The 64,699-nt window shown below is 40.0% G+C and overlaps 2 protein-coding genes across 4 annotated transcripts in view; both read right to left on the bottom strand.

Moving 5' to 3' along the window:
* Nucleotides 1–4,730: 4,730 nt before the first annotated feature.
* adgb (androglobin) lies at nt 4,731–43,420 on the bottom strand. Its single transcript, XM_053515494.1, has 33 exons — nt 43,344–43,420; nt 42,795–42,948; nt 40,262–40,354; nt 39,640–39,711; nt 39,004–39,207; nt 37,810–37,949; nt 36,103–36,189; nt 31,608–31,762; nt 29,087–29,199; nt 27,611–27,788; nt 27,464–27,542; nt 26,831–26,984; nt 23,763–23,805; nt 20,765–20,861; nt 20,593–20,656; nt 20,398–20,494; nt 20,188–20,320; nt 18,958–19,072; nt 18,471–18,635; nt 18,290–18,389; nt 18,068–18,190; nt 14,234–14,327; nt 13,980–14,111; nt 13,726–13,876; nt 12,568–12,749; nt 12,320–12,486; nt 11,482–11,582; nt 11,188–11,296; nt 6,395–6,534; nt 5,805–5,960; nt 5,584–5,666; nt 5,246–5,429; nt 4,731–5,168 (listed from the first exon to the last, which is right to left on the bottom strand). Exons 1-33 carry the CDS (start codon nt 43,418–43,420, stop codon nt 5,058–5,060), a joined length of 4,053 nt encoding a protein of 1,350 aa, XP_053371469.1. The 3' UTR covers nt 4,731–5,057.
* Nucleotides 43,421–49,162: 5,742 nt separating this feature from the next.
* Nucleotides 49,163–64,699, bottom strand: part of rab32a (RAB32a, member RAS oncogene family) — a 26,313-nt gene continuing 10,776 nt past the window's right edge. For all 3 annotated transcript variants that reach the window (XM_053515476.1, XM_053515468.1, XM_053515485.1), the window contains exons 2-3: nt 54,604–54,881; nt 49,163–50,175 (exon numbers count right to left, since the gene is read on the bottom strand). In XM_053515476.1, the coding sequence (XP_053371451.1) occupies nt 50,023–50,175; nt 54,604–54,881 (431 nt within the window). In that variant the 3' untranslated portion in view covers nt 49,163–50,022. The remainder of the gene's footprint in view (nt 50,176–54,603; nt 54,882–64,699) is intronic.

Genomic DNA, 64,699 nt, shown 5'->3' on the forward strand with positions numbered 1-64,699 from the left:
TAGCAGCTCATGATGGATTTACCCATAATAAGATTTATGTGAACTGTAGCCTGGGAACTTCATGGCCTTCATGGAGTTGTAAGGGTATTCACATTGCTATGCCATGCTTGAGGGGTTCATCATGACCTCTAGCTTGATTTGGTCTTCTATTCTCCGTGGTAGAGCATTCAGCTGGACACGATTAGATGTGGAGATGAGCAGTAGGAATTTTCTCTGAGATAGGAATCCTCAGGTTGGGGTGGCAGATATAAAATAGGGAAGAGTAGAGACTCATGATTCTGCCTTCCAGCAGGGCAGTTGTTTTTGCCATTAAGCCAAAACACTTTGCTGGATCAATAGATATCTGACAAGATGGTTGAGGGATGAGAGGAAGCATCTTGGTCAACCCAGCTGATGAATTAGTACATTCAGGTGGGAAATCTGGTGCTCAGAATGGTTTTGGTTTAAATTGATGTTGTTTTGTTAAAAAAAAATATATGGTTCTTCTCCACCATGTGGCATGAGAGCTAGCTCACTTAGAAAGTATTAGACCACTTATCTACTTAACCCAACATATATGTCTTTCTCTGGAGCTCCAGCTTGCAGAATACATACATATACAGTATACTGTATATATATTTATATATACAGTATATGTACTGTATGTATTCTGTAAGCTGGAACTCCAGAGAAAGACATGTATGTTGGTATATATATATATATATATATATATATATATATATACAAATATATACATATATATATATATATATATATATAAATACAAATATATATATATATATATATATATATAAATACAAATATATATATATATATATATATATATATATATATATATATATACACACAGACACAAACACACACACACACACACTCGAGCTGAGGTTGCATTGTTGTCCAGGCAGGTGGCAGGTGTAGGCCCATTCTGCTTGCAACAGAGGCAAGCACATGTAAACAAACCAGGAAATTGATGAAAGGATGAATGAATGAAATGAATAACTCCCCAGGCATGATGCAGCCGCAATTAAATCTATTCACTCTCTCCCTCTCATATAGCACGTGTCCGTGACAACCGGTGACGCAATGTTGCCAACGATGACGTCCTCTCTACCGGAGACATGCTACATTATTAAACAAGGCGTGATGTGTTGAGAATCAGCGCCAGCGTTCCGACAGAAACGACATGGTAAGTTTGTGTGTGGCCTGACCTCAGCTTAGCCGATTAGATCTCTCATATGGTTGACAGACTGCATTGACACAAGCACACAGACACATACAGTACACATACACACACATGACCTTCTACCATTTCAGGAGATCTCTACTGAGCACACCTTTTCAAATGACTCAGTCCTCACTGTCATAGTTAAAACAAGTCCAACTCAAATGTCAGACAAGTGAATGTTCTCACTTCATGATGTAATGGGGAAAAAAAGCTTTGAATGTAAGAACCTTTCATTGCTTATACTGTAGGCAGCCCAGTAATCAGAGTCTTAAAGCTCTCCTTGATGACTCAAGTGTGGGATGCAAGTGCAATTTCTTGTGCATATTTCTTTCTCATGAAGCATCCAAATTGCACCTCTTTACAGTAAATAAAGAAGAGGACTTGGAGTGGAGTGTATTTACGGGCTGCCTGGTACATGGTGATTGCAGTGAGATGTAACACACACCCACAAGTGCAACGACAGCCATTTCGCTGCAGAGGACACAATCTGACATAGTCAAGCAACGTTCAAATCATTGTGTCTTAGTGTTTAGCGGTTTCATATTAGAAATCCAGGGTTTGGGGTTCATATCTTGCCCCTCTGGTCTGTCTGCATTGAGTTTGCATGTTCTCCCTATGCTTGGTGGGTTTCATCTGGATACTCTGGTTTTCTCCATAAGCAGCCCATAAGCTTTTCTTATATTATGCATTTGACCAGACAGTTAAGAAAGTGCCCAGTGGTCTGATTTAGATAAAATCAGATAAGTCTTAGAAGATTTTTTCCGACAATCAGATAAAAAAACCCATCAAATGCTTAAAGTGGTAACACCACTACTTAATTGGAAAATTGATTTGTAACCCCTGTCAACTTCCTGTTCAAATTAATGACAATGAATGCCGTTGGGTTTGTCAGGGCTAGACGGCTCCATCATTTCCAGTCATTCACGCCATCTTCAGCTTCATCCCATGCAATGTCCAGGATTGTTAGATCGTTGATGAAGGTGCGTCTCCATCTATGACAAGGGCGTCCCTGGCAATGTTTTCTTTCAATCTCATAGCCACTTGGGGATTTGATGGCCCTCTATCTAGAGGACATGACTGGTGAGGCATATAGTAGTCTCCTTTGGGCAACTGCGACATGGAGGATACACATGTCACTTCTCCAGGGCAATTCTAGATTGGGGTTTGGGCAAAATACCGGATCTTCAGCATAACAGTAACACATTAATCTTCTTGATAGTCATTTGCTGGGTTTCGCTAGCATACCGAAAAGGGCGGGGGGATTACAATGAAGATGAAGAGGTGCAGTTTGATCTTGAGGGTGCTTGTCAACAACGAGCAGATGTTTTGTATCTTTTGGAAAACAGCTGCTATTCCAATTCGACACTTAACGCTGATCTCTGCGTTTTTGCTTCGGCAAGCCTGGATGTAAAAGGTTGGGCGTTGCAACCCAGCGTTGCAACCCAGCCCCATAAAATCTAAATTGCTACAGAAACTATAAGAAAATCCTCAGCCATCTACGTGATATTAAAAAATGTGATTCATTAGAGCAAACCACCTCCTTTCATTGCTCCATGGTCCAGGTCTGATGTTTACATGCCCATAGTAGGAGCTTTCAGAGGTGGTCAGGGGGCAGCATGGCCACTCTGACCAGTCTACAGCTACGCAGCCCATTACACAGCAAGATGTCATGCATGCATGTATTCTGTCACCTTTCTGTCAGAGCCAGCATTGACTTCATCACCAGTTGTCCTTCCTTGGACCCCTTTTGGTACAGTAGGTACTAACAACTGTCATCAGGAATGACCTTACAAGAACTGCGATTTTGGTGCTGATTTTACCCAGTTGTCTAGACATACCAATTTGTCACTTGTCAAAGTTGCTCAGATGCTTAAGCTTGCCCATTTTTCCTGCTTCCATCACATTAACTGCAAGAACTGAGTGCCTAATAAATCCAACCCCATGGCAGGTGAAATGTGTATGTTCGTGTGTTACAACCTTTAGCCCAGTCACCAAAGCACTTACCATAATGCTGACAGGGAGGCAGATGTCAATATGGGATGATTAGTGCCCACCATAACCCTCCTAAACATAAAGATTGACGGTCTCTGGGTCTCCTTTAAGTTCTCTTAGCTACTGATTGATGTGCTTTAAGAAGTGATACGGCAGTGATTTGAACTAATGCCCCTAAATTCCTTGGTGCAGCAATTCTTCTTCCAAAGTTTCTTACAATCTAGACAAGCGATTAGGACATTTTAATACAGGGTAAACCATGGCAATGTGTTCCTTGATGAAATGTCACAAAGAACAGATTCTGATCATATTAAAATATTAATTTTATGATTTAAATTAAAATATTATCTGATAGAATATGATTGTACAGTATGTGTCTTCACTGTCCACATCTGGAGGTATGAATTAGACATACTGTACTACCATAAGGGTCATATCTGGTTACATTGTTGCTTTGAAACTACAAAAGTGTTATCTTATTCATTCATGTTTGAAAGTCATTTTTCTTACAAAGCCCCAAAGTTATGAAATAACCTTTTATTTAGTGTTCAGGACTCACACATAGTCTCAGTCTAGGCTGAAAACCTATTTATTTAGCCAAGCTTTTTGTGAATAGATTTGCCTTAGGTAAAGGTGCAGATCTGAGGGACTCATGGACGTAGACTATTATGGTGAACTGATATGTTTAGGTGCTGTCTTCCCCACTCTCGTTGATCACTCAGGCTTGTGGTTTAGAGCTAAAATTCCTACAAACAGTTTTGTATCTGAGCCTCCAATAACAAACTGGACATCAAGACCAACCTGCAATGGAAGCTATAGTGCAGCACCCACGTAACTACTCTAGCCCATCAGTACATAACACCCATCCGCACTACTATTTCTCCCTCCATCAGTCTACCAGACAGATATGTTCCTTGAGTCTTTTGTTATTTGCACTAGCCATAGAACCTCTCTCCATGACTTCATCTTGCTCAGGTAATGCAGAAATGGTCAAGAGCTAGCTGTTCTTGTGGATTTCTTCATTCTTAAAACTCTTAACCTTCCATAGTCTTTATGTCAGACTATTAATTAACATTTTAATAACTTTACCAAATTCTAGAATTCACCTTTAATAATTGAGGAAAAACAGGGACTATGCAAAAACCCACAAGATATTGGGTTAAATGGCTTTGTGAAGTTAGAATAAAGACCATATCATTTTAAGCTTAAACAATATTGGCGGTATTACAGTATGTGGGGAAAACATTTAAATCTCTTTAATTACACAAGTACACTGCTTGTACGGAAAGCCCCTGTTGCTTGATTAAATTTAAGCTAAAGCTTAACTTTTTCTTAAGTTTCTCTAGTTTCTAGATCACAATCATGCAGCCATACCTCCACCCACATGCACACACTACTACAGGCATGCACGATTGTCTTCAACACAACTAATGCAATGCACTAGTGCACTGCATGGACAGACATACACAACAATTTAAACACAAACTCGCAATTCATATGCACAGTAAAAGTAAAAAAAAAAAAAAAATCCCACTCTCAAGGTTTTTCTTTCTTTTTTTCCCCTGAATTTTAATAATAATCTCGGAAGCAGAGGGTGACTCATCGTCTCCAGACACTACAATCACATGGTCTGTTAAAAATAAAATCTTATATTAAATCCTATTCAAATGAACAACTTCCTCCCACTGAAGAAGATTATGGTCACGCTCCGTATGCATCTAAAGAAGTTAATTAATGTAATGGAAGTTCTCTAGGATGTGTTCTGACAGGTCTTGTGTTGTTCAGGATGTAGATGTATGGTGCTCTTATCAGTCTTTTGTATCTACTCTACAGGGTTCGATTATTCCTTCTGAGGCTCTTCTTCTCTCTTCTGAGACATTTCTCCCAGCTTCCAGACCTGAATCATCTCTCGAGTCTGATCAAACTTCCGGAGCAGCTCGGCTTTCTCCTCCTATGACAATCAGCGAGGTATTGAGTGTCAGAGCTTCATCTTACTACATGACCTCTTGTAACATGGCTATGTCTTACTTTTATTCTTTCAAACAGCTCTTGTTGTTCTCTTATAAGCTGCTTGGTCTGCTCTTGCTCTTGCCTCCGGCGATCCAGCACGGTCTCTCGGTACAGCCGAAAGCTCTGGATCTTCTCCAATCGCTCCCTCTGCTGTTCCTGCTCCAACACTGCACCCTTTAATTGCTCAGGCCTGCCAGTCCTTCTGCACAGAGAGAGAGAGAGAGAACCAACCAGTGAACTCATGGTTTCACTGATGGTCTTTTCACTGGATCAGAAGCTGTTCTTTTCATTGCTTTGAGCGTGCCAAAATAAAGTATTTCACAGGAAGTCCATGGAACCTCCTGTGAAATGTGTACCTGATAAAAGGTGTGAGGTCCAACTTGTAGTCTTCTTCAAGCATGCTCATTTTTCGCAGGTACTCCTGACGGGTGTGAAAAGCCTTCGCACCGACAACAACATACCACCAAAGAGGACACACAGTTCATTACCTCACACCAGTACACAAATGTACATACAATATATCTGCATGCATTAATTGTGTGTGTGTTTGTGTGTGTGTGTGTGTGTGTCCACAGACCTTAAGTGCTCTCCCAGGCTCTCCAGATTCCCAGGCCAGTTTCGTTGCCATAATTTGCTCCAGTCTCTCTGTGTCCTTTCTAACCTCGATCTGTTCCACCTCCGACTGATCACTGACCACACGCAGCGTCCAGTGGGGCTTACTCTCATCCAAACACTACACGAAAAAACACACAGACCACCCTTACAGATGTGTACAATCGACACCCCTTTCTACACACCCTCACAAAGTAAACGAGGGAAAATTATCATCCTCGACTCTTCTTGTTTTTTAAAAGCCCTGAATCATAATAATATCCGAAGCGCGGAGGGTGACTCACTGTCTGGAGACACTCTATAATCACACGGTCTGTTAAAAATAAAATCCATATATGAAACGAACGACTACTTCCCACTACAGGAGAACATCTTAGTGGTAGATCACACCTCTCCATGCAGCTCCATATGTACTATAGAAGCAAATGAACGTTCCAAAGTCATCCAAGATAGGTTTTACCTTTTGTATTTTGGTTTAAAACAAATAGGAAAGCAAAGATTTTGGGATCAAATCTAAAACACACACAGATACACATTGGGACTTGTTGAACCTGCCTGGGATGTGGGTTTGTCTTTATCTTTTTCCTTCTCCTTGGTCTTGGTCTCCTTGGTGGCTTTGGATGTCGATCGTTTCTGTGCCTCGATGTTGGATTGTTCTACACTAGCAGGCGATTCATCGGTCAGATGCTTGAACACTGGACACATTACATTGGAATATTTTAAGCAGTGTTATGTTAAATATTGGGAATACTGCAGCAATATGTATATTTCATATAAATACATACTTCAAGGTTGTGCGGTGTTTAATGATGGTTGTACGGTGTTTAACGATGTTTAAATACAGGGTTATTTGCATTTATAAGTGACATAATTTAATAATTTGTTTGTATATCACACATGCCATCTGTTATGATTTTGTTGTATCATCTGCTAATCGTTCTCTAAGCAGAATTTCATATGAATGGAGATCGAAGCGTATGCTAGATGGCAGTGTTGCTCCATCCAGGGCCTGTTCTTACCCACCCCATCCTAAACAAACTGTCTATGACACTTCTATCCCTTCAGTGTTCTTGGAAACCTAAAAGACAGTAGGTTCTGATCTAATTTGAAGTTTGAGCCTCCGTACATTCAGCAAAAATAAGCATCATCTGAGACTATACAGTATGTGGTTACCGCACTGTTTATAAATTTTAATTATTGGCCTGGTTAAAAAGAAATTACAATGTATTCACCACAAAAAATAAATAAATAACAAAAAATTCAGATATGTATGCTGGTCTTTGAAATGCCTTCACATAGTCAAATTATTAACACTGCCGTATTACACCTTTAAAATCCCATGAAAGTAAAAATTGGGGGGAAAAAAGCCTTTAAATATTTTATTCGAGTGGCACAGAAAGACTCCCCGCTCTTCTTAATAAGATTACAAGTAACTTTAATCATTATAACATTTAAAAAGTGTTGGAAGGTGTATGCAGGTGTAGCTACGAGTGCTGGGTCAAGTTTATCTAAAAAGGGTGGATCGGTTGTAGCTAAGAGTGGTGGATCAGATGTACAGTAGGTTAAAGTGCTTTGTCAAGTGTAGCTAAGAGTGGTGGATCGATTGTAGCTAAGAATGGTTGATCAGGTGTAGCTAAGAGTATTGAATCAGATGTATCTAGGAGTTGTCAGGTGTAGCTATGAGTGCTGGGTCAGGTGTAGTTAAGAGTTTTAAATCAGGTGTAGCTAAAAGTGGTGGATCAGGTGTACTGTAGTTATGAGTGGTGGACCAGATGTAGCTAAAAGTGCTGGGTCAAGTGTAGCTAAGAGTAGTGGATTCGGTGTAGCAAAGAGTGCTGGGTCAAGTGCAACTAAAAGTAGTGGATCAGTTGTAGCTCCAGTAAGAGTGATGGCTCAAGTGTAGCTATGAGTAGTGGATCAGGTGTAGGTAGGAGCACTGGGTCAGGTGTAGCTAAAAGTTGTGGGTCAGGCATTGCTAAAAGTGGTAGATTAGGTGTGGCTAAGAGTGGTGGGTCAGGTGTTTATTAGGTGTTTATAATATAAACATAATTAGGTGTTAAATCCAGTTCAAAACTGGTTTTCTCTGTACAGTAATTGCTACTATAATCATGTGCATTAACCATCATTTCGATTCCACATTTAACCATACTAAGATCTCCCTTTAGTTTGTTTAGCCCTAGTGACATACTGGACCGCCTCACTTATGGCAAATACGTTCCCATTCTTTTAAATTATATGCAAGAAAATGTATTTAGAACCTCTGATACTGCTTAGTGAGTTCCTAGCAGGCTTGACCACTTGCATAATGCTGGAGCTTCTCCCATTTTCATGTGAGAATCATCTCTGCTTAATCTCCAAGCTAAAACACTTAACACTTTTTTGTATCGAACCTCAAAACAGTGATTGATTCCAACTACAGTACTCTCTGCTTTTTTTTTTTTTGTGGTTGTTGAATTTGCACTTCTCCATTTTCTTCTCGCCTTCGCTTCCAACAAGTGGGTGAAAAAAGGTGTGAGAAGTTACATCACCCAGTGCTGTGCGTACGGTAAGTACACAGACAACGTAATAGAACTGAAGAAACTGAGAAAACGCAAAACATTAAACCACATAAAAGATGTTAACACCAAAAAAGCATACAAAAATAAGTTTACTTTAAACCATAACCCTAGAATTTAATTCTTCACATTGAAAAAACTGCTAAGTGCTTGAATTTTAAACATGTATATTCCAAGACGTTTTAAGCATCTATGGTGTAGACATGGTACAACAAACAAAACTGGACATTATATGATGCTGATTGCTTATTTATATGCAATCATCACTAATCGGGTTGTAATTACTGTTGACTGCATTTCATGAGCTTTGACCAATAGCAATAAGGGTGAATCTGATCCAAAACACTAATTAAATGTAAAGTTTTTACTAGTAAAAAGACTGATGTAAAGTAGCGTGAATGCAAAAGTGTTACAGTACTGTATGTAGCATTCCTTACACTTCGAGTCATTACATAAAGCAAGTCAAATGTAATAAGAAGAAAACAAGGGTAATTAATAAACAAGGGTTTATATGTGCGCATAGATGAGAAAGTTAAGCGAGGCTAGAGAAACCAAGCAGATTTGTCCTTAGGCCATAGATACACTGATTGGTGTGTGTTTTAAGTCTGTAGGGCTGTGTAACACCGTTCCTGCTTTGATGGGACACACTGAAAGTGGGTTAATTCAATTCTGTCTCCTCCTGAAATACCTCTCACTGCACTGGAGGCCATAAAATCAACTCCATTTGACTTCCCATTGACCCATTTCCACAGGCTTCCTGGAAACCAATTTGGAGACGTACACAGCAAGCCCTCCAATATGTACTGATCTAAACTCTTTCTCTCTCTCTCTCTCTCTCTCTCTCTATACCAGCATATCCTGATGTCTTTCATTCCTCTCATTTATGACATTTTCATTTAATTTCAAAAACGCTACGTTGTACTTTAATCAGATGATAGGCGTTCAAGTCAAACCAGGACTGTTGATTGTGCAGAATAACTAAGTTATCTTAGTATCTCATAGAAAGTTTTCTCAGTACGCCAGAGCCATGATCAAAGATGTCTTTATCTTGCCTCGCTGGCCTCCCAGGAAATTCTTCAATGGCCCAAACATAATGGCATGTGGCAATAACTCAGACTGCATCAAATGAATGCAGTGGGCTCTGAGCCACCTTCTTTAAAACGTTTGCACCATTTAAATGTCTTACTGCGGCTAAAAGTCTCATCACCGTACTGTGATTGAGGTCTTCTGTAAATGTCAGTCAGCTTTACACCCTCGTTCACCATGAATTTAATCACAACTCCAGGTTTGACTTGTACTTTGACATAAAACGTCCACAAAACTTTTTTCCCCTTACCATCCTTTTTTTACTTTCTCTAAAAATATACAAAACAATACCAAAAACCCCACAATTTGCATAGAAACTGAAACAGCATATTTGGAGGAGGAAGAGTGAAATAAAGGGATTTTGAGGAATAAAAAATTGCCTTATCTGAAGGATCTTTCAGCTGGGGCAATAACACGCTTTAGGGGAGAGCTGAGACTTATGTTAACATCTTAAAGAAATAGTTAAACATGGGACCTTGAAATACATGCTAAGTTTAATAACCATAGTTTTTTTATTTGTTTTAATTTACATAAAATCAACTTGGCATTAATGTACTCCTTTTTTTCTCTTGCAAGTACAGAATAAAGCAAAACACCACCAAACTCAAGCTGCTGTAATAGAAATGGAATCAACACCCGCCTAACCAGCGCTTTCATGATCTCTCATCATTGTTCTTGTATCAGGTGGGACAGCAGCAGCAGAACAATGAGGAGCACAAGCCCAGGAACAAATGCATTCTAATGAGCTTTGCCTGTGATGTTTGTACAGTTATGTAAATCTAAAACCTTTCATCCTTTTCACCTTGAACATCGACCTCGGGCCAAGAACACAATAATTCCTCCCACTTTGCTTATTTATTTATTTATTTATTTATTTATTTTTATTTTAATTAGCCTTTCCTATTTAGCACTTTAAATCAGAGTATGACTTTTGCAAAGCAGTGGGCCGATTATTCCTTATCTCACCTGCCATAGGTCACACTAACACCCAGAGATGAGTGTAATAACAAACATGAAAATAAACAGATTCCATGAAATCAAAAGAGGCCAGATGAGATCAGAGAATCCTACCCTATAACTTAGTTATTGTGCTTATGAGAACACGTTAATACAGTACATTTTTTTCAATTAAAAAAGGAATAAGAACGCACAAATCAGGGATACAACACTGCACTGTGTGTACATTTTTTGCTTCGTTTTTTTCACATTAATACACAGCACTTTGTTTATGTCTATTGCAATGACTTTTGGGATCAGCAAAATGACAGATTAAGCTAGAGCAACCACAGAATTCTTTATAACGTGTAAAACTACCTCATGGAACTTTTTTAATTTTTTGTATAAATATCAGATCTTAATATAAAGATGCGCTGTCAAAGGCTTCTGTGACACATTCCCATCAAAAAGCATGACATCAGTACAGAGATATTCCTCTTTTAAATGTATTCGTGTGAGGCTCGCCCTTTTACCCAATCAAGAAAGGCTAGGGTCAGCGGTGGGGCACAGAGACACATCAATCAGTACATAAATGTGGTTCTGTAGCTCTTCTTTCAACAGGCTTTGGATGTGTTCACGAGGCGCTTCCCAATACTTTCCTCAACCTTTGGAGCTGGCTCTAGCCCCGCCATCATCTTGTGATTGGTCCCTTCCCTTATTGTGTTAAACAAATGGATGATTGGCGGACATGTGATTGCTTGGCGTGCTCACCTCTCATCTCGTTGCTCTCCCTGTCTCTTAGAGTTTGGATGAAGTCTGACAAGGAGTCATCCAAAGGCCAGCTGTTGTGAAGCACCTCTGCTTGAAGAATGTATTTATGCTAAAACACACACAAAATTTGAGACAGCGATACAAAAATGCAACCATAGATGTACTGTCGCAGATAAACAAAAAGAGATAACATACTCATTCCATCTAAATTTAGAACTCCACACACACATACACATACATATGACACTCTATCAGCCACAGTGATGAACACGATTTGTCTACACTGATGGATACCGTTTGGGCAGGCTCACACTCAGAGGCTCCTCCATGACCCCCGCCAGGGCCGTCCTGAGACTGAGTCACCCCCGCCTTCTCCACAGCACTGCCGCAGGAACCTGATGCGCACACACATCCACGCGCGCACACACACATGGATGGATAAACACTCTATAAATACACAGGAACTGCCAGTGTCAGGCGGTCGCTAAGAAACTAAGAGAGTGGTTGTCAGTTTGGGTAAGATGTCAAGTGAGGAGACCGAAAGTTTGGAAAATACAAAATAAAACAGTGTATTAAGGAAGGGTACAAGTTGTCTTTAATTTATTAATTAATTCATTTCATGTGTCACTAAGATGAATAAATCGTGGTCAGGCTTGTAGTGGATCTTGAGCCTATTACCCTGAAACCAACGGGCAAAGAAGGAAGGAACACAGACACACATAGATATATTTTTGATGCCACCACTTTCTGAAGCTCTTCAAATGTGTGTTTATTCCGGTACAGAACTTATGATGTCACAATAGTGTTTAATAAAACATAGAATTCTGATATTTAACAAGTACAGTACCAAGCACCATGGTGTGAACTGAATCCCAGCTTTGTTATGACCTGAAATTGGAGCCTGCTCAACATTGTTCTTGTAGCTGAACAAAATCAACCCAAATCCCCACAGCCAAACTCCACAATCAAGTCAAGTCCTCCCAGAAGAGAAGAGGGTATACCAGCATTAAGGTTCCATATCGAGATGTTCAACCACGAGATGTGTGATAGTTAGGGTGCACATACTTTTGGCCATGTAGTTTATGTATGAAAGAAAAAGAACAACACAGTCTCCAATGTCTATTTAACCCACCATCACTGGCTGAAAAGCAGTACACGGGGATAACAACGTCCCCTTGGCCTGTCTTGCTGGTCACTTCTGTCTCATTGTCCAGGATGCTGAGTTTAACAAAGACATCCTCTTTTGAAGCCTGGAACTGCACCGTGGCTACGTGATCACAGGAGACTTTTACCTCGTACCTGAGAGACAGAAAGTGGATTAGCGTTAGTTTTCCCGCCTATGATCATCAGAAACAGAAGTATGTTGGAACATGCTCATACCTGCAGATAATGTTCTTCCTGTTGGGTAAGTAGTAATCTTTAAATTCCTTCTCTAAGAAGTTGCTAGCAGGTTCCTCTCTAGCCGGCTTGGCCGCTTGCTCTCGGGAGCTGATCAGACGCAGCCGCCACGTTCCTCCAACTACCAATGTTTTTTCTGTGTATGCTACAAACGTGTAGCCAGCCTAGAAACGATACACTACACATAACGCACAGACTACACACAAGCCATAGTCACATTTACTGGCTCTCTTTGTCTATGGGGTCACATATAGTATAAACAGCGATTTACTTCCATGCTCAGGTTTGATAGGACTTGCCCGAGACCACCTATTTAAGCATACTCGGGCATGGTTTCAGAGTCTGGAACGATTGTGTTCTCACTAATCAAAATAAACTCGCAACTCAAGGAACACTTGATATTGGTTTGGTCTGTCATCTGCCTACTTCAGATACATAAATAAGCCAAAACATTATAGCGATTCACAAATTAAGAAAATAGTATCTCATAACGTTAAGGTATGCGATATACTGTATTAGATGGTAGGCAAACAGTTGGTTCTCGTAGTCAAAGTGCTGAATGCAAAAGAAGTGGGTAAGCATAAAATCCTGAGGAACTTCTCAAAGGCCAGGATAACTGTGTGGAAGAATCTAGTCACAGACCAGTCAGAGTGCCCATGTAGACCCTGTCCACCATCAAAAGCTCCTACAATGGGCCCATAAGCATGGACCTAAACCTTGGCGCAGCAGAAAAAGGTTGCCTTGTCCAATAAGTCCCATTTTGCTCATACATCGACAGCCAGGTGGGCATATCTCTGGGGGAAGAGATGGCATTAGGATTCACTATGGGGAGAACGCAAGCCAAGGGAGGCAGTGTGATGCTCTGGGCAGTGGTCTGCTGGGAAACTTTGCCTTTCATGTGGACATCACTCAAGCTTGGCCACCTACCTCAACATCATTAAAGACATCATTGTACACCCCTTTATTGCAACAGTTTACCTTAATGACAGTGGCCTCTTTTAGGAGGATAATGCACCCAGCTAGACTGCAAATTGTTTAGGAATTGTTTTAGGGAACACAACAAAAAGTTTTATCTAATCGAGCATCTGTGATATGTGCTGGAAGTCTGACCTTCGTATATCTCATACTGTATATACCCACCCTATTTGGTGTATATGTAAATGGCAATACACTGTTGAAGAATTTAGGCACTTCCTCCCCAGTGTCATTGTTGATGACGTGAAGGTGACACTGCAATGGAGAGTAGATCTTAGGTGCAAGAAGAATGGCTTTCTGAACATAGAACACCTCCCTGTGCACACACAAAAGACCTTGTCATTATAGCTATTGTGGCTAATGCAATGCACTGATGTCACCTTTTCAGCTTTAAACAATGTTGTTGTTTTTTATTTTACCTAAAAAGAAGAACCCAGTTGCTAGTTGTCTCACGGACAGGAACAGAGTAATCGGTGAAGGTCATTTTCGTCCACTCGTCCCCACTGCATGGGTACAGCGTCATTAGCTGCTCGTTGCTCGTAAGCATGTACCTACCAAGGAAAAACACACAGCAACAATTATTTAAATTGAACTTGACCCCCCTTAAAGAAAAACAAGACCAAGCTAGATGTAGACAGATTTACACAAGCAGCTGGAGAAATGAGTACTTCACCTAAGTAAGGACACAGCATGCTTCTCTATGTCTTGTTCCACAAAAGCCCACATCTCCATCAGAGTCTTGCTGACTTTCTCATTCTCCTCAGTGCCTGAATAACACCCCGCACGCCACCCCAAAAAATATTCAGACTTAAGTTGATAAAAGACATACCTTGTATTTTTTGTATACAGTATGCTGTTAGATGTAAGACAGACGTAAAGAACACTTCATAAAGCTTTGCGTGAAGGTTCCCATCATATTCCCATGGCTTTCTTCTGGGTTGTCCAGTTTCAGATAAGTAGACACTGTTAATTGTGCATTAGCATGAATGTGTGGTTTCCAGGATACCAGGATAAAGGTAAAAATGTATAACCCAATTGAGAAGAGCTCTTTTTCTCTCGTTTTTAAGACTTAAAAGTGTTTTTCTTTTGAATTTATGGGATGCATCACTGTGTGGCTGGAATGACAAATTTTCTGTTCAGGGTGTAACCCCACTTTGTGCCCCGAGTCCCCTGGGATAGACTCCAGGACTCCCATGACCCAGTACAGGGTAAGTGATAAGAGAGAAACAGAGCACCCTATACTCACGCTAAGCAGGCTGTGAAGAGCGCTCTGCAAATTACGCAAGGCCCGACATTCTCATCTCAATGTGCATGTCAATGTTTATGATTTCAGTGAAACGTAGAATGACTTAGGAAAACGAAGACGCACACACAAAAACACACACACACACACACACACATACACACACACAATGATAATGAATTGCGGGAACATCAATTAGGTCAGATTTTGTTTTCGCCTCCACAAACTGAATGTTAGCAATAAAGGCAGGCTTTCTTTGACGCATTAGCTAATCTACATTCTTAAACCTGCCTGTTTTGCTAATCTAGCTAACCTGCATCGCGTGGCTTTCATGCAAGGCCCTTCGAGGACTGTATTCTATGACTTTGTACCTAACAAAAAAATTTAAACCAACTATTTATTATGTTTAAAATCAGCAAACAGGCAACTGTGTTTATATAGTACAGCTTGGAGCTCTTCTCATGTGCACACAAGTTCATATCAGCATGTCTGAAATAAAATTTGTGCTTTTCAGCGGTAAACTCTGTGGAGACCAGTCCAGGCAATATATGGATGTGACGGCACTCCTTATCAACACATTTAATATTAAAAACAAAACATTAATGATGTATTTCCCACTTGGAATAAATACAACTCTATCAATACAAGATGGAAAGCAATAAATTTGACCTTGGCTATTGATTAAATATTAAAATTAAAAATGTTGTTTAACAACACAGCAAAAATTACCAGGTTGAATTTACACCCAGTGTTTAACCCTGGAGCACCCCTGGGGTCATATTTGACCCAGACATTTACTTCACCGTTATATTCAACCCAATCACCAAAGTAACGATTTCTTTTTGCATTACAACCCAGTGTGCCCTATGTGAACCCATAACACTTACATCTAGTGGTAACTGACTGAACTAACCTGATTTTTTATCACATCAATCATGGCTGCTACTGTGGTAAACCTTTTTGCAGGTCTGTTCATTTTACATGTTTTTTGATAGGTTGGCATGTTTGATGCCAGTGTTTTTAGTTCCTGCCCTAGAGCAAAAATTGATGTGCATAGTGATTGATGAAAAGTTAAAATCAATAAATATATTTTGAAATGAGAAAATTTATGTCATGAGTGGACGTAACCAGTTGGTAAAACATACTGGACATCCCAAGGGGTCATATATGGACCATGTCATTACATGTAGTAGGAAAGGGTTAATTTAAAAAAAACAACTGTTTTAGGATTCACTGGGTCTGTATCATCATTTCAGCCAAAGGAGATAGATTTCCTATTAGGATAAGGTGGTCTGGGTTTTCCAGGGTTAATTAACACCACAAAGCCAGAGGTGGGTAGTAACGAGTTATATTTACTTAAGTAACTTTTTTTGGGGGAAAAAATACTTCTATGAGTAGTTTTACTGCACCATATGTTTTACTTTTACTTTTGTAGATTTGCGAAGAGAAAACATTTCTCTTACTCTGCCTCATTCGGCTACAGTCGACTCGTTACTTTTCTACCCATTTATTCTACACATTGTGTTCCACCAATCAGACGTACTGTAGCAACGATAATCACATGACTCCGTTGGACCAATCATCAGCAACAACATTACCCACATGTAGTCACATGACCACAAACTGTCTGCATAGCGGGAAAGAAATGTAAAATATATATATATATATATATATATATATATATATATATATATATATATATATTTTTTACATTTGTTCTACAGGACACAGTTTATTGGTAAAGTGAGACCTCTTGTACATGTTCTTTACTATCCGCTGAGCCATTTGGAGGGCAACCGAATATACAGTATATCTTATACTGGGAATAGTTTACACTGTTTCAAACGCTTTATGTTGTGAGTTTCTTGTTCTTTAATTTGCTATCTTGTAAGGATATTTAGTTTTATTCATCCTTTTTCTTTTATTTATTTCATCAATTTTATTATTTGGAAATGTCAAAATGTGTACATTATTTAATCATTTTGTCTGACTGCTTACATCATTTCTGAAGAAAAAAAACTAATCGGACATTACGATGAAACAGATACTTTTTTCACTCTTACTTGAGTAATATTTTGGATGACTACTTTTTACTTCTACTTGAGTGATATTATAATTAAAGTTCAGCTACACTTAATTAAAATCTTTGGATACTCTACCCACCTCTGCATACAGCATACAGTAAGTCCAGTTGGATTCACTCACTTTACTCACTCATTGTCTATTCCGCTTCATACTGTATACATATCCTAGGAAACTTACGGGACGAGGACAGGGTTACCAATCCATCGCAGGGCACACACACAGACACACTCACTCGCTCATTCACACGCTATGGGCAATTTGGGAATGCCAGTTAGCAGAAGGACAACGTGCAAATTTCATGCACATAGACCCCAAGGTGGATCCAATCCGGACCCTGGAGCTTCAAGACGACAGTGCTAACCACTAAGGGGGCCTTGTTGCCACCTGAAAGTTTTACATGTGTTAAATCAATTTTGAAAATTTTACAACATACAGTAGGAATGCAAGGCAGTATGGATTTATACCTCTCAGTAAATAATAGGCATTAAGTATTCAGTGCAGTAATTTACATTTACAACATACGAGAAAATAAGTTTAAGCTGATAAAAGGAATAATAGTATTGATATCTCTAATTCACGGGTAAATAGTACATTTACAAGTTAGTGGGAGCACACAAATAGGCTCATAGGGGCCTTCACCGGATTTTGCAGTCAGGACTGGCTTAGGGTAAGCGCTACATGAGAATGTGTGAGTGAGGGATTGTGAATTGTCTTATAAAGCCTGAATCTTGGTTTAAAAAAAAAAAAAAAGTTGTGGTCCTGCCTAGGTGCTGAAATCATCCATACAAGGTTATGCCTCTTTCACTTTCTTTCTCTGTTACTTTTCTTTAATACATTCCTATTTTTGTGTAGTTTCCTTATCTGTCCTGTGTATCTGTTTTGATGCTCTGTCTCTCTATACATCCATCAGCATGTCAGAGAGAGGAAGAAATAGATGCTTGAAGGGATAAATCCAGATGGATGAGGAGATGACGATGGAGTGTTGTTCTCCGGGTTGTCGTTCTTACTCAGAGTGATTGGCAGCTTAATTGATAAGTGTGAGCTGAAGGGCTTGAGTGCATGTCTGCCTATATGTGTACACACTCACACATACTCTGCAGTCTTTAATCAGATTATCCTTTAACCCTGATATAATAATAATAATAATAATAATAATGATGATAAGCAGGGGGATGTTACCTGGTGTTGCAGCATTGAGAATTTCACTCTCTAGGTTGCCCTTAAAGCCATCCTGCAAAACATTTGCTGCCTGTTTTTCCTCTTCTGTGAGCTGACTATCTCTCCAGCGCTCTGGATCACCAGCTGCTACAAAAAAAAAAAAAAAAAACATAATAGACAATATAGCACTACATACTGTTTACATTCCCAGTTCCTGGGTTGCGCTTTGTTAAATGCACACACTTGAGTCTTTAGTCAGGGTCTGGACTGCAAACAGTTCCTCAGATGTCAGCCTTCTTCCCAGGGCACAGCTAAACATGTGGTGTACTGCATGACTGAAGACCTGAAGCACAACAAACACTGACTTGAGTCAAGACTCTGCAAGTGGTAATGCACAGGTAATGCACACGTGTCACACACCCACCCTCCAGTGCACTCCAAATGTTGTTTTGCTAAGTGACGAAGAACAGAGAGCATCTTCCAGCGTCCTCGTGGCTGATGACAGTTCGTCTGGGTTCGAGAAGGATCTGAGCAGTCCACCTAGAGCGCCAAGAATCGTCTGTGCCTGCTCACAGAACCTCAGGCTCTCCTACAGTATGATAGTGAAAGAGCAGCATGCAGACTGTCCTCCAGGCATCACACATCATACATAATGTGGGTTTATATTTACTGTATCGCATGTCGCAGTGTACAAAATCATGCTTGTATAAAGACTAATTCAGGACGTGAACCAAAATTGACTACCTGACCTTAGCATTATAGGAATTTCACTTTTGTTTTATTTTAAGATGGGTTAGACTGTAACATGTGTTAGTGTGTGCCTCAAATGTAAAGCATTGCATTTTTCTTTTACCATAAAATATTAAAAAGTAAACAAAATCTAGGGCTGAAACAAGGCAGGAACTGAATACATTTTCCAGGTGTGGCATCACTGTGTCTTCGTCTCCGAATACGAAAGCTGTCTTGCTGTAGAGCTGCACATGGACACCGAAGTACGCCTGCGTGTGGATGCGGAGAATGTGACGCCTAGAAAAATCACAAAACACAAATCAACCATCTCAACCACACAAAGGCAGCTTTAAATATTCTCCATTTAATAAAGAATTTGAAAGCTAGAAAATGATGGAAAGTGAACAAAATGTCGCCTGGTGTACATGAGTCAAGCCTACCGATCAGATATAACAGTAAAACCTTTAAGACTAAAACCAACTAGGTTTTGGGTTCCTCATGTGCCATCAGGGTAGCTTTGGCCCCTCGGGCTGTGGCTCTGCCAAACATCTGAGTGTGTGCTGCGGTGTCTGGCACCAGGTAGTTTGAGGCACTCTTTTGGGTGGTCTGGGTTGTAAGGTGGGGCATCAGTGGCTCTGACTTTTTGTCTGATGCATCCCACGGATTGGGATTTAGGTAATCTGCCGACCGGGTCGGAGCCTCAGGAATCTTTGCCTGATAAGAAGCGGTCTGTGGTGCACTAGGTGTTCTGATGTCTTTCTGTCATTGGCCAGTATTGCCTATTTTTATTTTTTATTTTTCATTTTTTCTGTGGGATCGGACCGGATGGACCAGCTTTTGGTTCCCGGAAGGCATGGGTGAGCCTTGGGCGCCCATGATCCTGGGTATGGTTGATGATCATCGTTGTTCAGTTAACCTGCTGGTCACGTTGTTATGACTGATCAGTTATATTATTTCTCCAATCTTAATCGCCACAAATGCCTCATGAGAAGTTTATGAAGGTCAGATAATATACCAGTTAAAGAAGAGACCCCTGGATTATTTTATTTTTATGTAGAGGGCCAGTAAAGGACATACTGCTAGACAAGTATTTGACCTTTATTTATCTTGTTCTCGCTTTATACTGGCTGATAAATCCATGTTTTAGGTCACTATGGCACCAGAAATAGCAGACTCTCCTCTCTAGGGTTTCCTCTAAGATATCTTTCTCTATTTCCTCAAATGTCCTAAATTTTATGAATTCTTAAACAACTATACAAATTAACACATGTCTTAGAGCTCCCAGGTCTACTCCTAATACTAATGAGGAATTCTTAACATGGTCAGATTTGAAAACGATCATCATCAGCAAATGTGACTCATGCAATATAATGCTGACCAATAGTTGTGTTCATGGTTGTGATCTACATTACCCTGGTGGCAGGGAAAGAACAGATGCTTTACAAGATGAGGTGATGATGGTCAGCAGGGGATACTGAGCCTGGATGCTCTTCCAGCAAAACGGTTCAACAATGAGATGACCGGGCCTGGTTGTGCAATCCGTTTCTACAACACATAAAACATGCATTATGTAATTATCCCTAAATACACAGGAGTATAATGCATAGATGCAAAGATCTTACGCTCTCCCCAGCGAACCAGTGCTGAGAAACAGACGAGAATCTCTGTAGGCAGCAGACTATCTACAGTCAAGAACTGATGCCACTTATCATCTTGTGCCTTAGAGTAGTGGGAAAGAAATTCAGTCATGACTGTAAGACTAGTGTAAGTAATGTAAGCTAATCTAGGTAGCTTTGATTCAAGGATAAGTACTTTACCGTAAAGTGTGATTTCTGAAACTGGTATTGGTAGCTGCTTTCATTGTGAAAAACCACCAAGGTCCTTTAACCAGACACAGAAGAAATAAAAGCATCACATGTTCAGAAAAGAGACCATCTTTTTATTTAGCATGACTGAGGAATGAATGTTGATGTGGGTGAAGGCGTTTACTGGAAGCACTTGGTGAAGTCTTGCATGTGGATCCAAGTTTCCTGAAGCATCGTTCCCTGGATTGATGTGGGTTCCTTCTCAGGAGCCAAATTAGCATCTAATTAAAAAAAAAAAATGTGAGTTATTATTTTGTCTACGTGTTGTTCACATTAGTGATTTCCCATGTTCCAGCACTTTCAATTCTTAAATCGAATTATTCACACATACAATTCCCCTGTCATACGCCAACCCTGGAGTAATGAACGTGAAAAAACTGATCAGTTTGTTCCTGGGTGCTTAGAGTGGAATCAGGTGTGTGACAACATTAATGTGTGAATCATAAGGCTGAGATGTGGATCAACTTAGCAACCTGGAGTTACTTTTAACAGTGTTTTAGCGGATCTAACACTATTTGAAATTCGTTTTCCAGCTCACAAACTAGAACAACCTTTAAGTACTTGATGTTACCGCCAGGCGTTTTTAATCCACTTTTAAAATTTTCCCATCTGTTAGTGTGACTGACTGTACTTGGGATTAAGTTAGCAGTATTGTTTAACAAAAATGGACAGAATAATTCGCTACAATTTACCAAAAAGTTCATTTGAAGGAACAATAGTTTTTATAGAGCAAACACTGCCAAATTATTTTGTTAAGGTTTTTAGTACACAGAACTAATTGTTGAATTCTTGAACCTGATTGGTCAGAAGGCGTGCATTATTTTTGTATAAAAGTACAGCTTAAAGAGAAGTTGCAGATACCTGTATACAGTAACATGAGAGATAGATAAAGGATAATAATAATAATAATAATTATAACAGATTATATGCCTATTCTAATATACTGTATTATTGTTGCTATAGTTACGGCTCATTTGCACAGACTTGTATAGCAGTTGCTCTCTGTTGTTTACATTTGTAACTGCGTCAGCACTTTTGCATATTTGCATATAAAGTTGCTTCCCAATCTTTCCTTTCCCTGTGATTTCAGGGATATATCGTTTTATCTTATCACTTAGTATTCCTAAAAACATGAAATCCAGGACTACTTGAGAAAACTAACTGGAATTGCAGTTAATCGAGGAATAATAGGAGAAGGACATACAGTAGACAGTATACGCTCCAGCACTTCCAGGGTTTATAAGCTACACGTATAACACTCAATCACGCACTCACTCATTGTCTGTACCACTTCTTACTGTTAGGGTCGTGGGGACCTGGAGCCTATCCCAGGAGACTTAATCCACAAGGGGGGTTACACCCTGGACAGGGGGCCAATCCATCAAAGGGAACATACTGTTTACACACACTGCAGGCAATTTGAGAACGCCAATTAGCCTAATCTGCATGTTTTTGAACTGTGGAAGGAAACCAGATTACCAAGAGGAAACCCACTAAGCATGGGGAGAACATGCAAACTCCATGCACACAGAGGCAGGAATTGAACCTGCCGGGGAATCAAACCCAGACCCTGGAGGTCCAAACCACTATGCCACCTACAAGTAGAACAAAAAAGATTTAAGCAGTGTTAGTCAGAATCTAAATCATTAGGAGAGGAAATGTATATCACTGTTAGGCTTACATGGATTAAATTACTTTCAAAGTTTTTAATTATTGAGTTATAAAAAAATTATACACATATGTTTAATGAGCATGCATTTGGCTTATTTTTCTTGGTTAAGACTTGTGGCGACATACTTATATAACCTAACATAACTTAATGTACAGAAAATGTCCTGTAACTCCCGCCCAAAAGCCCCTGGCCAATAAAGAACACTCTAAATAAAGCAATAAAGTCCTAAACCAATAACATTCCCATACCAGCAACTGGCCAGTGATGAAGCAGCTCTGACACCTGCCCATGCTGCATGTTTGTCTCAGAAATACAAACAAAAGAACTGAGAAGTGAAACTAGAAAAATTATTTTCGTGCATTTAATGTTACAGGTTTTTTTTTTTTTTTATCACTTTCAGTTAATTTTTTTTTTCTTTCGACACAATTCCATTTAATTCTTTACTCGGATTTGTGCTGTGCCACATCACGCTGTCCTGATATTTATTTGAACAAGCTATGCTGTTATGCTGTATATTCCTGTCTTATTAAATTTTTACAACTTTATTTTGATTTTATCGACAAGACTTGTCTTACAACAAGCACTACACTAGTGTCAGTTTTTTTTTAACTGTTACATTCCTAGGGTAGAAGTAGTTAACTGGGCTGAGATATGGGGTAAAAAAATGGACATCCTCAGCAGCTTACATGATATGAGTACCTTAGTTCTTCCAGATGATGCACATTGCAAACTTAGTCTCAATTACAAAGTAATGCCAGGCCTGCTAAGACGAAGGAAGCGGCAGTAATTTAGATGTTCCGCTGCAGAGGCCGCTTCATTTAGCTCACTCCAGGTGTTACTAAGCAACACACTAGGCTCCCTAGGAAAGCATGTAATTGGCCTGTCGTGATGAGGGGCCAGTGCAGAGTCACGATCAGAGAGATGGAAACGATAATGTGTGTGTGTGTGTGTGGGTGGGTATCTGTCTGTTTGTGCAATGCTATTTAAAAGGAGAAAGCCTAGAAGTCCAGGCGAAAGGGAAAGACAGAGAGAGACAGTGGAAGAAGCGTAATGGTGATAGGAGAGCACTCAGCCAGCCATCATATCCCATTAAAGCGGCTATTAGCATCAGCACACTGACGGCTCGACAATGACTCGAGGGTGATAGAAAGCCTCGTGTTGAACGATCATACGTCTTCCTGCTCATTCACATCCGCTTCCTTTCCACATGTTACAAAGGAGCCCCAGACAAAGAGGCAGACTTTCAAAAAATGTGCACTGGGTTTATGAAAAGAACGACTGATGGTATTTCAGGCAGCATTTACCAGCTGCCTCTCAATTTCATTTTCATTCTAATTAGATCATCATGACTTAGCATGCCTCCATCGTTAAGGAGCTGGGATAAACCGCTGCTACAAAAAGTTGAAGCTTACATGGGTGAGCATGTAGCGTGAACGTGATGGTGCATTACCGTTAGCAACACTGCCTTCCTTCCTCCTGTCAGCTGCTGCTACCTGGGAGGACAGGAAAAAGCAAATACGCTGTTAAACAGTCAGATAAATGCATTCATCTTAACCCTGGCCTCTCTTCTTTCAAGAAATAATACATTATACCACTTCAAAAGGCTGGTGGGAAAACAAAGATGGTCATAAGCGTGTGTATTTTTCTTCCCCCGAGGTACAATCAATGCAAAAGTCAACTCGTTGTTAATTATGTCTCATAAACAAGCTTAAAACTAAGCGATTAACCCTGGAAAGATTACAAACATCAGTGTAAGGATTAGCCACCCTGTCTGATTAGCATGTCAGTATTTAACCACTAATTAAGTGCGGCATCAAGCAAGCGCTCCTCCACCGGGTCTTAAGACAACTTGTTAAAACCGCAAGGAAAGTGGGTGGCTCCATGGCAACAGTCTTACTGGAACCTTTTTATTATTTTTTTACTCTCTCTCTCTCTCTCTCTCTCTCACTCACTCTCAACCTTGTGTCAGTTATAAAGCCCGAGGAGTCATCCCACTGTGCCGTTTAGATGTGGAGGACAATTAGGGGTTCTCTCGGTGCCACATCTAACGAACGACAGCACCAGTGAGTCAGAAACAGGCCGTGAGTCAGCCCGTAGCTGAAAAAGAGGAATGACGGGATGAGGAGAGAAGAGAAGAGAAAATAAGAGAATTCCTAGAAACCAAATTTAATTCCATTTACATTAATGCATGCTCAGTGAAACCATGCACATCACACACACAATACATTTAGCTTCAACCAGTCCTTCCTGAACTCCCAGTGAGACATCTGCTCTAATGACTGACAAGATAATTGCCCTGATTTTTATACCATGGAGGATGAGACCAGTGCTTTAAATTTTTTTTTTACATAACAGCACCAGTTTTCCCGTTCTCCCGCCTTTCACTGTGCACGTGTTGGTGGTAGTGACATTGGAGCTGGACAGTGGAGTCGCAGGGACAGGCAGGGTTCATTTCAGCCTCCTGGCTGTGTCACAAGCACACTTACACACATGCTGCATTCAGAGAATTATTTCAGTCTTTCCAGGACTGGCAACTAGACTACAACTAAATCATGGTGGATGGGTTTAAAAACTGGGTTAGGGCTTTATATGTAAAAGAAAGCGTAGAACTGTGCCCTCTTGGACATGTAGCAAATATACAATATAAGTAATATTGTTTTCTACTTTCTTTTCTCAAAAGCACAGGAATATATTATATACTCACTTACTTATCGTATATACCATTTTATCCTGTATTCAGGGTCGCAGGGGACCTGGAGCCTATCCCAGGAGACTTAGGGCATGAGGCGGGGTACATCCTGGACACCCTTGATTCAACAAGGTGCTGAAAGCATTCTTTAGAAATGTTGGCCCATCTTGCAGTTAATGGGTATTTGTGTGATGCACATCCAGGGCACGAAGCTTCCATTCCACCACAACCCAAAGATGCTCTATTGGGTTGAGATCTGGTGACTGTGGGGGCCATTTTAGTACAGGGAACTCATTGTCATGTTCAAGAAACCAATTTGAAATGATTCGAGCTTTGTGACATGGTGCATTATCCTGCTGGAAGTAGCCAGTATAGGATGGGTACATGGTGGTCATAAAGGGATGGACATGGTCAGAAACAATGCTCAGGTAGTCCGTGGCATTTAAACGATGCCTAATTGGCACTAAGGGGCCTAAAGTGTGCCAAGAAAACATCCCTCACACCATTACACCACCCCCACCAGCCTGCACAGTGGTAACAAGGCGTGATGGATCCATGTTCTCATTCTGTTTACGCCAAATTCTGACTTTACCATTTAAATGTCTTAACAGAGACATCCGCCTCAAGGTTGTGTGTGTTGTGGCTTCACAAATGCTTTGCTGCATACCTCGGTTGTAACGAGTGGTTATTTCAGTCGAAGTTGCTTTTCTATCAGCTTGAATCAGTCGGCCCATTCTCCTCTGACCTCCAGCATCAACAAAGGCATTTTTCGCCCACAGGACTGCCGCATACTGGATGTTTTTCCCTTTTCACACCATTCTTTGTAAACCCTAGAAATGGTTGTGCGTGAAAATCCCAGTAACTGAGCAGATTGTGAAATACTCAGACCGGCCCGTTTGGAACCAACAACCATGCCACGCTCAAAATTGCTTAAATCACCTTTTTTTCCCATTCTGACATTCAGTTTGGAGTTCAGGAGATTGTCTTGACCAGGACCACACCCCTAAATGCATTGAAGCAACTGCCATGTGATTGGTTGATTAGATAATTGCATTAATGAAAAATTGAACAGGTGTTCCTAATAATCCTTTAGGTGAGTGTGTGTGTGTATATATATATATATATATATATATATATATATATTATAATATATTGTTTTCTTTTTTATATTTTGCCTTTGACAAAAAGAGAAAAGAAACACTATTACTTATACTGTATATTATACTGTATATTTTGTTTCCTGATTATTTCCTAACCAACTAGCACTGTCGCCTTGCACCCCCAGGGTCCAGGTTTGATTCCCGTGTACATGGAGTTTGCATGTTCTCCCCATGCTTGGTGGGTTTCCTCCGGAGGTTTCTGCCACAGTCCGAAGATATGCAGGTTCGGGTAATTGGCGTTCTCAAATTGCCCATAGTGTGCGAATGGGTGTGTGTGAGTGTTTGTATGTGTGTGTGTGTGTCCTGCGATGGCTTGGCACCCTGTCCAGGGTGTACCCTGCGTGTACGGCCTTGCCCTAAGCCTCCTGGGATAGGCTCCAGGTCCCCGTGACCCTCAATACAGGATAAAGTGGTATAGAAGATGAGTGAAAGTGTAGAATGAAGATTTATGTATGTATTTTCTGTATCCATGGGGATTTCTGATTATGTTCAGGCCATACCTTCATCCCAAAGGTTTTGAGTTCAGGGCAACAAGTTTGGAGTTTTTTGCACCGAGCTACCTTGACAAAGCCATGTCCTTAGTTCTACCAACGGAATTTTATTCTGGGCAAGTAAGTGCTTCTAAAGGGGTGTGCACATACTTTTGGTCACATATAGCTGGATGCTTACCTCGGTATTCACAGCATCCAGCGAGCTGTTGTGAGCGATGTCCTGCTGAGCGAGGTTGGGATCCTCGTTCTCCTCCGACTCCGAGAATGAAGCAAGGTTAGACGTATAGACGTGGCGTCTTTGGCCAACTGGCTTCGAAAGCATGTTAGAATCACTGCAGTGGAACAAAACAGACAGTTGGCACAGAGGTACTAAATAAACATGCAGACACGAGGGCTTAAATATAAAGCTGCTTAAACACTCCAGCAGTTATTCTCTCCACTCAGGACACTAAAGTAAGCAGCGGGGACGGAGTCTGCAGTGTGAAAGTGTGTACTGACTCGTAATCAGGACCATGGAGAGAGTTTCGCTGCACAGCCACACAAATCAATCCTGGGGCCTGATGGTTGTCTAGATATCTCAAAGCACCCTCCCTCCCACACACAAGAGTGTACTTAACTCAATTACACATCCTCAAACACACATACACATACAAAACACCTGGCTATTCAGTGCGCGCACACACACACAGCCAGACCCTGCAGCAATTAGGGAAACAGTATGACAGTTTTTCAGTAAGTAAGACTGACACACTATCTCTTCTCTCTCTCTCTCTCTCTCTCTCTCTCTCACACACACACACATACGGCTTACATTTTAAGTGGTGCAAGCTTGAAGTTGATGAAAGGACTAGCCACCCCTATGTACTGCTCAGGCCTCTCCACTGGGACCTCTGTATGAAACAAAAACACATTAAACTGTACTTCAAGTAGAATTGAGAATACAGACACACAAACTCACTTCTGGGTTCATCCATATTATCGATTTCCTTGGGGGTAGGGATGAGGAGCTTGGAATGAGGTACTGGGGGTGGTTTCAGAGCAGCCACCAGGGGGCAGTCCCTTGTACGCGTCAGCAATACAGAGTGGCTGTAGAGCTGACAGAGCCCGTACTGTCGCAGTATCTGAGACGCATCTGCCTGAACAATACACACACACACACACAGATAAACACACTATGCATATGTATGTGTATAACTATTCATATGGCTTGCAGCGTAGAAAGCTAATAATGAGTTAAACACATGACACTGATCTGAATGACTAGAGATAAACACGAGCGCTTGGATGCCTCACAAAACTATTTCTCCAGATACAGAACAGAATATAGCAGTCAGTGTTCGCAAGAGTCAACATCTTATGTGCACCTTCAATACCATGACATTCTTTGTGCTATATTTATAATTAAATTAATTGCACAATATTATCTGACATTAGTGTTTTTCTCCTAGATATATAAAATCATTTTACCTAAATTTCAATATCTTTGTTTCCACTATGATTATTTAGCTAAATTAGCTGAAATAAAACATTTACTCTCTAACCCACCCCTTATCCTGTATACAGGGTCGCGAAGGGGCGACTTAGGGCATGAGGTGGGGGTACACCTTGGATGGGGTACCAATCCATTGCAGGACACACACATCCACAGACCACACACTCTGGGCAATTTGGGAACAACAATTAGCCTAATCTGCATGTCTTTGGACTGTGGGAGGAAACTGGAGTACCTAGGAAACCCACCTAGCATGGGGAGAACATGCACACTCCATGCACACAGACCTGATGGCCCTGTGGGTGTAAGGTGACAGTGCTAACTGCTCTGCCAACGTGCCACCATAAAACATTTAGCATTATATGGTGTATGTATAATAGAAGTGGTTATTGAGAGGGAGTGATGGCTCAGACAACTGAGGTTCTAGGTTGTTGATTTGAGGATCTGAGTATTCGGGTTTGTGCCCTACTGTCAGTGGGTTGTTACCCCCATACTACCCAGCCACTGCATGCAGTGGCGCTCCCAGGCCCAGCTAGATAATTATATGATATGAGCATCCGTGTTAAATTGGTGTCACTCGCTAAGCTCGGTTAACCTGTAATAATTCATTTGAAGTCATGAGAAGACAAAACTTTATTACAATGGAAATTTATGTACATAAATTTCATGAATATTTAGGACTTCTGTAAGTGTTTTTTTTTTTTTATTTAATAAACAAACCATTGCAAGAACCTAATTAATACTATCCTATCATCACCTTTCTTTTTAATGCTTAGACACTGAGCGCATATCCAGAATCTGAGCCTAAAACAGTGACACCGTTTTCCTGCTATAACATGGGAAATTTCAGTGGCAGTGCTGGCGTACTGTGAGCTGTCTGTTATTGTGGGCTGAATGTATTTCAATATTTGTGGAATTAGGCGAGAGAGCTTTCGAACATACCATCTGGCCCAGCATGGAGGTCTTCTTCTCCTGCAGGTTGAATGGCTGGAAACTGGCACACATAACTATCTGAAGAGCAGGAGAAAGAGGAGGAGGAGGAGGGGGTCCACTGCCTAGACCGACGAGAGAGACAGAAAGAGAGAGAGACTTATCAGACAAACAGAACAAAGAAGCATATGCTGTAAATATGTGTCGTTGCATGATCATAGCTAGTGTTGTATAATAATCAAGCATTTTTGGGGGTTTGGGGGGAGAGCAAAACATGACATAACATCTGACAGAGAGGGATCAGAGAGAATGGCAGGAAGTGGGGGAGAAAAGGAGTGTTAGAATAAGAGAGACATTTTGAATGGAATCCATTATGGCTATAAATCTGTTACGTCAGGTACGAGACAAGGTACGCAAATATGGCACTAAAAAAGAGAGAGCGAAAGAGAGAGAGAGATAATATCCTATCCTTACAGAATTGAATATATGGAACAGGGTTCTAGGGTTAATGAGATGACCTATTCTTCAAGTTCTCAGGGAAAACGCACTGTAAATGTTCCTGCAGTATTAATAGGACGAGCTATATGTGTACGCAAGTGCGTGCAGGAGATATTCCTTGAGGCACGGAGGATCTAGGGCTCGGTGCCAAGTTATGTATGCCACAGCATGTTACCATCTTCCCCTGATTAGCTGGTAAGAGGAAAAGACGGAGCGTGAGAATAGGATTTCAGGAGCAGGCCTTCCAGCTTTATCGTGCTGTAATTCAGTCATTAACCTACTGAGGCTAATGACCCAGATGAGCCATATGGCATATCGCTAATTCTTCTGTCGCGACAGGAGACTCGCGACGACATAGTGATACGTCCTTCACGTTCTCCTATATCACTGTCAAATTTTTAACGTTTGTGGTTTATCTCATAGTTTATTCCCTATTAGCATGTAAGACAGATTGATGCTAGCTTATGGTATACGTCGTGGACCTGAAAGCAGGTGGAGTTGCTAGCAGCATTGGTAAGGAATTATTGATACACATTTTTTTTTCCAGAGAGAATATAAAGGAATTCAGCACAGCAATGAATTTTTTATGTCCCAGCAGCATTTTAAATAATGCATGTTACACGAAAGAACAAGTTCAGAGGACAAAAAGGTTTTTTTTGTCTTTTTTTTGTTTGTTTGTGATAAACCCTAAACCCTAATGTAACAATTTGATAGTTAAAATTTCTAAAAATATGGCTAACAGGAAAATTCTCTATAAAGACAAATTAACTAGGAGGAAATTTCTTTTCTTTTTCAGAAACTAGAAAAAATATCTCAGCTTGAGGCAATTTTATATGAGTAATGGCTTGTATGGATGAATAGTATTTTTGGAATGGCTGATAATAATCTGATGACAAACCAAAGCTGATTTAAATAACCTTATTTAAAACTGTAATTTAAGCAAGGCTTTAAAATAGAAATTATTTATTTACTACAACATTTCGCAAAGTCACATGATCAAATCAGGTTTTAACCAACACCTCTCTCTGTGTCTCTCTCTCTTTCTGTCTCTCTCTCTCTCTGTCTCTCTATCTCTGTCTCTCTATCTTCCTGAGGCCGTAATTCATAAAATGTCTTTGCTCTATTAGATGTTAGCCCTTGAAATGGATTAAAGTTTTATTAAATAATATATTTAAATTTAGTCTTGAAGTTAGGCAGCATGGTGGTGTAGTGGTAAGCACTGTCGCCTTGCACCTACAGGGTCCATGTTCGATTCCCTTCTCCGTCTATGTGCATGTTCTCCCCGTGCTTGATGGGTTTTCTCTGGGTACTCCGGTTTCATCCCACAAACCAAAGACCTGCAGATTAGGCTTATGTGACATTTCCAAATTGCCCTTAGTGGATGAATGTCTGTGTGTGTGCCCTACAATAGATTGGCACCCTGTCTAGGGTGTACCCCACTTCATGCTGGGATAGGCTCCAGACCCCTTGCAACCCTGAATCCAGGATAAAGCGGTATAGACAATGAATGAGTTTTATACACTAAAGTATGGCCAAATGTACAGTTCCAATCAAAAGTTTGAACACAATTTTGGATTTACAGTATCTTCCAAATATATATATATTTTTAAACTACAACATGACACATATGACAATAGATAATTAAGTAACAACAACAGTCAGATGTTATTCTAAAATATGAAAGGTTAGCAGTTCTAGAATTGCTCTTGCAAGAATAGTATTGTCAAGTGCATTTGCAAAACCCATCAAGCACCAAAATGTACCATGACCACCATCCTAGCAAAGTCCATAAAAAGACTTTCCAGAGGAATTAAGCAAAAAGGAATAATTCTGAATTGCATATTGAATTTGGGATGTTCAGGTGTGATGGTGGCCATATTTTTCAGAGAATATTCCACATACTCCATTACTCCATGATACCCACTCTTCCCTGTCTTTCTTTAAATGTTCTATATTCTGTCAGGAACACGTGGGCTATAATAAATGAAATAGTTGGGTGTGGTGTGTTTGTATGCTCTTGGACATACTCCATTACCTTTGTTTGGTGAAAGTGGCTCGCTCGCTGAGTCTCTGGTGACAGTAATGTTGACTGATGGAGTTCTCTCATCTGAGCTCTCATCCATCAGCTGAAATTTAGGAATGCTGTTTTTCAGGTATTCCCATGTTTCTTCTACATATTTCAGCCTGGGACTGCCAAACAAACAAACAAACAAACAACCTACATTTATTAATGATTCCTGAAATCTTTATGACCAGCAGAACTGCAGTGTTTAATCATCCTGACCTATTGGTTCCAGTTGAAGTCTAGCTAAACAGTCCATGCTTTGTATCCGCTTAATGTCCTGGTAAGGGGATCAATGGCTAAAGTTAACCAGCTGAATGAACAGGGAGCATATCAAGCTGCACTAATCAATGAACAGCAATTAGAGGAAAATATTGTGCTCCTGAAATCAATATACTGTACACGATTGCTTCAAATTTATGACCATGCACTTTTTAGAGGCACAGACAAATAAATAACCAATTGAATCTTCTTCTTCTTTTGATTACTTTTTTACCCTTCATTTGTACTTTCCATTGTTCTACCTGAGAGATTACAAAAACTTGCTTAAGGATGACAGGTCTACACTGCCTAAAAACCAGCAGGAAGCAGCTCGGAAAGCTTAGCACACTGGGAGATCTACAACATTTCAAAACGAAGACCACACACTTTATTTAAATACTTTGAAAAAAGTTACAGACACCTGGCTATGATCAAACACACACAGAGACCTGTATACTGTATGCAATCAGACATGCTTGTAAGGATGATGTGAAACCATGTGTAAACTTGATGTGAATACATACACTTTTATTCTTTGACAAGGTTCCTTTGACAGAGGGCATTGTGCTCTACAACCAACAGGGCATACCGATGAGGTGTTTGCTGTTTTGGTTAATTTGTTAGGTTAGCGGCTGGTTGGTTGGCTGAGAGCATGGGTGGGTAATTAGATGTTTATATGGGGGTGTATGGTTTGATGAGCTGTTCAGTTGGTTTGGTGAATTGGTTGGGTGATTAGTTGGTTGGCATGGGTGGACAGTTGAGTGGACTTTTGTGTTGGTGGGTTAGCTAGCCGGGTTGGTTGCATGAGTGGTTCAACTTGGTGAAAGGGTTGGGTTGAGGGGTTGGATAGATGGGCAAGAGGGTTGAGGGCACAGGGAATAGATGGAAAAATTAATATACAGTGGAACCTCGGATTGCGAGTAACGCGGTTTGCGAGTGTTCCACAAGATGAGCAAAAAATTTTAATGAATTTTGACTTGGAAAACCAAGTCCTCATCCGAGTATCATGTATCACACATGCGCTTTTTGTTTTGACGCCGAGTGTCACGTGATCACAACTGAGCTAATGTCTTTTCTCTCTTTTTCGCTGCGGAATTGTGGGTAATCGTCTCCTCTGCAGGGTCTTAGTGCCCGTCTCTTACTTGTACTGTATAATCAACATTCGTGCACCAGTGGCGGCTGGTGAAATTTTTTCCTGGTGGGGCTGATGTGACAAAATATTTCTTTGCTTAGTCCAATATAAGAATTAAAATCAACAATCAGACGATGATTACAATTAACAGTAATGATTTAATCTCCTCCTCAAAATCACCAGTTTCACAGCTAAAGTAAATGAACAAATTTCCATTGTATAATACGCCATGCATGCTTAAGAGAGTATCAAATACAATAATCAACATCAAAGGGTATGATCAGCTGGATCACCTTTCAAGCAAAGTTGCATCTCAAAGTGGTTCACACAAAGAAAAACAGTTTTAAAAATGCAATTTAACACAACAGTCTAAAACGGGTATATTAATAAGGATCTCACAGAATTTGGTGGAAACTGCTCTTCGCTCGTTAAGTTCGCCATCATTACTCTGATTGACCGCGCCTCTCTCTGATTGGCCGCGCCTCAAAAGAAAAAAAAAAACTTAAATCTCGCGGTATTTTCTGCGACTTGGGGCAGAATTTCCAGCGCCCCAAGACCATAAAATTCTGAGAACCTGATTGGCCGCATATTTATTAATTTACCCTAGCAACAGCTACATGACTGGCTGTTTGACTGCACTCAGGGGCGCTTTTTCTCAGCGCCCCATGACAGAAACGATACAAGTCTGTCTGTGGAAATTCACTGGTGAATGAATGTCACTAGGTGGGAAATGTTGTATATGTTATTCATATCGCATGTAGGCACATACTGGTGGGTAAACCGAATTTAAAAACTTAATTTGTAAAAAAATATATTTTACATTTTTAGCCCCTCTTATCAGGGAGGGCGGTGCCCCAGCGCCCCCTATGGGCCGGCCGCCACTGTCGTGCACGCGTGTACTGTTTACTATAACACTTTGACCACGTGTGTGTGCATAATAAATATTTTATTTATTGTTTGTATGCGTGTGTACAGCGCATGTGTGCTGTTTATTATACTGTAACATGTGTGCACGCATGTAAAGCAAAAGAACTCTCGTTAGAGAGGTTAAGGATCCATTCTCTCTCTTCCTTTGAGTGTTAGCCTGCACTTTGTGTGTGTGCGCGCTTCATTGGACACACACACACATACACACACACCCTCCTCTCGCCTTCATACACACACTGCTCCTCCCCTCCTTCTCTTGCCTTCACACACACACACACACACACACACACACACTCTCTCTCTCTTTCTAATGGAAACACTGCTCTGACGCGATTCTTTTCAAAGGTAAAGTGCAGGTTAATTTGTTTTATTTTTACTTTACAGCAGTGATTCTGATGTTCCTTGTTAATTTGTCTGATTAAACAGTCTTTCCCTTAGTGTGTGGGTGTGTGTGTGTGTGTGTGTTCATGTGTGGGTGTGTGCGTGTGTGTGTTTGTGTGTGCGTGTGTGAAAAACTTAAATATGAGAGAAAGAAGTGTTACTGAGGGGAGGTTCTAAATCCTCCTCTTCTCTTACTTTAGCTTCACACACATACACACAAAAACACAAACACACACACACACATATGTGTGTATATGCCTGCGCATATAAACAGAAACAACTATCTGTCGTTTTTTTTTTTTTACTTTTTTTTTAAAGGTAAAGTGCAGGTTAATTTGTTTTATTTTCACTTTATATTTTGTATCAATTATTTTTATGTATTAATTTAATTTAATAAATGTTTTGGGCTGTGGAACGAATAATTTGAGTTTCCATTATTTCTTATGGAGACAGTAACTTTGGTTTATGAGTGTTTTGAAATACGACCTTGTGAAATTATGCTCGTAATCCAAGGTTCCACTGTATAGGAGTTCTAAAGAAAGGTGATATTTGCAGCCATTACTGCTTAACCACTGTGGCAAGAAAAAAGGCCTGCTCAGGACTGTGTCTGCCTAACCTGGTGAAAAACTAGACATTGTTTCAGTCCCAAAGGGAGAGTAACACAGTTACACAGTTCACTAAAACATAGCGAACAGAGAGCTGTCACAAAAAAGACCTTTATTCCTAGTAATGGGGATGAAAGACTGTGGATTTACAGCTCTGCCAGCTACACTGCTCCAAATTACTGGCCTTCAGTGCTAACCTACCATTTATCAAAAGCTTGTGTACAAGAATTTCTAATTCTATGTGTAAGAACCACAAGTACACTTTTTTCACACATGCGTATGCTGTTAGTCTTTCTGCTGCTCCCATTAAAGGCTTGCCACAGACCAACTGATCCGCACAACAATTTGGCACAGGTTTTATGTATGCACTGCTGTAAACAGTGAATGTTGATAAATCCCACACAATTTAAATAACTGCCACATTATAACACTGCCGCCACAAGCTTGTATTAAAGCACTAGGCATGATGGGTGCATCACTTTATCCACCTTTCATCTTACCCTAATCTTTGCCATGACCACAGTATATGTCTTCTGATAGGGTGGTTTTAATTCAATTTAATTCAATTCAATTTGTATAGCGTTTCATTGTCGCAAAGCAGCTTTACACAATTCTAAAGAAATGAGAAATTGAATCTCCATTTTAGTTTCTTTGTCTCTAACATCTTCCTTCGACGGTATATATTGATTAACTCAGCTATGGTAAGTGCTATGCTTTACCCTGATCAGAAGCCTCTCCCAGGAGCAATACTTACTGGATGAGACCCAAGTCTATCACAGGGCAGCATCTCATTTACACATACAGGCAATCGAGCAAAGCCAGGCCATGCAGTGGTTTGAAAACCTGGGAACGTTTTAAGTTCAGCTGTCAAAAAATGATTGGCCCTGTGCAAAAATCCAAAAGGTGTCAGGAATGGGTTGTCAAAAAAGCATGCATGAGTGTATGAAAAATGTTCATATATAGAGTATACGTGAAAAATATCAGGCAATGCACCACCAGTGGCCATAGTAGTGAAGTGGTTTACTATATATAAGAATGCTTGGGTAATAAATGTCAGCAGAAATACAATCAATAGCCATGGTACATTCAGAGTCCCATAAGGAAAACAACAGTGTAAATAACAGTCTAGCAGTATGGGAGCTACAGTATAACAGAGTCTTACTTAAGGGGACGACGCTCCGGGATCCAGCTGGTCAGACAGTGGACAATGCTGAATTCTTCTAGCTCTCTGATGGTATTTCGCACCATTCTAAAGTAAAGAGATTCACAAATGTTAATTCCACCTATAAAAGCTTCTGTTAGGCCAATTTGCCTAAATGAGCTCTTTATCTATATGTCCTGAGTACCACATTCGATGCACACACTCAGTTGCTAGGCTTATTTGAAAGCAAGGGAAAATAAATGTACACTGAGACCAAGAAGCTACTGTATTAAGATTAAAATTGTGAACTGACTGAAATGAGACACACAGGGAAATTAAACCACTCCCCTGGGTGCGATAGGACCAAGAGCAAGCAAATTTAGTGGCTATGCATAACTTCATTATGTGACAGTTTCATGGAATCTGGGTGCATGTGTGTGGCCTATTGCTCCCCTTCTCCTTCTCTTTCTTGAAGAATCCAGATGGCTGAAGCTCTAATTGCGCCTCACGGGATGCTGCATTCAGGCAGTCCAGCAGCTATTAATTAAGCGCACCATTTCACAGCTTCTCTTCTTCCCATGCTGACATCGATTCGACTTCAACGTAAGATACACGTCATCAGCAGCAAGACTGCGTTAATGTGATGTGTACTTACGTAGCATTCCTCCAGACATCACCGTCTATTATACCATGTATTGTACCACAAGTGACACACCAATGCTTTAACCGTCCGTATGTCTGTCTGTTGTTATAGTTTAAGGACAATGCCAAACTGCTATCATGCCATATTCGCCGTGAAACAAGCTAAGCATCCTCGCTTGATAGCTGAGAACCATCTAGTATTTATATAATAGTGTTTATTTACCGCAAGTGTGTTAGGAATGACATAGGCAAAAAAATACAATAAAAGTACATAAACAAATTACAGCATTTTAATGTAAGATCATAGGAAATAAAGGAAGGGGCCTATCATGCAAAATTCACATTTAAGTCAATTTTATTTTAACATTCTGATAAGTCGCCAGTGAGTGTGCAGTGCATGTACAAACATACAACATTCCCTGATTTTTGTCCATTTTTCAAAACATATAGGGACATATAGGGTTTATATAATGTAAGAACATACCCCTCATATATGCTATAATTATTGAATTCAGGTGTTTCAATCACGCTCTTTATTCCCACTGGAGAGCTATCTTAAAGCTTCAGCATATCCACACATCTTGGACGATGCTATGCTTCCACCTTTGTGGCAAGACTTAAGGGAGCATGACTGTGTCCCAATGCACAAAGCAAGGACTATAAAGACATGGTTTGATGAGTTCGGTGTGGAAGAAGATGACTGGCCTGCACACAGAGCCCTGACCTCAACCCCATCAAGCACCCTTGGGATGAACTGGAACTGAGATTGTGAGCCAGTCCAACATCAGCGCCTGACCTCATAAACGCTCTACAAAATGAACGGGCACGAATTCCCACAGAAACACTCCAGAATCATGTGGACAGTCTTCCAAGGAGAGCGGAAGCTGTTATAGCTGCAAAAAGGGGACATGGACTCATGGTTTAAGACGTCTTGCCTCCTATAACACCTCATTAACAGAGCCAAACAATCACCCTAACAATTATATTACTAGAACAGATTCCAGAATAAAATCCTCAACAGTTTTCAAGTCTTGGTCCATTTTAAGAACTTATTTAAACAGGTTTTAATTCTGATAAAGTACTTACTCTGTACTGGCCAATTTAAGTATGGCCTTCGCCAGCAGCATAGGCCAGAGCTCAGACTGGTTGGTCGTAGCTGGAAGCAGCAGATTGTCTTTATCATCAAATGGCAACGAATCATCTATAGTGATCTTCCTCCAGGAGCCCTGAGACAGATACACCAGGATATCAAAATCAAGGAAGGGAGAACTGGATCCAGGATCTACAATATTTATACAGTAAGATGTAGTGTTATAGCCACAACGTGAATATGGTTCAGTTTAACACAAACCATTAATGTTTAACCAGAAGGGGATTTCTACAGCTAAGCCCTTAACAATAGTATTCTGATTTACTATAAAGTTTTGCACAGTAGTGTTTTTTGAACTGTTTTACCTGCACTTGAGACCAAATATTCTCTCTTATATTTGATTTCACTTTACTCGTGAAAAGTTACATGTGTCGAGAGTTCCCTTTTTTTACCAACAGTCCATTAGTGTAGGGGTAGTGTCCTTGACTGAAGTGTACTTGATTTAAATAGCAAGAGAGAGAGAGAGAGAAGCTTTTGGCATGGACATGTAACTTAAACCCACTGACACCTACAGTACAGTATAGGTCTGAATTTCATACATTTCTTGCATTTCTTAAATGATCTTTAACCAATACAAAGGCTACCAGCTACAGCTCACTAGAGACACGTTAATATACCCATCACACACACACACACACACATACACATTCAGCTGTCTGATAAGACTTGTGTTCTCTCTTAATCACTGCCTGCAGGACATCTTAGAGCATCCTAATAGAGGAATGTACAGATGTACATGGCAGTAGGTGTGGAGGTTTCACCTATTAATCATGCATGGCTGCCTGACAGCTAACATCAAGGTCATTGTGGGTTGGCTCTAACTCTGAACCACAACAGAGGTAACTAGGTAACGTTTTTCTTTTTCTATGATATATGTTGGTCTGCATTTGGTAGTCATGGATAAGTGCAAACATTAAAGCCTTTTGTTTTAAGGGAAAAAATGTTTGTAAATCACACGTATAGATGTGATCGTCAGGGGTGCATATATTTTTAATCATGGTGTGTATCAGCTTATAGATTCAGCATTTGCACACCAGTCATCTTTGTAGTGCAACAGTAACGCAAATGGATAGGAATATGTGCATGTCATTACGTCAATATTTTCCAACGCAAATGGGACGCGATCTCACCATCCAGTAGAGCCGGACCACGTATTTCCCGTAGACGTTATAAAGCGGCACATGACCCTTGGAAGCTTTACAAAGTGAATAGATGTGCTCCCAGGGTCTCCAGGAGCTGGAGGCGGCATCGTCAGAGGGTGGGTTGTCCGCGCCTGGCTGTCTGTTGCACACGTGCCACACGATGCAGATCTCACTTATGATCCAGCGCATGAGCTGAGCGATGAGATGAAGAACAGGGAGAACCGTAAGAAGAGATTTATGTCAAATTGCAAATCAAATTCAAATTCTATTTGGCACATAGACAGCCATACACAGTATAATATGCAGTGAAATGCTTATACGACTGCCTGTGAGCTAAAGACAAGAAGGGGTTTCACTGGGAGACACCCTTTAAACATGTGAATATTCAAATAGAGAAATAAGAATATGAAATAAACGAAAAATCTACAATGATATAAGGATTGGGACATGACACAGGGTCAGAGTGGCTAGCAAATCATTTATACTGGTGAAAACTGGGCTATCATTCCTACACTGTGATAGTATATACTCTGTTAGAGTGCTGAACGGTACTTCTGGGACTCTGGGAGGCGGGTTATGTGCTGCGTGTGGAGTTCTAGAAGCTGCTGGTCTCTTGATACTTACTTCACTGGAGAACAAATGCTCGTTGGCTGAAGTGAGATCAAACGCCGATTCATTTTCCACAACAACTGGAACCTGGTGTAAAAAATATTATATGAAATTATCTCATCTGAACAAAGCACAAATTTATATCTCATATTCAATTGATTTAATTGTCTCCCTCTCTCTATGTTTCAGTGCTCTCACTGATTATGCTGACTCATTCCAGACCTGGCGTTGTGAAGAACCAACGCTCTATGAATGCTTGATTATTATCCGCTAATAGACTCCCTAATCAACTCTGAATTAAAGACTCGCACACTCCGAGGGAGAAGGCTTCGTGCTGCCGCCTCAGCTCGTTGTTAACATGGAAATAAAAACGGAGGCTGACCTCGCTTTGTTTCGCCAATTAGACCTTTCATACTGTATGTAGCAAAAAGTTGAGCTGATTGGCCTTGCTGCATCAGACTACGTTTGCATTTTGCATAAAAAAACAAGCTTGCAGCAGCAATTTTTGTGCAGTTTCCATGAGGAATACAAATAGAAGCAAAAGATTCTAAAAATGATGTCTTACCCTAACTTGGGGTTCTTATTATGACCAACTGTACTAGAGTGCAACCTGGAAATGATGCTAAAAAGTGCTTACCTTGTTCACCATGTGCTCCGAGGGCCGTTTCCAGGAGTGAACAGTCAACGATGTTGGGATCTTTACCTTCCCATCTGGGTCTTCAAAGAACTGCTGAGAACATCGGTATATGAATTATTTGGTGAAACCGTTTTGCTAATTTTGTTATAAAGTTGCACATAATTTAGCAATCAAAGCAAACAGCCGGAGAGACCGTGAAACCATGGTACCCGCCGTCCATGCCAGTGGCACCTACCTTCCAAGTCACAGCTGAGGTGCTCTTAGCAGTCCAAGAAGTTATCCTGAACACTAGAGGTTATTTAATTCAAATTTGTGCACCAGATGAACAAATTTAACGAAGTTACTACTACGATTGTTGTTCCACAAAACATTTACCATTCATTCATACTTTATCTACCTTGCTTCAAAGACATGAAGATGATCCCTGGTCTAAGCAGACCCACTTATTCCATTGAGTAACACACAGGTCATCCTCATTATCATCAATATCATAACCTACAAATCAAAGTTTTGTAATGTGACATACTCCAGCCGGGAAGCTACCCAGGCATCAAGGTCAACATCACCCCTCCCAACAGTGCGGGCAAGGTGATTATCTCTGAACACCTTCCCAGATGGAACCTTAAGATCATTGTAGCGGGGGGTGTAAAGGTGTTAAATACCACCTTTGGCAGTGACGAGGAGTAACATAAAGTGATAATTATGGGTGTAAATTTGGTTCTTAACTGGAACGCAGTGAAGAACCAAATCAGCAGTGAAAATCAATGCATAAAACACTTCTCTCTGTGTGTCAAGTGTTCAGAGAACCATACTTACACCCATAGCTAGCATACAGTATTTTTCAAGCAGTTATTAAAATAATATTGTTATGTAACTGGAACGTACCTATTGCCACAAGACTTTCAAATCACATGAGCCAATATTTTATTTACAATAGAACATCGAAATAATACATTTAAATTTTAAATTTAAACTGAGAAATTAAAAAATTTTATGCACAAAATGAGCTAATTTCAAATTGGATGCCTGTCGTACAGTAGGTCTTAAAAAAGTTGTGACGGGGGCATGTTTACCATTGTGTAGCATCTCCTTTTTCTGTTCAAAACAGTTTGAAGACTTTTAGGCATTGAGGTTAAGAGTTTTTAAAGTTTTGGTGTTGGAATTTGGTCCCATTTTCCAGCTGCTAAAGAGTTTGTGGTTGTCTTTGGCCTGTTTTTTGTTTAATGATGCACCAAATGTTTTCTATATATTCAAGTGACAAATAAAATTTTAATTTGAAACGACGTGGAAACTCTGGACTGCAGGCAGGCCAGTTCAGCACCTGGACTCTTCTACTATGAAGCCATGCTGTTGTAGTAGCTGCATCATGTGGCTTTGCATTGTCCTGCTGAACTACACAAGGCCTTCCCTGAAATAGATGTTGTGTAAGAACCTTTATATACCATTCAGCCTTCATAGTGCCTTCCAAAACATGCAAGCTTCTCATACCATGCACTTCTGTACCCCCATACAACACACTGAAAAAGCTACCTCCTCTTTGGCCTGGCGGACACTTCTTTTTTACATACTGGAGCTTTAGTTGGCATGTGCAGCTGGCACGGTGGATTGTGTTTACCAATGGGCTCATTTAGTAATGTCAATGACACGATCAAGCCACTAAGTGATGCAGTGTCGTCTGAGAGCCCGAATAACACAGGCATTCAACAAAGGTCTTTAAACTTGTCCCTAACGCACATCTTTTGATGATGTTATGCACTGTAAATGATGAGATTTGCTAAGTCGTAATTAGACATTAAGGAATCTTTTTATGCACTCTTTTATAGATTGGAGAGACTCTGCCTCTCTAAGACATCCCTATTATAGCTATTATAGTCCCAACTTTTTTGAGACCTGTAGCAGGCTTTCATGTTTAGCTTTCATTTTATGAAATATTGCTATCTTACAAATTTTATATTCTGCACTGTTTATCGTTTTTAAGCTTTGTACAAAAGGTCCTTATTTAACCTATAATCCTTTCTGCTGGAGCATGTGATGATGCTCTGATGAATGTAATCACAACAAATGATACTGGGTTTTGCACTTTATAATGAAGGGGGTATAGAATAATAAGAAATTTCTAATTCATGTGAATATTTACTTACTTTAATATTTACTATTTAAATACTACTACTTGTGTCTTTAAGATTATTTTTTCTTGGTCTTTGTCCCTTTTATCCTAGGGGTCACGATGTTAGATCATTTGATCCACATCTGAAACAGCTTTTATACTAGATTCCGTTTCCATCATAATCTTTCCATTATTTTCTAACCAGGCTTAAACGCAGTGGTTGGGTTTTATTTTGTATAAGGTTATGGGTGACCAAGTGGTGGCGGGACTTGAACCCCCAGTCCTGCGTTCCACAACTCAGAGCCTCAACCGTTTTAGCCACCACTGCCTCATACTACATTTGCGTCCTTGAGTTTGACACCTGTGAATTACACAAATAACTATATAGTAGTATATAACGGCTTCCAAGATATGAGTGGCACTCACAGTAAGAGGGCTCTTCCTAGCCTTGGCATCCTTTCCTCCTTTGGCAGCGTCCCATTTCTCAGCACTGACTTCGGTCTCGTTCCATTCGGGCCAAATCGAGACACTGCTTCTCCAAAGCTCGTCTGAGGATCTCCCAGAGACACCGGAGGAGGTCCTGCATACAGCCAGTGCTTTACGTAGGTCAGTGGTTCTCAACTTAAAACCTTGCATATTTTAGCACTTTCTAAATTACCAGCAAAAGTGATTTAACTAATTATTACAGAGCAACAAAACATGAACATTTGAAAGGCAGGAGGTCCACTGAACCACAGCCTTGGACCCCAAAGTTCTACAGTACATGTCAACAACAATAGCATGGGATAATAAGTTATTATAATCAATGCAGCATGCAAAACTTAAAGATCATTAGTAAGCAGTGACCTGAAACATTTCTCTGGAGTTTAGAGAGTATCAAGCAAGTTATTATTCCATGCCAGGGATCTCACTAAATAACAACACAATCATCTACACAGCCCTGAGACGCTAGCTGAAGTAGGCAGCAGCACTTACTCTTTACTGGGCGACTCTTTAGATAAAGCTTCGCGGCTGGACGAATTGTCTTTTTTCTTTAATGCTGGCTTCGACATGACAGTTGATTTTTTTCTTTTAATTTACTCCTTTTTAAATATTTTTTCCAGTAATAAAACAGTGACGTCATAGAACGCCGAACAGAGGAATCGGAGCTGTTTGTTCTGTTGCTAGGCAACGACGCCACACCGGCCTCTGAGGCTGCAGCACTCCCCTCAGTCCCGAGACGATTGGACAGGGGAAACAGCGCGAAAAAAAAGTTTAAGTTATTCTTTGTACCTGACCTAGTGCAGTATTATTCTAGTTATTATTCTAGCCTGTGTTAATCAATGCTGTTTTTAGATGTGGTTTTTGGTGTGTTGTTGCTTAAATAACCTACAGGAGTGCGTATGACGCGCGCGCACAAAATGAAAGGAATATTTTGCCGCCCTTTTTTTATTTTTACAAAATTGTTATGATTGTTACATTTTAATAAACATTTGTTTGTTTTCTTTGGTTCTCTTGCCAAACACATACAGGTACTGTATTTGGCTAACCCTGTTAATTAATGAATTCAGGTGTTTCAATCAGACTCCTTATCCCCAATGAAGGGCAATCTTAATGCTTCAGGAGACCAGAACCAGAATCTTGGACAATGCTATGCTTCCAACTTTGTGGCGACAGTTTGAGGAAGGCCAATTTCTATTCCAACATGACTGTGTCCCAGTGCACAAAGCAAGGATTATAAAGACATGGTTTGATGAGTTTGTGTGGAAGAACTTGACTGGTCCAAACACAGAGCCCTGACCTTAACCTCTCATCAAGCACCTTAAGGATGAACTGAAACCAGGATTGTAAGCCGAGCCTTCTTGTCCAACATCAGTGTCTGACCTCATAAATGCTCTACAGAATGAACGGGTATGAACTCCTACAGAAACACATTTCAAAATCTTGTGGACAGCCTTCCAAGCAGAGTGCAATCTGTTATAGCTGCAAAAGGGGGGCTCACTCCATAATGAAGTATATTGTATTTGGATTCATTTTTATTAAAGTTTGGCCAAATACTTTTTATCCATATAGTGTACACTTGGGGGAAAAAAATTTAATATACATACATTTTAACCTGATTATGTGAATTCTTCCTGGAGGAAAAAAATTGTTCACAATCCATATATATATATATACTGTGTTCAGACACATTTCTATCAAAACAAGCATTCACCTTTTCAACAATTTAATCAAAAGGGCTTTTATTGGATCGGATCACATCAGTGAGACATGACCACCTATGACCCTGTCACCAGTTTACCAGTTTGCCTTTCTTGGACCAATTTTGGTATGTCCTGATTAGTGCAGGCTGAAAACATCCTACAAAAGCTGCAGTTTTGGAGTTGCTCTGACCCAGTTGTCTAGCCGTTACAGTTTGGCCCTTCTCACAGTAACTACATTTTTGTGGTTGAGATATATTAGGCAGCTTTTTCTTTGCTAAAGTTGATGTTTTGGAAGCAGAAAAATGGGCAAACTTCAGGTTTTAAGTGACTTTGACAAAGACCGAATTGTGATGGCTAGCGGACTGAGTCAGAGCAACTCCAAAACTGCAGCTATCATCTGATGTTTCCAGAATGCAGTGGTCAGGACATACCAAAAGTAATCCAAGGAATATTAGGCAGGTGGACATCCACATCTAAAGGTTTTACTACTGTATCTTTAATGAATTATAGGCTAAAGAGGACTATGACACAGAGGACAAACAACAGGAGCACATGTACATCTACCCATTTATGCAGTTATCATGTGTTGGGCTGACTCAAGCAGATCCAGGTCAAGAACTTCTATTAATGTTCACATCAATCATCGTCATGAAAAAAAAAATTCATGATTGGTAGTACCAGATGGGCTGATCTAAGTAGATTTGAAACCAAAGATCTCCTAAGTGTCTTTACAAACACACACACACACGCACACAGAATAGTCTCAAGAGTCGCACAGAATGGTGTGAAAAACAAATCATCAAAAGTCATTGCATTGCTGCTACGTGACTGATTATCATGAACAGACAGATGTTTCTAAGAAAGCGGACAGTGCGTGAAAGTCAGATTTGTTAAAGGTGTTAAAGATAATATAGTTTCTGCCACTCACATGTATACACTTACACACATTTTGTATTTTTTATATATATATATATATATATATATATATATATATATATATATATATTTAGCACATACCAAAGACTAAAAGGGGTTGAGGTCTGGACTCTGTGGTGGGAAATCCATATGTAAAAATGATGTCTTATGCTCTCTGAAACATTCTTTCATAACCTTCAACAATGAATTCTGGCATTGGCATCTCGAAAAACGCCAGTGTTATCAAGAAAGAAAAAAAGTGATGAAACCACCTGGTCATTCAGTATATTCAGGTAGTCAGCTGAATTTTTGGGCAAATAATGTTGCTGACCAACTAAAGCAGACCCAGATCATAACACTGCCCCTACAAGTCATGATAAATGCATCAATTCATCCACCTTTTTTTCTCATTGATCATTGATCCACCTATCACTGTAGAAGCGGGTGAATCTCGACTCATCAGACCACATGACCTGTTTCCAATGCTCCACAGTCCATTCTTCATGCTCCATAGCAATCCCTTGAGTACTCTTGAGTACGACATTGTGTGTGGAGATGCTCTTATACTGTCACCATTAAGCATAGCTGTGAGATTCACATTTTTTAAACCATTAGTTTGATTAAATGTTTAAATGATCGCCCATCATGCACATTCAGAATGTTTTTTCAACCACATTTCTTCCTTGAAGGTGATGGTTCACCACTATCCTTCCAGACTCTAACCATGTGTTTTTCGGTTCTTAACCCAATTTTAGTAGTTTGAGCAATCTTTTTTTTTTCTTTTCTTGATGCAGACCAAAAATTTCACATCTTTGCCACAATCTCGGGACATGTCTCCTGACCTAGCTGTTTACAATACAATGTGTGGACAATAATCTATTTTTTAAAATAGAATATAATTACTTACCAATCCATGAAAGCCAAAACTTTCTGAGCATTGTACCATGGTTTTGGTAGTTGGAGACTTTCAACACCAGCAAAAATAACCCACAGATATCTACAGAAGACCACAGATCTGAAATGCAGTTGTAAAACACTGCTATGTGAAAAAAGACTTTCTCCCGTACTTAAAATCTTTTTCTGTGTTAGTGTTTCATTGCAGTTTTATTGAAATGCTGATGCCTTCAATGTGTGATAACTTACTTAAAATGCTGATTTAACCATCCCCTTGTGCAATACCGTTATCACCAGTGTTGTTCTGGGAAACACCATGCCAAGCCCCAGCTATGGTGATCGCTGAACGTTGGTGACAATTAAGCCCTTGTAAGTAGCTCCTTCCCTTCCCTTAAGGACACATTAGTCAACCCAGATTAACATGAAGCCATTTTAAAATAAATACTAGCTTCATTATCTCAGGCCTGTAGGGAGATGTATGGAGGACAGGCAGAAGGTGATGCAGGAAAGATGAACTGCACTGTACCGTATGCCAGTCGTATTGCAGGTGTTTCTAAAAAGCACATAGTGGTGATACTGTATGTGTATACAAACTATTATAAGTTAATCAAGAAAAGGATATCTGCTTTTTGTTTGTTCAGCTGGAAGCCTGAGTCAGGTTTTCAATATGGTTTAAATATAGAGATTTAGATGGTCCTAGCAAAATGTAGATTTTCAGTTCCCACAGCCATTTCACTGTTAACCACTTGCTGCAAAACAGCTCCAAAGCATTAGATACTTTACAAAACGTTAATGTCTGCCCGGCACACTTTACTGCCCCACGCCAGCAGAGGGCATCCTCCTCAGAATTCTTAAAATACTTCTGTTATTTCCTCTTCTCAGCATATACACCGATCGGCCATAACTTTAAAACCACCTTCGGTAGGTTTTAGGTTCTGGGCCATAGGGGCGTGGCTCCATAGGACCTTTGCGGGTATGCTGTGGTGCCAGGTAACTGGCCCATTGTTGGCAGTTTCTTTGGGTACAGTGGGTTGTGAGGTCGGCCCTAAATGCATCGAACTTGTTTGTCCTGTGCATTCAATGAGTGCTCAATCGGATTGGGATCTGCCGGGATTGGAGACCGAATCAACAGCCTTGGTCTCTTTGCCTTTTGTGTTCTGGTGCTTTTCTCTTCTTGCCAGCATTGGCTTTCCTGTGGGATTAGCCTGTGCAAGCTGGCCCTTGTTCCATTGGACCCTGGATGCCTATGATCCTGTCACCAGTTTATTGGTACTGTATATAACTCATAATGTTATTCAATTCACTGGTCAGTGTTTGATCAGTTTATATCTAGAAATCAGGCAGTTTTTATTACTGAAAATGTGATTCATTAAACATTCTGGAAGCATGCTTCACTGTGTGTGCATATTTTGCGATATTGTATTTTTGCAAGAACAAGAATTATTCACATACAGTACTGTAAGAACATGCCAGCATGCAGTGGGTGCTACTTCCAAACGGTTACCCCGAATTCCACGGAGCAACCCGTGTGATGTTTCTTCAGCAAGATAAGCATGCTGAATGAGACTAAATGGGCTGACACATTAGTTATGTAGTCTTTGAGATTTTCAGCTGTGACAGCATTATTTGAGGAAGTCGATTTGGTCACTCATGTGCCAATGCAACATTTGATTAGAAGTCAATAAGGAACTCGGGGTGTGGCAATAACTCAAAACTGAGTTCCTGTAATGTGCAAGTGATGTTGGTGAATGATTGTGTGCACAGTTTGGACAGATTTTCTGCAAATTGGGGACAAGTTATCAATCACTTTTTATGGATCAAGCGTTTCATTCACCGAATATTTATGGAAACAGCTGGAGTGGCCCCCAAGCCACCTAGGCCAGGATCGTCATTCATGGATTTATGGCCTTCTTTAAATATTAGCACCAAACAAAAGTTCTACTGGAGAGCTTCTTTACTGTACTGCTCTTGAAGTTTTCTATAAATGTCAATCAGTTTTATGCCTTCACTCACAGGAGATTTCTTCCGAAGTCCCAGTTTGCATGGAATGCCCATTATACATTTAGTGACAGTCAAATATTGGAACTAACATCACCCACGGGCATTGTATGATGACACTGTTTTAACAACAAATCTAACAAAGAAGACAGGATTAGAGCGCTATACTCACTGTGTTGAATCTATTTTGTCAATCCCTTGACAAGTACAGAAAAGCAGGACAGTTTATATGCTATACTTAGACATGAAATCATAATCACAAGGTTACAATATTAGGACTCAGTAAGGAGATGTTTTGTGCTGTGAGCACCCTACCAACCTGGAACAAAAGGATGAGTAATGACGGTGTTGTTTGTTACTGGCACGTACATGACTAAAAGGATACCTGGCCATGAAACTTACTGTACGCGTGCTTGTTGAACATTCTGTTACAAAAGGTATGGCATTAACATGGATTTCCTTAAAATAATGCACTCCACTCCTGTCTCCTGTGAAGACTTGTTGGGATCAGTTTTCTTCCAGTTTAGCTCCAAGAGTAGCAAGGTCAGGTACTGATGTCGAGATGTCGAGGAAGCTCCAGTTTATCCCTAAGCAGTGAAACGGGGTTGAGGTCAGTCAGGGTGCTGTGCAAAACCATCATGATATTTTACTTCAATACATCCTTTACACCGCATGTCTCATGGAGCTTTGCTTTGTTCCAGAGAAGTGAAATTGTAACACTAGAGCAAACAAAGCAGTGTGTGTTTCCAACATTGTTTGGGAAAAAACCGCATACTGGTGAAACAACTGACCAAAATACAGTGATTATATTTTAAAAGTTTTATTTAGCTTCAGCATATTTAAAATATCTTTAAAGTGTCGCACTCCTCTACGCCCCACTAAGGAACTTGAGGTATGGATAAGCACTCAAACACCTCCGTACCATCATCAGTAACACAAGCTTATGCACACAACAGATTCCACATTTCTATTTTTTTTTTGAGTGCTGGACCTCGTACAAACACTATGTTCCTCTGCATATTTTCTTGACATTGTGAATAAAGATCTTCTGTATGGTGAGTGATCTTCAGGGACACATCCGATGCACAGTAAGAAAACACGAGGGAAATCAACTGTACAACAACTGAACTAAATGTGTCTTTTTTGTTTAGTGTATAACTACAGATTCAGATTGATAACAGTACCCTTTTTTTTAAAAAACAAATCAATATACTGTCACTTTTAAACAGAACTCGATTTTGCAGATTCAGAAGACCCCTGTGGAAAATTGACGTCTCTCTCTTTTGCAATACTCAAATTGGTATATAACAAACATGTACTTGGTACAGCCTCCTATGACACCCATAGGGTTGCATTTATTCTCAGTGTTATTACAAATGTGCCAAAACACCTGACACTAATGAAGGCTACAGATCTAAACATCTTATAAGAACAATGTTGAACCAAAGAGAGAAAGAGAGAGCGGGGGGGAGGGTCATTAAACTAGGCTGAATCTTCATGGCTATGATTTCAACAAGATTCCAAGACGTGCTCTTGTGCCACTGGCTTCAGATTGGATTATGTACATGAATGGAAGGAGGTGCGGGATATAACGGAGGGTCTCTGCGTCTCAGTCTCCCCTCCTTTGGGTCAGGTGAACAGACAGATCGAGGTGACACCCGACGCTAGCAGCACCCTGACTTGCTCTCAGCGGGAGGCATGGGCACTTCGTCGAGCTTGATGCGGTCGCCGTTGCTTTCTTCGTGCTGGATGCCTTTGTCGTTCTGTAGAATGTGCTCCACCAGGAACCGGGCTGCCTCGTCGACGTTGATGTTATCCTGCAACAAGCATGAAAATACAGAATTAGAGTTTCGTTGGAACTGAAAACGGAATTCCATTCAACATGCGCCAATGCTCAATACTTGTCATTTGTATTAATAATAAATTTAATTATAAGCAAAAAGAAAAAGGGGGGGAAAAAAGCCCGGTTCTGCTTCCTTGACTCTTCTAAAATGCCCCTATAAAACCAGAATTTTTAGAAAATAACAATAAAACATTTTTTCTTTTCTTTTTTTAAATGATCAGGGGCACAGGTGAAAATTATAAGTTTTAAAAAAAATGTATTCCCTGGAAAAAAAAAGAATGGTATGATATAATTACAATAATAATGGTTTACAAGTAAATATTGTGTATAAACAACTTGCACAGAATTGTATGCACATTCTCATTTTATTTAAGAAAGAAAAAAAAATCTTGATACACAGTACATACAAACTCCACCCCCTTGCTACCAAAACAGTAATGATCTGTGTGTTCGGAAACCTTAACAATGGAGGCTGGAAGTGGATGGAATATATTAATAAATTAGGCAGCAAGTGAATCTTTTTTTTTTCTTTTGAAGTGAATATGCAAAAAAAATAGGCAAGCATAAGGTTTTGAGTAATTTGACAAGGAACCAAATTGTAATGGCTAGAGCATATATACTGTATAATTATATAGAAACACATTATCACACCATGATACCATTCTCCAATTTCTAGGAATTTTTTTTTTTTCTCCCTAAAAACAAACACCACCACGATTTTCAAATCACACACAAATTTATAAAAAAGATTTTTTTTAAATAACATGCTGTAATGACTTTCCAAGACATGCACAAAACTTCCCCCATCTCCAACAACCAACCCAGTGTCCCCTAGCACAGGCTGGAAGTGTGATAAGACCAGACTTGAAAAGCAATCATAACGCTAGCGTAACTCCAAGCCTTTGATTTTTTTCTTCCCCAGCTCAGAATGAGGGAGAGCGCTATCGTCACACACACAGATCATTAATATTGATGAGCCTCGTGTCAAATTTAAGAATCCCCTCAGGCACGGAACCGGATGGAGGCGCACTGAAGAAAGACGCTCTGGCCTGGATATACACGAGCCGGGATGTAGAGCGGAGGGGATCCTTCGGTCGAAACAACACAACGGCGTCTGAGCTACTTCGAGGTAACCAAGGTCAAAAGCTTTTTTAGCTCATACGCCGCTCGTTCCTCTCCGGGAGTCTTTTTCATCTACACTTGGACTGACCAGCAGCGTACCATGTGACCTCTTCTTTCCTTGGAGCATTACCCAAGGATGGATTACTAAGTAAGTTACCATGGAGACAAGCCCACATCGTCACAATTACTGCGGCTCCTAACAGAACATGATGTCCCAGGCAGCGTGGGCACTTCAGATACCACACACACATGGCGTGGACGCGGCGGGAGAAAGTTTGTCGTCAACGCAACTTGTCAGGGCCTGATCAGACGACGGCTCGGAGCTTAACACGTGCACGCATATTCAGAATGCTGTTGGACACCCTCCCATAATCCTCTTCACATAGTTTCTTAGAAAGGCGTCTATTATTAACGACAGGTTAACAATAACAGAAACCAGCCGATCTGTTATCTAGAACTATACGTATATACACAAGGAGGCTGCAATTCATCAACAATTAGGGAACAAATTCTTGAACTGTGGCTTGCTGTGGATCTTCAGTTCCTCTCCAGGAAAAAATGAGGCTGAATGAGTCAAACAAACAAAACAAAACAAAACAAGCTGGGGTCTGTGAGAAAGAGAGAGAGAGAGAGAGAGAGAGAGAGAGAGAGAAGAACAGTGGGGCGGTGAAGTGGAGTGCGTAGGACAGCCGTCCGCTTAGACACACGAGCCTCCATAGAACACACAAGGAGGTCCTGATAAATGACGAATGACACATCTGTGTGTACATACACACACACACACAAACACACAAACATGCACGCACGACAGGTGCTGGAGCCTCCTGCCAGACCTCTGTGTGGCTGAATCCCTAATGGATGGATTTAGCTTGTGAGCATGTGCTTATGCAGACTGGCTGATGAGACACCTTCTGTCAAACAGCTCCACTCAGTCACAGGCAACGGACAACTGCAAACACACAAACACAGACACTCACATGCTCAAACAGGCATGCTAAGTCATGTGAAGCAATTCGTCCGATCCACGTCAAACCCGTGAGCACTGAGAAATCAGCTGATCGACACCACACGAACGTGTAGCAACATAAGGAGTGTGTCATGTGTGCTTCTGTCTGTATAAGCAGGAGACACACAGACACGCATACGCGCACACACTTTTTTACCCTTCCCGCTGTCAACCAGCCAGACGCCCAGCAGGTTGTGTGTGTACGTGTTAAAGAGAACACTCGTAGAATTTCTCATAAACACTAGTTCGCATGACGAAGCCGTTACAACTGAAAAGAAAACAGCAAAATGCCACGCTGTAACATTTACCCGTACACACTTCAGTGCGGTGTCTCAATTTTGTTTGGCGCATTTTAAACCCACTGATTCTGCTTCCTCTATCATAGCATCGCTCCAGTACACATATGCAGATTTTTTTTTTTTTTTTTTTTTCAAAAAAATACATTTAACTTCCGTGGCAGTGTGGTGTAGTGGTTAGCACTGTTGCCTTGCACCTCAAGAGGTCGGGTTCGATTCCCGGTCAGGTTCAATTCCCGTCCCTGTTTGCATGAAATACTTTATTTAATGTATAATTATATTAATGTAAATGTCTATTTGCTTTTGGGTATTTATTTAACCACCTCATTATTTCTTTCCAACAGAGGTTGGGAGCTTGAAGTAGTCACAACTGGAACGCTTGTAAAACCGTGCATACAAGGGCTGGGACTGCTAACATGAAAAAAATCATTCCTGCATGTTAAACTGCTGAATACACCACCTGGCCAAAAAAAATAAATTAAATAAATAAGGAAACCCATCTTTAGGTTTGATTACACCATGCATTCGCCGAGGCGTTGTTTCAACAACCTCATGCAACGTCAGAAAATGCATTTACATACAGTAAATAAACCTTGATTCTACAGGAAAGTCAAGTCTTCTCTAGGACATCCCAAAGACTTTTAACAGGGTTAAGGTCAGGACGACTCTGTGGTGACCGGTTTGAGTGAAAATGATTCCTCGTGCTCCCAGAATCACTCTTTCACAACTTGAGGTCTAAAATATGCCTGTGGTGAAAAACTCCATAGATGGTGTAATCTGGTCATTATGTGCAGTAGGGTGCATTAGGTTGACTTTATTTTTATTTCCACATAACGTTGCTGAGTCTAGACCTGACCAACAGAAGCAACCCCAGATCATAACACTGCCTCCAGAGGCTTGTACAGTGGACACTATGCATGATCACTACATGGGGTTATCCTGCTAACCCTAATGCACCCAGCGCTTTGGAATAGGGACAATCTGAGCTCATCAGACCACATGACCTTTTTCAACTGCTAAAAAGTCTAATCTTTTTTTTTGTTGTTACTCCCAATCAAATTCAAGCCTTTTTTGTGTGTCTCACCTCTCATCGTTGTCTCATTTAGTTCTAATCCTGTGAGGTGTCGTCACATTAAGTGTGTGGAAATGATCTTACTCTCTCTAGTAAACATAGCTCTGTTGATTTTTAACAATGCAGCTTGGCCAGGCGATTCTGTGAAGTGATCTCCGATCACGCTCATTCATGATTTCTTCCATGAAGTTGATAACAATAATTTAATAAGAAGTCGCTTTGTGTAACCCAGTTCCAGTCACGTCAGCACCACCTTCTCTTTTTGAGAATTCTCGTCCGCTGCTCTGCAGCTGTGGACTGATTTGGTCTCTAGAGCTTTACAACTGTACCGAACAACAACGGACAAAATGATCTAAATTGCATCTCTCTGATAAACATGTTACACGCGTCTTTACTTTCTGAGCAGAACAAAAATCGTACATGGTGTGGAAGTGAAAGAATAGCTTCAAAATAACCACAGAAGTCTTGTCTTAATCATAATTCTGGGAAATATGTTAAGAATTTCAAACATGGCCGATTTCACACAGCTTTGATCAGCTTAGCCTGGATCAGTCTTGTAGTAGGTGAAGGGTCTCTTACAATTCTCCAGACCTGGAGGGGCATTTTTATTAGATTTATTATTCTTTTGGAATTTTCCATCTGATTGTCTCCCTATTCAAGTCTGAGTCAATACCCACGCAGCTGTTATGTCTCTCTTATCATCAAGTGATCGTCAGATTGTCTAGTATTGCTGTGATTGACACGTAAGAGAAAGAGTTTGCCCCTGCTAGCCACAGAACACCATCACATTCGCTCCCTCGGACGTTTGGTCGGGATTTAAACTCGTAAGCTCTGGACCATTTGGTCCCCAACATGGTACATCACCAACATATGCTGTGTCAGAATGAGAAACGCTGAATGTGTTACCTTGGCTGATGTCTCGAACCAGCCGAGGAAGCCGGCCTCCTTGCAGTAGCTGTCCAAATGCGAGGCGTTGTGAGATCCGTCCTTTTTCTGATCACATTTGTTTGCCAGCAGGACAGCGGGGATAGGATTGCCATTGGCTAGTTTCACCTTGCTGTCCAAATCATGCTTCCACTTTGACACCGCTTCGAACGTTGAGCTTCTGGTCACATCGTACACCACGAATGCTCCCACTGCCTCCTTATAGTACACCCTGGTCATGTTCCCAAAGCGTTCCTGACCTAAATGCACATAAAAAAACACACAAATACAAAAACACACAATAAATGTGCTGTTATACAGATAATAGTTTTTTTACACACACACACACAACCAAAAAAAAGGAATTTTCAGTATTCAGCGGGCCCATATGGATAAGATTTCAGCTTCACTAATTTTCTCACTCCGCTGAGATCCTTGCAGCGCCGCGAGGCTGGCATGTAGCCTAATTCTGAACGACGCCTCGTCTCGTTCCTTTTAAACTGGCAAAGTACATCTTAGTATTACATTACACAAAAAACAGCATCGAAACCAAATTAAAAAGGGAATGAAAGAACAAAAAAGATCAGACAAAAAAAAAAAGTGTTTAGAGAAAAGAGTACTTATAATGGAAATAAATAAGAAACTTAAGTCAGATTCCAGCTCACAATTCACCCGGTAAAAAAACTAAATCCAGCACACACACACACACCAGAATACATCAACTGGCATGTTGAAATCCCTGGAAAATCCAGCATGCATGATACGAAACCGAGATAAGAACAACCACACATGATGAGAAAGGTAATTTTAAATGCATGTGGATTTTAATTAAAATATGAGTTTAGCAGAGTTACATAAACCACAGCAAAAGAAAACTAAGACGGGGAGCAGATGAATCTTTTTAAAAAAAAATAAATAAAATCGTAGTTGATGCAAGAATCTTCTTTAACCTTCAGCATATGCTTAGCATTTACATGATTGCTTAGCACGTTAAATTATGCACACAAATCCCTGTATGCACACAATACAAAAAAATTGCTGCAACCTTCAAAGTAGTTTTCACACCTGCCCAAGCTTCAGGTTTTCATCATGCAAAAGAAAAAAAAGTGAAATCTGCTGCATCAAGTGCTCTTACATAAGCAGCCGATTAATGAAGGGAGGAATCATGTTGTTCAAATAAACCACGGACGTGAACATATGTATGTATGCAGGAACGTTTATACAGGAACGTTATCAGATGCACACTGGAGTGAGTGCAGTCACCTGCAACACAGTGTAAACAAAGGAAAACAATGGACTGAACGAAATTGATTGTATGAAAGAATAAATATGACACTGTATCATATCCCAGACAGGATTTTTTTTAACCTTATGATTTTCGGTGGATTTAAAGTGAATGTATTATGCTACATTCACTTCTTAGGCATGTTCAGACATTCCAATACCGAAAGCTTTTAGTCTTTTTCCATCTTTGTACTGTGGTTTAAACAAGCAATCCAGATTCTTTCCCAATTGTGACCTCATATGAGAATCATCTTGCATTATCGGAGGCATAACACACAGTCACACACTTACTCACATGCTCACACTCATTAGGGAAGCCTTGGGACAACAGCTCATACATGGACATACAGGACCTTTAAAGGTTATTACAAAAATATGCATCGGACATGTGAACTTGGTAATGTAATCAGTAATGAACGAATACTTAGGAAGCTAAAAGAGCAGCCCTTAGCCCATGGCTTGCAGAGCCATGCCCTTATGACGAACAATCATAAAATTCGTATTATCATATGAAAAAACTGAAAATATTACTCCGATTTATGCCTTTGTAAATGAGTATGTTCATGAACATTTCCTCCTGTTTAAAAAACCCTCGGTATAGCTACGCATGATGCCGCTAGAGAGTCAAAACCAAAATGGCGCACCCTGTTGGAAGAATTGAAGTGCGTGCTGTTATTCTTGTTATTCATACGACAGTGTTGTAAAGTGGCACCCAGTGACAACTTCTTCCATCACTTAAAGAAACCACTTCGTTGCAGGTGGCAATTTCCTTAAGGGTAAAAAAAAAAAAAGGTTTTCTTCAAAAACAGTCTTCACGAGCTCATCTATCGCTTGGAGAAGTGTGTTGAAGATGAAGAGAAAGACTAAGTTCACAACCCCTCGTAAAGAGAAAAGCACAGCTGAGCTACATGTCAGGAAAGGGGATCTTCTTATATGATGTCACATAAGGTGGAAATTCTAATTGTCTACATAAACATGGAAAAGGATACCCACGTGAACATCTAAAAAAGTCAAAGTGCATTTTGTGCAATAGGTCTGACTTTTTCCCTGCATCATGAGCAAAAAGTGGTATCCGAAGCTGTTAATAGCTGTCTAGAAAATGATTACTGTAAATGATTATAGTAGCTCAAATATCAAACGTGATTATCCTAGCGTGTGGAGCCAAGCAGCGCAATAATAAGGCTTTTAGATCTCTATCTCTCTGATATCACCAGTGCTTTTGGTTAAAGGATTTTTCGATAGCATCTTAATTTCTAGACACAAAGTTTGCATCTAATCAAAGTTGCAAAAGAACACAGCTTTCCTTTATATGACCTTCTTTTTTTTTTTTTTAACACAGCAGTTCTGATATCGCTGAGATCCAAGGTCCTGATATGGAATGGCCTATTTAATGATGATGCAGGCTGTGGGATAGAACCGCTGTTTAATGGAGTTCATTAGAGGAGAACTGAGGGACATGGATCTGACACAGGGGAAATAATCACACCCTTCATTATGCATGCTTGGCTTTCTGATACCTGATTCTCTCTCTCTCTCTCTCTCTTTCTCTCTTTTAGCCACAGAATCTATGTTTCACTTTAACAACAAAACTCAGCAATATGTATTGGATGTTTGTTTTAAAAAAATAATGCTGGTGTGCTATTTTTAAGCATTTTTAATTCATTTCAGGTTCAGTCCTTATCCAATGCAATACACACCATCACACACACTCACGCACGCACACGTGCCTGACGGTTTCCGTTTCATTATCCTCACTCTCTCAGCTGCATACTTTACATGCCAAAAGCTCGGCAGGTCTCTCAGGCAGCTAATTGCTCTTAATTGCCAGGCTAAATTTACTCCTTTTAACCTCAGGTGAACGCCCAGGGCGGCTGACACACAAGAAACGAGCTCGTGGATTTCATCTCCTTTTTGTACGGTTTCCGCCTGGAGTCTCGATAAAGCGAGCTCAGCGTCCTCAGGCTCGAAACGGGAGTTGAGCAGCTGCTCATTCTTCCATGCCTGTTTTATTATTTTCTTAACAGTAATGTTTATGCACTGGGCCAGAAAGGTGGTGCCAAAAAATTGCTCTAGAGATTTTTTTTATTTATTTATTCATTTATTTATTCAATTTCTGATACAAAAATACATACAAAACTAAAATTATGTTAAAAAAAAAAACATACTTTCGGCTGCTCCCGTCATGGGGTTGCCACAATAGACCATCACATCCGCACACAACTTTGGCACAGGTTTTATGCCAGATGCCATTCCTGACGCAACGCTCCAATTTCAACCGGGTTTAGGAATGACACTGCATGCAGTAGCTGGGTAGTATGAAGGTGTGGCAACCACCAACAGCAGGACTCGAACCCGGATTTTCAGATCCCCAAACCAACAACCGAGCGCATTAGCTGGCTAAATGAATTAGATTATGCATACACGCATATGTTAATTATTATATATGTAACTGTATGTAAGGATTATTTGTTATCTATTATAAAAGGATTGATTCATTAATTTATTTATTGATGTTATTAACAACGATATGTTTTAATATGAATGTTTTGCAGTAATAAATAATCTTCGTTGTCTTTCGGCTGTTTCCTTTCAGGGGTCGCCACAGCAAATCATCTGCCTCCATCTAACCCTATTCTCTGCATCCTCTGCTATCACACCAACAAACTTCATGTCCTCTCTCACTGCTTCCATTGCAGTAATAAATAATGTTGGAATCAAATAAAAATCAACCCTGTTTTTGGGCAATGTCAAAATTCGGAGATGCTTTTCTGATCACCACGGTTGCGCAAAGTGCTTATTTCCGTTACTGTACACTTCATCTCTAACATTATTAATTAGATATGGGGCATTTTAGAGCTTTGGAAGTGAGCTCTGTTTACTGAGGTGTGTGTGTGTGTGTGTGTGTGTGTGTGTGTGTGTGTGATGGATACCTTTTTCTGGGCTAATCTCGATAAACGCTACCGGTCAATAGCGTAGGCTGTCTTTGCTGCTCTTAGAGTGAGTCAGTGTGTGAAACGAGGTCTTTTGTGTCTCCCTTGGGTACATGATGCCAACGATCAATGGTCATTCATCACTCATACCTTCTAGTGGCTGCTGATATCAGAGGATATATTTTAAATTAAAGTGAACTTTTTCAATTAAACAGTATTATTTTATCACCAGGCCAGGCCATTCCAACAATATACCAATATTAAAAAAAATAAATGAATAAATCATGACAGCACAGGAGACTGTGATAGAAGAAATAACGAGAACCAAAGAAAGCCAAAGAACAAGGGAAAGTCTTCGCCCATAGCCATGGCAACCGCAAGTTTTTCTTTGCACGGTCCTAATCGTGGTTATGATCTCGTGGGTGTGTTGTCATAGAAACAGGCCAAGCCAGACAAGCCAGCTGCATGTATCCTACAGTATGCAACACAAACAGCACCGCACTTCAGACACTGACCAGCTCCGATGTCCCTCGCCTCACTCACCGCGCAGTTAATGAAAGCGGCACGGAGGCGCAGTGTCTGCAAAGGGCACATCCCTCAAGGAGCTTGTCGTTTAACCTAACTAGCTTAAAAAACATCAGAGAGCTTTCTGAGACAGCGACATCTTTTAACGAACATGAAGCGACAAGCCATTTGTTACTGATTGGCTAAAGATAGAATTAGTTATAATTTCTAAAGAGTCATTCAGGCATACAGTGGGGTAAAAAAGTATTTACTCAGGCACCAATTGTGCAAGTTCTCTCACTTAAAAAGATGAGAGAGGCCTGTAATTTTCATCACAGGCATACCTAAACTATGAGAGACAAAATAAGAAAAAAAAGACCAAAAACAACAGCAACAAAAAAAATCACATTGTAGGATTTCTTAAGAATTTAATTGCAAGTTATGGTGGAAAATTAGTATTTGGTCAATAACAAAATTTCATCTTAATATTTTGTTATATACCCTTTGTTGGCAATGACAGAGATCAAACCAGCAATGGAATTGAAGATGAACTGTGGTTGGGTCTTCCAGCATGGCAATGAACCCAAACACACCGCCCGGGCATCGAAGTTGTCTTCACTGTAAGTCTTCACAAGGTTTTCACACACTCTTGCTGGTACTTTGGCCCATTCCTCCATGCAGATCTCCTCTAGAGCAGTGATGTTTTGGGGCTGTCGCTGGGCAACAGGTCTTTCAACTCCCTCCAAAGATTTTCTATGGGGTTGAGATCTGGAGACTGACTAGGCCACTCCAGGACCATGATATGCTTCTTATGAAGCCACTCCTTCGATGCCCCGGCGGTGTGTTTGGGATCATTGTTTGATTTTATTGCTGATGGAAGGAGATTTTCACTCAAAATCTCACGATACATGGACACATTCATTCTTTCCTTTACACGGATCAGTCGTCTTGGTCCCCTTGCAGAGAAACAGCCCAAAATCATGATGTTTCCACTCCCATGCTTCATTGTACAGTAGGTATGGTGTTCTTTGGATGCAACTCAGCATTCCTTCTCCTCCAAACATGACAAGTTGAGTTTTCACGAAAAAGTTCTATTTTGGTTTCATCTGATCATATTAAATTTTCCCAATCCTCAACTGAATCATCTAAATGCTCTCTAGCAAACTTCAGACGGGCCTGGACATGTACTGGCTTAAGCAGGGAGACACATCTGGCACTGCAGGATTTGAGTCCCTGGCGGTGCAGTGTGTTAGCCTTTGTTACATTGGTCCCAGCTCTCTGCAGGTCATCACTAGGTCCCCCCGTGTGGTTCTGGGATTTTTGCTCACAGTTCTTGTGATCATCACCCACGGGTGAGATCTTGCGTGGAGCCCCAGATCGAGGGAGATTTTCAGTGGTCTTGTACGTCTTCCATTTTCTAATAATTGCCCCCACAGTTAATTTCTTCACACCAAGCTGCTTACCTATTGCAGATTCAGTCTTCCCAGCCTGCTGCAGGTCTACAATTCTGTTTCTGGTGTCCTTTGACAGCTCTTTGGTCTTGGCCATAGTGGAGTTTGGAGGGTGGCTGTTTGAGGTTGTGGACAGGTGTCTTTCATACTGATAACAGATGCCATTAATACACGTAACGAGTGGAGGACAAAGGAGCCTCTTAATTCATTAAAAAATCCTACAATGTGATTTTCTGGATTTTTTTTTCTTTTTTTTGTCTCTCATAGTTGAGGTATACCTAGCAGAGATGACTATGTTGAGGTTCTCTTTGGGAGTGACAAGAATAGATAGGATCAAGAAAGAGTTGATCAGAGGGACATCCCATGTTGGATGTTTTGGGGATAAAGTCAGAGAGGACAGATTAGGGTGGTTTGGACATGTTCAGAGGAGAAATTGTGAGCATATCGGTAGAAGGATGCTGAGGTTGGAACTGCCAGGCAGGAGGTCTAGAGGAAGACCAAAGAGGAGATTTATGGATGCAGTGTGAGAGAACATGAAGTTAGTTGGTGTAAGAAAAGAGGAAGCAGAGGATGGGGTTAGATGGGGGCAGGGCGACCCCTGAAAGGGAACAGACGAAAGACAAAGAAGTAAAAAGAAGTTGAGGTATACATATGATGAAAATTACAGCCCTCTCTCCTCATATCAAATACATTTTTGCCCCACTGTGTAAATGAATTAATGAGTGTGGAAACTACAGCAAGGTCCACTGTTTATTAGAAAATGAAGGATAAATTGGTCAAAGCAAGTCACGATACACTATTGTTAATTATTCAAGAGGATTGTAACCAGCCAGCACAACTGCTAAAGGTCACAATCTCTCTCTTTTTCTTTCACATCCGAGAAACCTGGACTTCTTGAGTTCTGCCCTTTCAGTCAACTTTCCGTCCTGTCTTTTTTTTTTTTTTTTTTTTAGATTAAGAGAGAGGTAAAGGCATTATCGTCTCTCTTTTACTGTAATTTGAGAGGACAAGGATCTGGATTTCTCCAGAGCTCCAGGGTTGTAATCTGCTCATCTCTCTCAGGCAGCCCAAGAGGAGTATAGCTATTCTAGGCTACAGTGGGAGGACAAAGCCCTGGTTTCACTCAGACTCCGACTCGCACATCTTCACTACTGAAAGTCTCGATTACAGTCTTTCTAGTCAGGGTCATTATAATCATTAGATTGAAAAGGGAGAGAGAGAGAGAGAGAGGGGAAAAAACAAAGAGGGAGAGAGTGTGTAAAAAAAAAAAAAAAAAAAAAAAACTTAAGCTCTTCCACCAAAGTGCCAATTACTTGCTTGATTAACAGGGTTAATAGAGGGCGTGTAGTTATGCACTGTTCTACACTGATCACTTGTGTTTAGGTTCATTCTGGCTTACAGAGAGCAGGCAGCAAAAATGATGCAAAATTATCTAAAAAAAAAAAACTGATCCCAATGTGCTTTGCTAAAACCGGAACTAGATACACAACACAGTACACACTATCTGTAAACAGACCTAACCAAAACCTACCGATGTCATCTATTCACAAGTTTCTGTTGATTCAAATTGACTGTTTTTCCTGTTTCTTCTGAACAAAATCTAAAGAAATATCTCAATAAAGAAAGATCCAGGTTCAGGTCATGAAAGGAGGGTGACATAAGGACAATTTGTGTAGTCTTTTGCTTCCTTTAAAAATAAAATACTCCAATACCTCAAGAGATTTTCCCAAACTCATTTCCTTAAAATTTAACCTGGCGTTTGCAGAATTTATCAGTGTACTCAAAGCCAACACCTCTGAAGTTTATGCAGTTTTAACAGGTTTTAACAACCCGAGGCATGAAATTCACATCAAAGTCTCCTTCACCGTTATTTTCTACAAAAGAAAAGCATCACTGAACAGGATGGAAAAGAACAAGCAAAGCTAATTAATTAATTAAATATATATATATATATATATATATATATATATATATATATATATATATATATACACACATTTACATACACACACACACACACACATTTTATTTCTTTCTACATTGTAAAGGAATGCTGAAGACGTCCAAATAAAAAAGCATTAATCTCCTTTGAACAGTTGATATTGAGATGTCTCTGCTACTTATGCTCATAACGCCTCTAATCTGAGGTGCTGTTAATTGGTCATTTTTCAGGCTGATAACTCTAAATGAACTTCTCGTCTGCAGCAGAGGTAGGTTTTGGTCTCGCCCTCCTGGGATGGCCTTCATGAGAGCCAGTTCATTATGGTGCTTGATGGATTTTGCAAATGCACTTGACAATACTGTTCTTGCAAGAACTATTACAGAAAGGCTGATCTCTGTGTCTTAAAATAACAATATATATATATATATATATATATATATATATATATATATATATATATATATATATATATATAAATAACTGTTGTTTTTGTTGTTGTTATGTAATTACCTAATCCCATATGTGTTATTTTATAGTTTTGAAATCCCCAGTATTGTTGTAGAATGTAGAAAATAAATCACTAACCAAAAAAAAAAGAAATTTGCAAGTGTTCTAAAACTTTTAAACGGTAGTATATATATATATATATATATATATATTTATATATATACCAACTATGAATGTACAGACAACCTAAAACATAATGACTAACAGCCCCACAGTAACACAGGTAACACAGTAACAATGTGCCCAAATTATTTGCCTAACTTGAGTTAAAATAGTCCAAAAAAGTTGAAGAAACTGCTAATCTAATTGTTTCCAATGATAAGAGTTAGATTTTCTTTAAAGATATATAAACAAAATTGGGATCAACTTACAAATTTTTCAATATAAACCAGTGCGTGATCGTGAAAGCCCCTACTCAGGTGGTGCGTTTTACAAACTGAACTTTCCTGACCACTTTCGGAAAGCACGAAAACACCAACTTCCCTCTTTCAGGATTTGCGACATAAAATTTCCCCTCACAACTGACTAATATTTGTTTAAAACACTAAGCATGAGCAATCAAGTGGAAAAAGATTTCTAACTATATTCTGGAAGTCATATGCTATTAGTTATTTTTACGATTAGATTAGGTTAGATGTTGTGTATAAATTTCCTTTAAAAAAATTGATTATGAATCAATTTATTGGAAATCCCCTAATGAACTGCATAGATAAGCAAAATATATATACATATATAATAAAGTATATAAAAATGGCTTTCCATTTAATTAAGACACAAACATTTTCCCATAAAGTCACACCTACAGTAGTATCATCTTGAAGAAATCACAATGGCTCCTGTGGCATTTGCAATAAACTGTAAACTTGCCCAGTTAAACTACAATTCTAAAGGGAAATTTCTTTTGATGCAGTTTATCATAAGTGGGCCCACTGTGGACCTCAAATAAACGTTTTCTCAAACTACACTTTTTAATACCTAAATGCAGCAAAACTTACGTCATTTTAAATAACTTTTACCTACTAATGCCTAATGTCTTCAAGTCAATGTGCAGGTGATTTCCCCGTTATGTTTAATATAATGAATAAAAGACTGTCCCTTTGATACAGTGTACACACAGGCACACTAAAAATCAGTGCAGCAGACCTGTCACCAGTTTGTCAAGTACGGACTTTTTCTTCATGCAATAAAACTAATTTCACTTCCTCTTCTATGCCCTTTCTGTTTTCTGACCATGAACTAAATTTTATTTTAAAAAAATACTGTAATAAAAGTGTATACACACATTGAACTCAACTTCGTATATCTACAGATGCTACTTTAACTCCAATAATGAACAATGCAGACTATGATGGTATTATTCTGACGTACTAGCAAGTAGGAGAGTCAGATAACGTAACCTACTTCTTGACAACTACAGTATGTACGGACCTGGTTTTATTTCTTTTTCATTTTCTCAGCCA

Source organism: Clarias gariepinus, chromosome 2 (assembly GCF_024256425.1).
Source record: "Clarias gariepinus isolate MV-2021 ecotype Netherlands chromosome 2, CGAR_prim_01v2, whole genome shotgun sequence".
Lineage (NCBI taxonomy): Eukaryota > Metazoa > Chordata > Actinopteri > Siluriformes > Clariidae > Clarias > Clarias gariepinus.

Excerpts from the sequence above, each read along its gene's own strand:
- adgb (XM_053515494.1), bottom strand. The coding sequence starts at position 43,420 with ATGTCGAAGCCAGCATTAAAGAAAAAAGACAATTCGTCCAGCCGCGAA. Across the intron at positions 31,763-36,102 it reads CCGGAGCGTCGTCCCCTTAA|TCCCAGGCTGAAATATGTAG; the intron begins GTAAGACTCTGT and ends TTTGTTTGGCAG. Across the intron at positions 20,862-23,762 it reads GGAAGGCAGTGTTGCTAACG|ATGCTAATTTGGCTCCTGAG; the intron begins GTAATGCACCAT and ends TTTTTTAATTAG.